This window comes from Panthera tigris, chromosome F3 (assembly GCF_018350195.1).
Source record: "Panthera tigris isolate Pti1 chromosome F3, P.tigris_Pti1_mat1.1, whole genome shotgun sequence".
NCBI lineage: Eukaryota > Metazoa > Chordata > Mammalia > Carnivora > Felidae > Panthera > Panthera tigris.
This window is the reverse complement of record NC_056678.1, coordinates 1,116,750-1,177,697: the sequence shown is the minus strand read 5'-3', so window position 1 is coordinate 1,177,697 and position 60,948 is coordinate 1,116,750. Positions and strand designations below refer to the sequence as shown.

Below are 60,948 nucleotides of genomic sequence, written 5' to 3'. Positions count from 1 at the left end.
ATTGAATAGGGCCCCGACTCTATAAGGTTATACGTTAGCATGTAGGCTTTTGTCTGGTGCTGATGCAAATAATTCCTTTCAGGTAAAAAATACGAGAACAAAGTCTCCCAACCAAGGTTGTCCCTTCCTTGTCCTGTATGACATTAGCCAGTTTTGTGTATATCCTGGAAGTCCTGTTTTAACAGTCTTTATTCCAAGCTAGGATATTTAGCCTAATATTAATATTTAATTTAAGCAGCTTTATCATCCTGCTGGTTCCCTGTTAATTAGGTAAATAAATTGTAGAAACCTTAGGTAAATAAATGCAAGCTAACTTTATATTTACGAAAGTGAATTCAGCTTCTAAAGTTATCCTGTTGTCACGTGAGTTCACGTTGACCCTTGATTCCAAATGAAGACCATGTGCCTTGTTTTAAAGTTCCCTCTCTCCTGGGTGCCTGGCTGGTTCAGGTGGTTGGGTGTCCGACTTCAGCTCAGGTCATGATCTCGTGGTCTGTGAGTTCGAGCCCTGCGTCGGGCTCTGTGCTGACAGCTCAGAGCCTGGAGCCTGGAGCCTGCTTCCGATTCTGCGTCTCCCTCTCTCTCTGCCCCTCCCCCATTTGCACTCTGTCTCTCTCTCTCTCTCTCTCAAAAATAAATAAACGTTACAAAAAATAAAGTTCCGTCTCTCTGCATTTGTAACGCTCTTCTCCAGCCATGAGAACGTGACTTCCAACATTCTTAATGGATTTCCCCATTTTCTTTCTCCAGGGACGCCCAGAAAGTAGTTTGCAATTGCTGGCCCATGCTACTGTGCAAATCAAACTAGCAGCCACTGTTCAATATTTGTTCACAGTTCTTGTGGGTTTACTGAGGACACAAGGTCAGAATGCTGCAGGCAAAGCCTCTTGGATTAGTTCTTTCCCCGCTGTCTGTAGAGCCTGTGTCTGAGGCTTGCGGGTATTAGGACAGACAGCAAAATGGACGGCAGGATGGATGGCAGGACAGACAGCAGGACAGACCACAGGATGGACGTCAGGACAGATGGCAGGATGGACAGCAGGACAGACAGCAGGACAGCTGTCACAATGGATGCCAGGATGGATGTACGATGGATGTAGGACGGATGTCAGGATGGACGGCAGGACGGATGGCAGGAAGGATGTCAGGACCGAAGGCAGGATGGATGACACGATGGACGTCAGGACAGATCTAGGATGCACGGCAGGACAGACGTCAGCACGGATGGCGGGACGGATGGCAGGACAGATGTAGGACTGATGCAGGACAGATGTCAGGACAGCGTGGGGCGCGCCGTCACCCACAGCAGTGTCGTGAACTGTGGGGCTCCGTCCGCAGGACAACAGAGCGTTACTCTGCACAAGGGGTCCTGTAAACAGAAACATCAAATAGACACGCGGCAGAGTGTAAAATCAGTGTGCGACTTCTATTTTTACCAGCCTTTGCCTAATATCCTACCCCTTAGTCCTTCCCAGCCCACGTGGAAAGTGACGGTATTGGCCCATTTTAATTAACTACAGATATTTTTCTGTTTATTGCTCTGAGAACTTGATGTCCCCAAGAGGGCCCCGATCTTGAGAAGCAGCCCCAGTCCCCAGGGCCGGGCCGTTCCGAGCCGGTTTTAAACAAGGACGCTCCTGATTGTTCAGTTGCATAGGCAGTGTTAGCGTCCTTCTGGCGGTGAGGGAGTTTTTTAATGACTTATCTAAATGACATCTTCTCCCAGCACTTCCTACTTTGTCTCATGTTTAGTTCATGTTTAGTTTTTAATCGCTGGGCTGTGTCTTACGCTCACGTTGGCGTCAGGAACAAGGCTCTGACAAAGACAAACTCCGGGCAAAATCCGGAGTTTCTCTGCAGGCCCCCGGCCCTCTCCCCTCCCCTGTATTCCGTGCGTACAGGGCCCCTACGATCTCTTCATCGTACACACGAAGTGTGAGTAGCAGATTACAGCTCACAGTACGCCCTCTGGTGCACCCCTCTGGGACGGCCACTCGTGGGGCGGGAGGCGGCCCTCGCGGCCAGCTCGCCACGTGCGGGGCTCAGTGCGAATGTGGCCACGTTCTTTAAAACCCAGGAGAGAAGTGCTGTTAAAATACAGTAAAATCTTGGTCTGCGAGCACAATTCATTCTGGAAACATGCTTGCAATCCAAAGCACTCGTATGTCAAAGCGAATTTCAACTGGCTCACTTGTGATCAAGTGACGTTTGGTGTCACAGACGACTCGTATCGCAAGACATCGCTCGCTCCTCAGGTTAAAGTTTATTAGAAATGTTTGCTTGTCTTGTGGACTCACAGAACGAGTTCCTTGCAATCCAGGGTTTTACCTTATAAGGCATTTTCCTTTAAAAATATACTTCACATATAAGAGGTAGTAATAGTGACATGTGTGTGGGGGGAACATAAACTTACAAACTGCAAAAAGAGGCCATTTTTGGTGTCATAATTTTCTATAATACAATGAATAATTGTGATTTATTAATTTGGTATCTTTATATAATGTGTATTTATTTTTGAGAGAGAGAGAGAAAGTGTGGGGAGGGGCAGAGAGAGAGGGAGACCCAGAATCCGAGGCAGACTCCAGGCTCCGAGCTGTCAGCACAGAGCCCGACGCGGGGCTCGAACTCATGAGCTGTGAGATCATGACCTGAGCCGAAGTCGGACGCTTAGCGGACTGAGCCACCCAGGCGCCCTTTAATTTGGTATCTTGATGGATGAAAAGATTTCTCTGGCTCACTTTGCTGAAAGTTCACTTACGGAATTTTCCATAGAACCGAAATCACCACGGGGATTTATATTTTCAAGATGGTGAGCAAAGAGCACGAAGCCGCGTGCGTCCCTCCGAGCGTGGCTGGCCTGCTCTGTTACCGCTGCACTCTCCGGGAGCCGACGCTGAGCCAGGGTTTCGCATGCCTGATGTTTACCGGGATCATCATCTGTGGAAGGGGAACAGGGAGTCCCGGATGGAGGGAGGAGTCAAAATGCAACACCGTTGTGACAGAGATTTGACCAGTCCCTTGGATGCCCTGGACCCCCTGTGGCCCAGAAGAGATGCGAGGTTGGGCCGGAATGTCTTTGTGGGCTCGTCCCTACCAGGCGCTGGGTGCGGGCTGCCCCCGCTGCCCCCTGTGATCAGCACCAGGTTTGGCCTCTGTAGAGTCATCGCGGGAGGACACAACCTTCCCAGGTGACCCGCATCTTTCCTATGAGAGTGTGAGCAAACCGAGTCCGGCTGTATACACGTGACAATAGTCACAGCCCAAAACACAAGTTGGGGGGCAGCCGGCTGGCTCAGTGGGTGGGGCGTGTGCCTCTCGCTCTCCTCGTTTTATCGTCTGTCGGTGACGGCTGCTGAGACCGACCCAGCATGTCACTAAGGCTGGCAGACTGTTGTCTCTTCCAGTTATCTCCACCCCCTGCTCTTATTAGCCGAAATTCTTCTGTAAAGAAAAGCGTTGCTGGGGCGCCCGGGGGGCTCAGCCGGTTGAGCGTCAGACTTCGGCTCAGGTCACGATCTCACGGTGTGTGGGTTCGAGCCCCGCGTCGGGCTCTGTGCGGACAGCTCGGAGCCTGGAGCCTGCTTCGGATTCTGTGTCTTGCTCTCTCTCTGCCCCTCGCCTGCTATCTCTCTCTCTCTCTCTCTCAAATAAATAAACATTAAAAAAATACAAAATAAAGTGTTGCCCAACCAACCATTTCCCCTGAAACACGGCGCATACAAGAGAGTCAGGTAAATGCACGTCCTTTCCCTTACTGATTTTCAGAATGCTCTAGTCATTTAAAGATAAAGACGGGTGTAAATATTCTTTATCAGCAGAAACAGCTAGCGGCCACCCTCTGGAGCAAACAGGAAAGCGCGAGCAGATCACTGCAGAGACAATGCTGTAGGGAGCGCTGGTTTAAGGAGTCCCCGAGGCTGTGGGGTGACCCAGGGCTCTGGGGGGCAGCAGAGACCAGCAGCCGCGGCCCCTTTACCGATGCCTTACTGCAGAGCATTGTCACTCACGGCTTGTCTCAGCTGGAACATCAGGAGGCGTAAGGCCATGTGCCGGTCACGGGTGCAGGAGGAGCAGGGGCTGTCCCCGGTGTCCCAGTGTCCCCAGTGTCCCTGTTGTCCCCGGTGTCCCCGTTGTCCCCGGTGTCCCCATTGTCCCCAGTGTCCCCCGTGTCTCCCCCAGGGTCCTGATGTCCCTGTTGTCCCTGGTGTCCCCATTGTCCCCAGTGTCTCCGTTGTCCCCGTTATCCCCAGTGTCCCCAATGTCCCTGTTGTCCTCAGTGTCCCCGACATCCCTGTTGTCCCTGATATCCCTGTTATCCTCGGTGTCCCCATTGTCCTTGGTGTCCCCATTGTCCCCGGTGTCCCTGTTGTCCCCAGTGCCCCCAATGCCCCTGTTGTCCCTGGTGTCCCCATTGTCCCCGGTGTCCCTGTTGTTCCCAGTGTCTCTGTTGTCCCCGGTGCCCCCAATGTCCCTGTTGTACCCAGTGTCCCCATCGTCCCTATTGTCCCTGGTGTCCCCGGTGTCCCTGTTGTCCCCAGTGTTCCCGTGTCCCAATTGTCCCCGGTGTTTCCATTGTCCCCAGTGCTCCCGGTGTCCCTGGTGTCCCTGGCCCTGCTCCCTGCAGCTGGAAGAGAAGGGTCCCGCCTCTGACAAGCAGCAGGAGCCCAGCAGCTGTGTGGGGACTTGAGCACGAGAGAGCAGCCCCCCCAGTTCAACCCCCGTTTTCCATCGCTTTTTTGTCTCTTTCAACAGTGTCAATATAGTGTCTTGGGAAAACACGTGGGCTTTTAGGGGAGACGAGCCTGGGTTCAAACCCTCCTGCTGCTTAGCGTGGTGCCGCTGTGCTCTCATCTGTGACTCCCCGTTGGCGACAGCGGCTGTGGCCCAGACGGGACGATGTGAGCACAGGGCCGGGCCGGGGGCTCCGCGTGTGGCACGCGCATGCGTGTGTGCATAACCGCGGGGTGGACCCCTGACCTGGGCCCGGGGGGCTTGGCCCCCCTCCAGGGCTGACGGCTGCATTCAGCTCACCAGGCGCTGTCTCCCCTGGACGCGGGTGGCCTGGTCCAGCTCACAGCACAGCCGTGTCCTCTGGGTCAGGTGAGCAAAGACCCACGAGGAAAGTGACGTCTCCAGGTGACCGCGAGGATGGGACAGAGTGAGGCTGAAATCCGGGTCCGCTGTCCGTCCGGGGCTCCTACTGGCTGCATCTAAACTACTATTTCTAGATACTTGTAGCCTTCTCCCAGCACTTCCTACTTTGTCTCAGTTTCAGTCATACGTGCAAACATTTTCAGACAATCACACACGAAATAAGAGCCCTCAGGGCACACGTGTACTTGAATTCTATACTTTTATCCCCCCGGGGCTCGATTCTGTTGTGTCTTGCTAATCCAAGGACGCAAGACACAAAGCTTGGATGTAACTCCATGTTTAGTGAGTTATTCCTTCATTAGGCACGTATTGAACATCGGTTATGTGTCCAGCACTGGGCCACAGCGAAGGGGTGTGTGTATCGGGGGAGAGACTCAGGGACGAACATGCAGTTTCCGCGTGCCAGAAGGTTCTGGTCACAGGAGGCGTGGCAGGAAAATTGCACACGGTGGGCAGGGAGTGGGGGGCGGGGGGCTCTCACCGTCCGTTCTGCCCGAGGAGCACCCGATGGGCTGCGTGGGCATCAGGTGGTGAGAGTCCTGGTGCTGGGCCCGGGACACAGGATATCATCCTCAAGGCAAGCTGAGGGGCCCCGAAACTCCTCATGTAACAGAATCATCTGGAGGTTGGAGGGATTTGGGAAGTCGGGGACACTGTTGCCGTGATCCGGGCCTGAAGGGATACAGAATTGTGCGGAGGCCGTGGCTTTGGGTGCAGCGAAGGGAAGGGACCTCAGCAACGATATCGAGGGATACTTGGGGGAAAGACTGTCGCTTCTCTGCCATCTGAGGATCCTGGCGGGGTCCCCAGCCCATGCACACCTGCTGCACGGTTTTGTGTTTAATGGTCAGTGTTCAAAGCTGGATTAATTACAATCCTTGATTCATGGCACATTCTCATCGTTAGTCCACGCGTGGCTTGCTTTTTTTTTTTTTTTAATTTTTTTTCAACGTTTTTTATTTATTTTTGGGACAGAGAGAGACAGACAGAGCATGAACGGGGGAGGGGCAGAGAGAGGGAGACACAGAATCGGAAACAGGCTCCAGGCTCTGAGCCATCAGCCCAGAGCCCGACGCGGGGCTCGAACTCACGGACCGCGAGATCGTGACCTGGCTGAAGTCGGACGCTTAACCGACTGCGCCACCCAGGCGCCCCCACGCGTGGCTTGCTTTAATTAACTTACTACTAATAGTGTGATAAAGTGCTGTAAACGTTATCCGCCAGCCTGCCCGAGAACACCGCCTAAACCTTACATGTCTCTGTATTCCCGTCCCATCTCCCTCCTCGAGGTGGAAAAGACCACGCTCCTGATCTTTGTGTTCAGCTTTCCTTCTGGGTATGTTTTATCAGTCATTTATTTATTTTTAAACATTTTATTGTTAACGAGTCTCTACACACTACACAACTCTGAGATCGAGTCGCAGGCTCCACCGTGGGCCCCTGGTGTGTGTTAATTCATACCCTTGCGTGTGTGTGTTTTCCCCCCACATTTGAAGTTGCCCCACTCCTCAAAAAGTGAAAGATAGAACGACCCTACGACCCAGCAACTGCACTGCTAGGTATTTATCCAAGGGATACAGGTATGCTGTTTCGAAGGGATGTATGCACCCCCATGTTTATAGCAGTGCTATCGACAAGAGCCAAAGTATGGAAAGAGCCCGAATGTCCATCGATGGATGAATGGAGAAAGAAATGGTGGTATATATGTATAATGGAATATTATTCAGCAATCAAAAAGAATGAAACCTTGCCATTTGCAACTACGTGGATGGAACTGGAAGGTATTATGCTAAGTGAAATTAGTCAGAGAAAGACAAAAATCGTATGACTTCACTCATAGGAGGACTTTAAGAGACAAAACAGATGAACACAAGGGAAGGGAAACAAAAATAATATAAAAACCGGGAGGGGGACAAAAACATAAGTATGGAGAACATATTAAATATGGAGAACAAACAGGGTGGCTGGAGGGGTTGTGGGAGGGGGAATGGGCTAAACGGGTTAGGAGCATTAGGGAGGGCACTTGTTGGGGGGACTTGGGGGGCTCAGTCAGTTAAGCATCCGACTTCGGTTCAGGTCATGATCTCAGAGTCTGTGAGTTCAAGCCCCGGGTCAGGCTCTGTGCTGACAGCTCAGAGTCTGGAGCCTGTTTCGGATTCTGGGTCTCTCTCTCTCTCTCTGCTCCTCCCCCACTCACACTCTGTCTCTCTCTGTCTCTCAAAAATAAATAAACGTTAAGAAAAAAATTGGGGGGCACCTGGGTGGCTCAGTTGGTTACGCATCTGACTTCGGCTCAGGTCGTGATCTTCCGGTTTGTGGGTTCGGGAGCCCTGCGTCGGGCTCTGTGCTGACAGGTCTGAGCCTAGAGTCTATTTCAGATTCGGTGTCTCCCTCTCTCTGCCCCTCTCCTGCTTGTGCTCTGTCTCTGTCTCAAAAATAAACATTAAAAAACAACCTTAAAAATTAAAAGGTAAGAGCTTCCCTGAACTTGGGGGTCGAGCCCGGCAGCCTCCTGAGCTTACTTTGTGTTCAACACTTAAAACGTTCCTTTTACAGAAAAATCTTTGAGGGGCGCCTGGGATGGCTCAGTTGGTGAAGAGTCTGATTCTTGATTTCGGCTCAGGTCTTGATCCCAGGGTCGTGGGATCAAGCCCTAGATCAGGCTCCATGCTGAATACTGACCCTGCTTGGCATCCTCTCTCCTCTCTCTCTGCCCCTCCCCCCATTCTCTCTCTCTGTCTTTCTCTCTCTCAGCTGATAGTTCAAGAGAGCAGGTTGTGTTTCTGCCTCTGCACGTCAGCAGATACCCGAGGGCGCAGGTCCCCGGTGAGGGCATCGCTCTGACAGCCTGGAACAGCAGGGAAGCAGAGGGGCGGCGGCCGTGTGCGTGGAGGTGGTGAGGGGCCCCGGGGGGGACAGGGCAGAGCGCGGACATCACGCCGCACTCAGCCGGACCCTCAGCCTGGTCAGCGACCCAGGACCCGTGGGCCCGGCGGGTTCTCTCGCCCGCTAGTTAGCGGTGGGCTTGTCCTCGACACGCCGGAGCCAGAGCTGGAGCTCAGGAGGCGGTGGTGGCCCTCGGGGCAGTCCCGGCCCTGTCGGCAGAGACGACGAGGGCTCCGAGGAGGCCAGCAGGTAGCAGGGCAGAGCTAGGTGACTGCCCGGTGCGAGGGGTCATCTATGAGGGCAGGGCAGCTGGGCTCATCCGCCGCCTGGCGACCACAGAGAAGCCCCCTGCCCTTTCGCTCTCCTGTGCACGTAGTCGCTATTTCATACCTTCTGTGTCTCAGTCGCCTCCGCCCCCTGGGCTCTCTCAGCGAATGTCCTCCACCCCTACGTCCACGAGGAAACGTCACAGCCACCGGAAGAGAACTTCCCAGGGCCCCACTGTCCCGTCGCCCCTCACGTGCACACCTGCCTTCTCGCCTGTGACAGGGACGGACCGCGCGTGCTCCCAGGAAGACCAGCCCCACCCCCCGCCTCCCCTTGGGCTCTAGGTCTGAACTCAGGGACACCCTCGTGCAATTTCCCTCCGTTTCTAGAAGGAGAGAGCGTGGACTGTGTCCAGTGAGATGGGGGTGGGGAGCAGCCACTGGTTTGGGCCACCTGAAGGTCACGATGGCCTCTGCGGAGCATGTGACTGAGTGACGGGAAGAGAGGACGGGTGGGGGGTGGGGTGCAGAGAACTCGGCTCCGTGAGGGTCTCCTCTCCCTGGCGGAACCGTGTTCTGTGTTGTAACGAGAGAGGGAGGGGCGGGGCAGGGGTGCAGGGGCGGGAGAGGTTAGAAACAGAAGACGCTGAGGGACAAGGTCCAGCAGAGAAGCCGACGGACGACGCAGGGCGCCCACGGCCACTGGCAGCGGGGCCCGAGTGCCGGGAGCGTGTGACACGGTGACACAGTGACAACACGAGCCGCCTCAGAGAACCCGCAAGCAGCGTCCAGGTCACAGGTGGCGCTCTGTGCGGCCAGCGTCACGAACTTTACATGTACCCGACTCCTGTCTCCCGCGGCCCCGTCTCTGAACAGGTCGGGTCGGGGGGTCGCCATCAGCTCTCGTCTGGCTTCCAGCAGCTGCCTCCCGACTCCGCCTTCCTCCGGGTCCCCTGCTGCTGCGGCCACTCCGGAAACTGTCTGCGCTGCCCTCAGGTCTGGGATGCCCCCTCTCACGGCCTCTGTCGGGACCCTCAGCGCCGTCCAAGTCTCCTGTTCTCCAGCAGCAAGGCCCCTCTGTCTCTCCCCCAGCATCACGTTCCTCGTGGGCAGGAAAGGCGTTTATCTGTCCTTTCATCCTTCTACCCGGTGTCCACCTCTGCCCGCCCCGTCTGTGGGGCGTTGCCCGGGTCAGGGCTCCCCTCCAGCAGGCAGGGCAGGTCCTGTGTCATGGCAAGAACGTGGAACTGAGAGACCTGGGGTCACGTCTGCCACGGAGTGACCGTGGGCTGGCCTGACCATACCGTCTACCTGTAGACCTTCCGTGGGTCTCCGACCCGCCCTGGATCTATAGGGGCCACGTCGACCTGACCTAATCACCTGGTCATGCTGGGTCAGCAGGATCTGGGTTGGCCGCTGGGGGGCGGGGCGGCGGGGTGGGCGTCTGGGGAGGCGAGTGATCCCACAGGGCAGGAGAGGGATGAGCCCGCGCTCCACGTCCCCCCTCTGCCTCCTCGGGGCCGGTCGGACGGGCTTATCTCCCCCCGGCACCCTTGCTGTCCTGGCAGATGGGGCAGTCTTTCCGCAGAGACCAGTAATGAACGTGTGGATTATAGCGGGTCTCCTCTGCCCTCCTGTTTTCTTTTAAATTCTCTATCGAATCAAGTTCTCCCGATACGAAGCTCGCTGTTTGAAAGGTTCTTGGTGCACTCTCTGTGCTGGGCGCCCATCACCGATGGCTGGTCCCGGAAGATTCCCACCACCCCGAAAAGAAGCCCCGTCCCTGTGTCAATCCCTCTCCCTCGTGTGTACCTCTCCCTGTGTCAATCCCTCTCCTGCATGTGTCCAGTAATCTTTGCTCCGTTTCTGTGGATTTGCCCATTCTGGGCATTTCTCATAACTGGAGCCATCGGTTACGCGGCCCGTAGGGACCAGCCTCCCTCGCGTGACCCTGTTGTAGCATGTGTCGGACCTCCTTCCCTCTTACGGCTTCTCATCGCTTGCCCAGGGACCACGTTGCTTACGGAGTCCTCCGCCGACGGACGCGGGGCCGAGTCCACTTCGTGTCTCCCTGTTCCTCGGTTCCCTGCAGAGGAGGGAACGCGGAGTTACCGTGTGGCAGTGGGAGGGCCCTCCAGACTGCTTTCCCGAGGGTCTGCAACACCTGGCGTTCCCTCCAGCACCACGGACACTGGGTCTGTGCCTCGTCCGTCTTTGAAGGCGGTGGGAGGGCCCGGGAGAGAGGACGCTGCCGGCTCTCGCCGTCCCTTCCCTGATGCTGGTCACGCGGGACAATGTGCTCTGCCGGCCGTAATTGTGTGAGACGCACGCCTGGCCTTTGGGCGATTTCTCGTCCTTGCCGGGGGGACGACGCAGCCTTGGTCCTTCTGCGGATCCGTGCGCACGCACCAAGGGGACCCGTGTGACTCAGGTGCTGTGTCACCACCCTGCCTGGCATCCCCAGTCTCCGAAAGGGGCCAGGGCTTCGTGGAACGGAGTTGGCGGGGTCTTGCGGGGTCTGGGGCGCGAGGCTGTGGGGACGTCTGTCCCGGGTGACAGGCTGCTTCCTCCGGAGCATCGGCCGGGTCACGCTGAGCAGGAGGCCGGTGAGGGTGCTGCGTCTGGGGCTTTCTGGGCTCCAGCGACACAGCGGCCAGCACGGTAGGAGGGGGCGGGTGGGTGGCATCCAGAAAGCCTGTCCTGGGACACTGGGCGTCTGAAGGATGAGCACAGCAGGGCACCGCCCTGGAGCCCGCATTCCCGTGCCTGAAGGACAGCCAGGAGGCGGGGAGTGGAGGGAAAAGGGCCGGGGTCCCGGCTCAGGGGTCCTGGCTCAGGGGTCCCGTGGGGCCCCTCCGGCCTCGTTACCCTGAGAGCGGCCGGCAGGGTCTGGGCTTCAGGCCAGGTCTGTGTTTGAAGTGACCGCTCAGGTCAGTCTTGGCTTTGGACACTTGGCCGTAGATTCCAAACTGAAAATACGTATTTCCTTTCCTTTCCCACAGACCGGCTAGATTTCTCCTGGAGGCCAGTGCGTCTGGAAGATTTCCGTGTTGACTGAATGGAGCCGTGGTCCTGCTTCTCCGGGAGGAGGGGCCACCGGCTGAGAGCAGGGTCACCTTTGGGGGCCGGCGGCGGATCCAGGGCAAGTGGGAGCCCAGCAGGGAGGGTGGGGCCCCCGAGCGGCCGCAGCCCCGTCTCCCCGCCGAGGCCGGACAAACTCAGCTCTACGGTGGGTGCCTGGCGGCTTGCCCAGACCTGCCCACCTGCCTTCGCTCCCAGACCGTCCCCGGCTCAGAAGGTCAGAACTGGGTGCCGTGGAGGTCAGCTGGTCGGCTGGCCCGGAGCGCCCCGTGTCTGCAGATCCCCGTCCCGCCTCGGACCCTGTGACTCAGACCTGTTTTTGGAGGGCGGGATGGCGGCAGGGCCTCAGGGAAGCAGCATTTTGGGCAAGCGCTCCGGGGGATTCTCGCCCACGCCGTGTGGCTTCCGGGCTGCTGTTCGCAAGTGACTACAAACCTGGTGGCTCTAGAAGCGCAGAAACCCTTCGGCCACGGTTCCGGAGGCCGGAAGCCCACACTCTGTTTCCCTGTGGCTGCAGCCAAGGCCATGTGCCTGCAGAGGCTCCGGGGCTGTGTTCCCGGCCTCCCCCAGGTCCGGGGCTGGTGGCATCCGTGGCCTGTGGCTGCAACGCTCCAGCTGCTGTCCCGTGGGCACATCGCCTCCTCCTTTTTGTGCTTGACACGTCTGGCCCCGCCTGGGTCTCTCGAGGACACTCGTGGTTGCATTTAGGGCCACGATAATCTCCCCATTTCAAGAGCCTCAACTTAATCTTATCTGCAAAGATCCTTTTCTGAATAAGGCGCTGCTCACAGGTCCCAGGGATTAGGTGTCCAGGTCTTGGGGGACCATTGTCCAAGCTGCCACACATGCTAAGTTCAAAAATCCCTGATGTGTGAACGGGTGGTCTCTGGAGGGGAGGGGTGGGGAGGGGAGTGAGAAGGGGAAGGGAGGGGGCAGGGAGGGAAGGGGAGGGAAGGGAGAAGGGAGGGGAGGAGAGGGTGGGGAAGGGAGGGAGAGGGAGAGGAGAGGGGGAGGGGAGGGGGAGGGGAGGGGGCAGGGAGAGAAGGGGAGGGAAGGGAGAGGGTAGGGTGGGGAGGGGAGGGAGAGGGAAAGGAGAGGGGGAGGGGAGGGGAGGGGAGGGGAGGAGAGGGTGGGAGGGGAGGGAGAGGGAGAGGAGAGGGGGAGGAGGGGGGGAGGGGAGGGGGCAGGGAGAGAAGGGGAGGGAAGGGAGAGGGTAGGGTGGGGAGGGGAGGGAGAGGGAAAGGAGAGGGGGAAGGGAGGGGAGGGGAGGGGAGGGAAAGGGGAGGGGAGGAGAGGGTGGGGAGGGGAGGGAGAGGGACAGGGGAGGGGGAGGGAGAGGGGAGGGAGAGGGGAGGGGGAGGGAGAGGGGAGGAGAGGAGAGGGGAGGGGGAGGGAGAGGGGACGGGAGGAGAGGGTGGGAGGGGAGGGAGAGGGAGAGGAGAGGGGGAGGAGAGGGGGAGGGGAGGGGGCAGGGAGAGAAGGGGAGGGAAGGGAGAGGGTAGGGTGGGGAGGGGAGGGAGAGGGAAAGGAGAGGGGGAGGGGAGGGGAGGGGAGGGGAGGAGAGGGTGGGAGGGGAGGGAGAGGGAGAGGAGAGGAGGAGGAGAGGGGGAGGGGAGGGGAGGGAAAGGGGAGGGGAGGAGAGGGTGGGGAGGGGAGGGAGAGAGAGAGGGGAGGGGGAGGGAGAGGGGAGGGGGAGGGGGAGGAAGAGGGGACGGGAGGGCGGGGGAGCAGGTGCGGGGTTGAGGGAGGCAGGCTTCCAGTGACCATGAGTGCATCTCGGGGGTGGGAAGTGCAGAGCGGGGACTGGAGTGGACAACACTGTGATGACCGTCCGGTGGCAGGGGTGACCACGCCGGCCGTGGGGAGCACCTCGGAGCGTGGAGACATGCCGGGTCAATCTCTTGTGCGCCTGAAACCAGCATAATGCGTGTGTCGACTACGCTTCAGCAGTGAAAGTTAGAACGATCACGCGTGGGGTCCACGTCCGTAGAGGAGACCAGGCCCAGGGAACTGGAGCCGCGAGAAGAGTGACCCATCCAAGGTCACATTCCCTTCTCCGCAGAGAAGCCGTGACTCCTGACCCCCAGGCCTTCCCTTCCTGGCCCCCCGGGTCCCCAGGAACAGCGACAGCTGACACCTGCTGAGTGAATCCCACACCCTGTCTCGTGACGCCCTGACTGGTGACACTCTCAACCCTGCAAGGCGGGTCCCCCTATTATCTTCCATTTTACAGATGAGAAAATTGAGGGGAGGAGGTTGAATAATGTGCTCAAGGCGAGCTAATTACTGGTGGACGTGGGACAGAAACAACCTAACCTCACTCGTGGGGCAGGTTCTGTTGGGCTCGCTCTGACATTCCCACCCCCCCCACCCCCCCCACTTCCTGGCCATCCTCTGAGCCACTCCCCCAGGGCCCGGCAAACACTGGAGCCACAGGACTGGTCTTCCCACCTCAGCCCACCGGGCCCACGGGGCCAAGGGCAGGGGAGCGGGCCTCGCCCATGGTGGGAGTGGCTGGGATGCCACCAGATCTCCTAGGGAGGGCGCCCCCCCGCCCCCCGCAGGTTCCCAGCCTCCTAAGCGTTTGCAGAAACGCTCAAGGCAAAGGCGAAGGTGGGTGACATTCATTAGCGCTTTTGTGACTCTCTTCCCAGGGAGCAGGCCCCTGGATAAAGGTTCCCGGCAGCCTCGCCTCCCCGCGGCAGGTGCCCGAGAGCGCGGCAGGGCTCTGCCCCTGTCCCCCCGGGGAGCCCTCGGCCATGTCTGCGCTCGCGGCCAGCGTATCTCAGCGGCGGGCGGCAGCTCACGGTCTTGGCTCCCAGCACGAAGCCGTCAAGTATTTAGGCCAGGACTTCGAGACCCTGAGGAGGCGGTGCTTGGACTCGGGGGTCCTGTTCAAGGACCCCGAGTTCCCAGCGTGCCCGTCAGCCTTGGGCTACAAGGACCTTGGACCACACTCCCCCCAGACTCGAGGCGTCGTCTGGAAGCGACCCCCGGTAAGGAGACCGGCTTGCAGCCGAGGGTCACACGGATGGAGGGTCCTCACTTCTGGTCGGAAGTAGTTGAGGGAGAAATCATGCCCTGGGCCCTAAGTTTCTGGGTCCCCTATTGTAGAGCAATCCTCCCCAAGACTTTCTCAGAGGCAGTGAGGTATGCAGGGAACACCACACACAGGCTTTGGGACCAGCCGCATTGGATCTGGGCCCGTGTGGCCGTGTGCAGAAACCTCACCTTTCTCATCTGTGGAATGGTGCTTCAGGGTGGGGGGGTGCAGAACCGTCCTCCCCAAACCCAAGCCGTGACCTCCTGCTCCGGGACCCTTGTCCGGTGACTCAACCGGAAGGATGGGGGCCCCTCTGCAGGGTGAGAGCCGAGACCAGGGCTCCGTGTCGTGTCTGGCACATAAGGCGAGTCACAAGGGACCACGATCAGTGGCCCTACGCCAGGCGCCTCTGTTCTCGCCCGCGACGGGAAAGCCAAGCTGTGGGAGCCGTTTCCTCGGCAGGGGTGGGGGAACGGAGCACGAGGCAGGGACAGCACCGTGGACGTGATCAGAACTGTCCTTCGGTTCCTGCTCCCGCTGCCCCAGGGTCTGCGTCCTGTCCGGTTTGCAGGACGGTCTGCTGGAGAAACCCGTCACCCCACTCGCTCCTGCCAACCCGGCCCATCCTCTGTACCCGAGACCTGAGGGGCTAGTCGGGGGTGTTGGCAAAATCGAGGCCGGGAATCGGTTTTGGATTCTTATTTCGAGAGTTGACGGCCATTTCGTTTCCAAGGACAGGTCGTCCAGCCTGAGTTTTGGGCCAGGCGTGGGCTCCGTCCTGGGGAAGGCGGTCGGGGAGATCCTGAGGAGGGAGCTGTGGTCCCAGCTGTGAATCGGGGACAATGGAGGCGCTGCACAGGGACGTCAACTGCGAGCCAGGGGACCCGGGGTGTCCAGAGGGGGCAGCCTAGTGGGGCTGGGGACCCCAAAGGGCCTGGGGAGGGGTGAACGGGGATGACGGGGGTTTCTCCGGGTGACCGAAGCCACGGGTCAGTTAACCTTTGCCAAGGTTTTCTCCTTCATCTGAGATTCTCAAAGGTCCTACCTCCCCGACCACTTTGCTCTGCCCTAAACTGAGTCTTCACCGGGTCTCACTGTCCACGTAAACACGGTCGCTGTAGAGCGCACGCGTGGGTTTGCGCGAGGCTGTGCTCACACACCGTGAGGTGTCACACATCCTCTGACCCTACTGACGTCACACAGGCTCCTGAGCTGGAAATGGCCCTGACCCTCCCTCCGTCAGGCGCCTGCCCCGGTACCCGGGAAAACCACCCCGGCCAAGAGGCTGGGCCCCCTCCCCGGATGCCTCGGGGCCGCAAGAGTGGGGGCGTCCCGACTGGAGCTGCACTGATGGGTCCCCTTCCCCCTTCTCTCCTTCCTTCCTTTTCTTGCTTCTACTTGTGGTAAAATACACGTAGCATAAAACTTCCCGTCCCAACCGCCTCTAGGCTTGCCCGCCGAGCACTTACCCTCTCGTGCACTGCCAGCACGCCATGGGCTCCCAAACAGCTTGTGAAACGGGGCCTCTGTCCTCACTAAACACTGTACGTGGAACCACACGGTATTCGTCCTTCCGTGACCGGTTCATCTCACTCTGTCCGATGTCCTCAGGGTCACCCCTGCGGTAGCAGGTGTCAGAATTTCCTTCCTTCTGGAGGCTGAGCCCCAGTCCACTGGGGGCGGACGCCATGCTTCTCTCACTCATTCACTAATCGAGGGACGTTCAGGTGGTTTCCACCTTCTGGCTGTCGTGGATCATGCCGTTACGAACACGGGTGTTCAAGTATCTCTTTGAGACCCAGCTTTCAATTCTTTTGAGTGTATGCCCCGACGTGGAACCTCCAGATCGTACGGTAATAATGTTTTTGATTTTTTTAAAGGAAATAAAATGTATTTTTTTTAGTTTATTTTTTTAAAAATGTTTATTTATTTTGAGAGAGAGAGAAAGAGTGAGAGGGGGAAGAGGCAGAGAGAGAGGGAGGGAGAGGCTCCCAAGCAGGATCCACACTGTCAGCGCGGAGCCCGACGTGGGGCTCGATCTCATGAACTGTGAGATCGTGACTTGAGTCGATATCGAGAGTCAGACATTTAACCGACTGAGCCCCCAGGCTCCCTTGTTTCTTTATTCTTTTGTTATTAATTTTTTTAATGTTTATTTGTTTTTGAGACAGAAAGAGACAGAGCACAAGCAAGGGAGAGGCAGAGAGAGAGGGAGAGAGAATCCGAAGCAGGCTCCAGGCTCCGAGCTGTCAGCACAGAGCCCGATGCGGGGCTCGAACTCACAGACTGTGAGATCATGACCTGAGCTGAAGTCGGACGCTCAACCGACTGAGCCACCCAGGCGCCCCCCAACAAGTGTCCTCCTTAATGCCCATCACCCATTTAGCCCAACCCCCCACCCACCTCCCCTCCAGCAACCCCCGGTTTGTTCTCTGTATCTAAGAGTCTCTTAGAGTTTGCCTCCTTCTCGGTTTTTATCTTATTTTTCCTTCCCTTCTTGTATGTTCATCTGTTGTTTCTTAAATTTCACAGATGAGTAAAGTCCTAGGACATCTGTCTTTCTCTGCCCGACTTCTCTCGCTCAGCATAATACCCTCCAGTTCCATCCGCGTTGTTGCAAATGGCAAGATTTCCTTCTTTCTCGTGGCCGAGTAACATTCCACTGTGTGTACATACAACGCCGTCTTTATCCGTTCATCGGTTCCTGGACACTTGAGTTGCTTCTGCATCTTGGCTGTTGTAGGTGATGCTGCGGTAAACACCGGGGTGCCTGTATCCCTTCGAATTAGTATTTTTGTATTCTTTGGATAAACACCTAGTAGTGCAGTTGCTGGGTCGGAGGGTAGTTCAATTTTTAACTTTTTGAGGCACCTCCACGCTGTTCTCCAGAGCGGCCGCGCCATTGTGTATTCCCACCAGCGGCGCACGCGGGTTCCCCTTTCTCCGCGTCCTCGCCAGCACCTGCTGTTTTCTGCTCTTTGACAGTGGCCGTCCTAATGTGTGCGGGGTGGCCTCTCACTGTGGTTTTGGTTTGTGTTCCCCTGATGATGACGCTGAGCGCCTCTGCATGTGTCCGTTGGCCACCCGGATGTCTTCCTGGAGAAATGTCTGTTCAAGTCATTTGCTCATTTTTAAGTTGGGTTATCGGCTTTTTGGTTTCACTCGCGGCTTTGGAGGGTGATGCCTGACTCTGTTTGTACCAGGGACTTCACGCCAGCTGCCCGGCTGTGGCTCTAACGACCCTGCCTCGCACCAAGCTGTTAACTTGTACCTGTCCTGCAGGGCACGCGGATGGGGTGGGCCAAACACGCATGCACGTATGCTGTGGTCCTCTTGACAGGAGATGATGCTGGCTACTTAGATGTTTCCTGAAATCATAAAATTTGGCATCCTGACCCTTTCAGGGTCTTTGCCTGTTTTGTTTTTTGTTTCGTTTCGTTTTGTTTTGTTTTTTTGCCTATTTTTACGCTGCTGAGCAGAAGGTCTGCTTGGGCTCTCCTCTCGGTGGTGGAAGACGAGTTTGCCCAGATTGAAGATCTCAGGGTCCAGTTTGTAAGCCCAGGATAAGCTTTGGCTATTCACGATCCGAGTGAGATTTTCTCCGCTGGGGCTGGACACAGACGACAGACACAACGGCGGCCGTGTGAGACCCGGGGCCTCCTGCCGCCCTCCCCATGCTGTCCATCCTCGTGTCCCCACGGGGCCCGGGCCCGCCGCCTGAGGGACGCCTCGCGTGCGCGGCCCAGCTGACGATGTTCTTTTCCGCCTATTTGTTGGCAGTTGAGCATTTGGTGGATCCTGAGGACAGACTCCGGGGGAGGGGGTGATGCCTGCTGCGTAGTGAGGACCCAGGGGAGGGGTGGAGGGCGTGGCTCTTGGGAGGTTGGGTGCAGATGAGCGGCCGGGCCTCCCCCCGGGGGCTGCCACATTCCCTCCTGCTGCTGTCTCTGGACTAATGGATTTGGCCGCATCTATTAGCACTGGTCACGCACAGATGCCGGTGTGGAGCTTGTGCAAGCCTTCTCTAGTCGGGGGCAGGCAGCGTGTGGCTGAGAGCCTGGGTCTGGGCGCCAGGCACATCGGGATTCTGGTCCCCTCGGTGCCGTTTCCTGGCCCTGTGCCCACGAGTGAGATGCTGACCCCCAGGACCCAGTCTCGACATCTGTAAAAGGGGTAATAACATCACTTACCTGGCGGGGTTATCCGGAGGCTTGGATGAGAGAGCGGGAGTGGGTTGAGCACGGCGGCGCTCGGGGCTGGGAGCACCCCCTGGTTCACGTCAGAGGGCAAAGTACAAATAGGAACGGAACACACGGGGCCAGGGCAGGGGCGTTAACCTGACCGTGGAGTCCGGGACGGTTCACCACTGCGGACATTCGAGTCGGAAGGGGGGGTCGGGAGCAGGAGCAGGAGGGCACAGGTGGGAGAGAGCAGGGCTGTGCAGGTGTGCGGGAGAGAGGGAGGCTGTGGGAGACAGAGGTGAGGCTGGGAGGTCAAGGGGGCCGGCCACAGGGGTGGGAGCGCCAGGTAGGTGATGAGGCCGCCACCCTGGCGGTGGTGACCGAGGTGACAGCACCGTGGGCTCTGGAAGCCATGGCCGGAGCTCCTGAAACTGTCAGACGTGGGCTGATGCCCCGGGGCGCTGTGTTTCCCTGTCACCGCTGTCACCGTCTCCTGGAGTGTGCCGTCCAGTCACTTCCTGCCTCGGCCTCCTCAGGGTGCCCGGGGGTCCCTGTGCCCTGCACCACAGGCTGATACGGGCTGGAGTAACGTATGTGTGTGTTGAGATCCCTGCCCCAGCGGCATTAACACCATTACAGAGAAGGGGAAGGGGGGGATGCGTGCCTCTCTGAAACCGCCCGGGCCAGCGTGTTCCTCAGTATGTCCCGCCCGCCTTCTGGCAGCAAGCTGCATGGGGAGACTTCGGGAACGCGCTGCGGCCACAGCTCCGAGCCGAGACGCAGTCTGCTCACCGAGCTGAGGGTCCGCACAACCCGGGAGTCGTGGCGTTTCTTGGTGCCTGTTTCCGAGGAGGCGTCGTGAATGATGCTAACCGACGATGCGATAAACCAACGTCCCCTCCGCCTGTAGGCCACGCGGTGCCATTCCTACGACAGGGTACGTCGCCTCCAGGTCTCGCAAACCACCGTCTCCCAGACCGAGCGCAAGATCTTAGCAGAACTTGGTCTGAGTCTGCTTAGATCTCAGTCTCATGATCTTACGTCACAGGAACTGTGACTTGTGCAGCTGGGGACATCGCCATCCTCCGTGGCTGGGGGTTGAAGCCAGGGGTTTGGGTTGGCTCGACTTGGGACTCGAACTCGCGGACCTCAAGAACAGGACCTGAGCTGCAGTCGGATGCTCAGCTGACTGAGCCACCCAGGCACCCCGAGAGTATGTTTTAATGTTTATTTTTGAGAGAGAGAAAGTGTGAGTGTGGGAGGGGTCGAGAGAGAGGGAGACGGAGTCCCAAGCAGGATCTGCACCATCAGCACAGAGCCCGATGCGGGGCTCGATCTCCTGAACCCTGAGATCATGACCTGAGCCGAAGTCAAGAGTCAGATGCTGAACTGGCTGAGCCGCCAAGCACCCTGGGAGGGGACAGCCTTTCAGGAGGGTTTTCAAGGAGCGAGATTCTGTGAGACCCTGCTCGGTGCGTCCTCTCGTCTTTCTTCTCGACGTTTTTTGTCCCTCTCTTTTTAGTCTTTCATCTTCCAAATCTGTCTCCCTTTTGCTCTCCAAGAGCTGACGGTCTGGAGGCCGGGAGCCCCCAGCACCTGGCATCAGCATTTGCAGCTTTGAGAACCCCTGGCTTGGCTGACACCAGGGCGTCTCTCAACTGCCCCTGGAGGTGGCCGAGAGGGACCCGGACAGAGCTGCAGGCCCGCCAGCGGCCCAGCCGCATAACCCGCGGTTCTTACAGCGAGGTTGCGAAGTCTCCATGTGCTGAGAAAACGCGGACAAGACACGTGTGATCGAAAGCCGGCATCTACCGCGACCTCCTACCTCCTCCCCCCATTTCCCCATGGTCGGTCACAGAGGGGTGTCTGTTCCTTGAGGGTCCACCCTCGCCCTGGACAGTCTTCCGGGGCAATGCAGACCCACCTCTCCCTTGGGGACAGAGCCGTGGTCAGCCCCTCGGACAGTCTGCATCCTCTCCCACCCAGAGAGCCCCAGACACAGTCCCTCTCGGGTGTTTCTCGTTTTCCCCCTGAGCGTACGCGGCCTACACCCGGCTTTTCTCCGACTCTTCCGTGAGGGTCGGTCCTGGTTTCCCGAGCAAAGGCCGGAAGCACCTTGAGTCTCAGGACCGGTTCTCCCTTCGCTCCCGCCTTGCCCTCTTGCCCGCCTGCCGAGCTGTGCGCGGAGCGGGCTCCCGGACGAGTTGGACAAGCTGCTCGGGGGAGTACACCGGCCCCGTGGTGGGGGGTTCACCGGAAGGAAGGACTTCTCGCGGGGCCCGGAGGTCCAGGCAGATGCCCCGCGGAGGGGCGTGAGCGCAGGGAGCGCGGCTGGGGTGTGTGGGTGCATCACTGCGAGCTCTCGCCTGAGGTCACACCTCCCGCCCCAGCGCCTGGGTCAGTGCGAGGGGCCCCCTTCACGCTGTCAGGCGGTTAATGAGCATCCGCGGGTGCACAGCACTAGTTGGGGCAAGGAAACGCTTCTGTAAGCCTCTCTGTAGGTAGGGGTGCTGTCTGAGAGGTGAGCTCACGAGTCACCACATTATTGCCGGGGCCACTGCCTTTCGTCCCTCCCTGCCCTGCATCTCCACTCTGCACCCTGGCCGCCTTCCCCCTCCGCACCCCTGCTCCGCACCCCGGCTGCCTCCTCCCTCCTCCAGGCTGCAGAGTCCTCGGCAGGTGATCTGGGCTCCTCCCAGGCTGAGCCCTGACCGTGACGCTCCCTGACCTCCACTCCTTCTGGCACCGGACGACTAGTGACTCGTGTTTTGTCCACTCGCTTTCAGGAGCTGTGTGCCAGCCCTCAGTTTATCGTTGATGGAGCCAGGCGCGCGGACATCTGTCAGGGAGATCTGGGTGAGTACGGGGTCGGCCACAGCCCTCTTTGTCCGTGGTCAGGGCGCGCGTGTGGCCGTGTGCTGACTGACGCGAGATCAAGCCGTTGGACGCGCCATCGCCTGTGCGATTTTCTGCGTGGGTCTGCGTTTCTGGGCGGTTGTCTTCACTGTGAGTCTGCACAGCTGGGAGTGTCACTCCCCAGTGGGGTCCCCGCATGGCACCCGGCCCCTCCTAACGCAAGAGTCACGAGCCGGGATGGCGGGCGCACGGTGGCGACCGTGCTGCGATGCGCTTCGAGGCTGGTTGCCTGTAAGTGGACGTAACTCGCCCATGGAATGGCCACGTCCGTATAATTGTGGTCTGTCCACGGGACGGTTCTAAACTCCGTAGGAAGACGAGGATCCCGTTTTCTTGCCAAGCTGTGTCTCGTAGCCTGGAATCCTGCGAGAACAGCGTCCACCTCCCAACCTCCCACGCTCCCTCCGAATCAGATGCACTTACACTTAGAAAATCATTTATCCCAAGTTTTTGCTAAGTTCTGGCCTCGGGTGGGGGGCCGAGGCTCCCCTTGAAGGTGCCTCAGCGCTGCTGGCCTCTCAGCCGCCCCCGGCCCGCGGGGTCTGCGCACGGAGTCGCCCGACGCCGACGTCTCAGGGGACGGGGTGGCCCTCGGTCGAGCTCACTGGGCTCCTGACCGCCAGCCCGCGCCGGCTGCAAGGCCAGAACTGGAGATCAGGCACCGGGTGATCCAGTCCCACCCGGAAAACCAGCAAAGCAAAAGGAAGCATCCACACAGACCCGGAAACCCTGTCTTCCCAGGAAGCCCCTCCCTCCTCTCCTGCTGGTTCCAGCCGAGAACACCTGCTCTCCTCAGCCTGCCAGAAGGTTCTAGGAATTGGAAGTTCACAGGGCATTTTATTTTAAGTGTTCCCGCATTCTGGCTGTTACACGTGGAGCAGACACCGCCTCGGCCGGAGCCCACAGAGCGTGAGAGCAGAGCGGCTGGGACGTGGCCGCGGCCTCCGTGTCCCAAGCCCTGTGACTTCTGTGCCCCTTGCGCCCGGACTCACGGCCCTTTTACTTCCAGCCAAATGTTTAACCTAATTAGCATGCGTCTCAGGGAAACAGCTTTGAATGTCCACTCGTAACAGCTCCTCGTTATAGACACGTTAACTTTGGGAAAGGTATTTAACAAGTGCCTTTTAATTGTCGGCCTGAATAGAGGCTCTTGAGTAGTTTCGAGCAGGGAGAGGGGAGGTTTCCAGAGGAGGCCTGCGTGTTGCCATGGTGAGCGCATGCAGCCGCGGAGCCAGACATGGACCAACTGCCCTCAGAAGCCGCCTCCTGGGTAGTGAGAGGGGCCGCCAGCCGGTGCCCCGGGGGAGCCCAGCCTCCGCGGTGGCCTTTCGAGAGCGGAGCGTAAAGGGGCTGGAGGGCGAGTGCTGGGGGCCTGAGGGCCAGCCGGGCGCCCTGGGCCCTGGGTGGAGGCCCCCGGGGGAGGCTCCCCATCCGACCAGGAGCCAGGCGGCCCCGGCGAGTCAGGGCGCACCTCCCACGGTGTTCGTCCAAGTGCTGAGAGTCCGATATAGCACAGGGGGCCCTACTCTGGGTTTACTACGTTTTTATCACCGTTGCTACCCCGGTCTATCATTTTGTTATTTCGGACGCACGCCGTTCACCAGTGACAAATCCCGGAGAGTGTGCGGTGAAAAGCCAGCTGCCCGCCTCCCCGGGGCCCCGCCGCCCTGTCACCGCCTCTTGTCCGGCCCGCTGGCTCATCGCGTCCTTGCGCTGGAGGCAGAAAAGTGTAGGCACCGCTGTCTGTTCTCTTTGCGCTTAACCGAGTGCTGGTCTTCCCACAACGTGTCGGAACAGCTCGGTCCCCTTCCCGCTCAGCCCTGTCCCGTCTTGACATCGCCTCCCGAGCCGTCTTCTCCTTTGCTGTTACGACACGTGTAGCAGCGGATGTCCTTCTTCCTCGGCCCTGACGCGCGTGGGTGCCTGTCCCTGGGCCTGCGGCACCGCAGGTTCAGTCCGCGGGGCGCCGATCTGCCACCCGCCGGGCCGGGCCTGCCTCCCGGAGGCGTGAGCCGCTCCGCGCCCAGGGGAGACTCTGGGCTCACCTCCGGTCCAGGGCCTGGCCTTCTCTGGAGGCACAGTTTTAGGAGAATAAAGGCTGGGAAGCGAGTGATGCTAGCCAGCTGCTAGCGCCGCGGGCCAGGAGCGCAGGAAGCACCCGTTCTGGGCCCCTGAGGGGCTCCGCGACCGCGACTATGGGGCAGATGTCTCCGCCAAGTGGGTTCTGACGCTTGCTGCCTTCAGCAAATGGGGAGCAGAGAGAGACTTCCGGAGTCCAGAGGGAAATTAGATCACTCCTTTTGTTTTTTGTTTTAGGTTTATTTATTTATTCTGAGAGAGACAGAGAGAAGACAAGTGGGGGAGGGGCAGAGAGAGGGGGAGAGAGAGACTCCCAAACACACTCCCCTCTGCCAGCGCAGAGCCCGACGTGGGGTTCGAACCCACAAACTGTGAGATCACGACCTGAGCTGAAACCAGGAGCCGGACGCTCAGCCGACCGAGCCCCTGGCGCCCCGGAATTAGAATGGTTTCCGAATCATGACTGCTGCTGCGGAGCAGGGTGAGGGAGAAGGGCCCCCTACGAGGCCCTGGTGGCTCTGGGGCCTCTGCCCTGCTTCCTCTCTGCCTGGCAGCGGGCGCGGGCGCTGAGTGTGGGCGTGGGCTCCCCGGGGGCTCCCCGCACCTCCCTGGAATCGCTGTCCTTTCTTCCTGGTTGTCTTTCTTCCGGGTCAGGCCCTGTGTTCTCGTGAAGGGGGCGTGGGTGGCCCGTTCCCCACGTCTCCACAGAGAACGAGCAACAGGTCCTAAATCCCGGCTCCTTCTCTGAGGCGTTCCCCTCGTGGATTTTTCCGCGTGAGTCGGCGCTCCCGCGAGGGGGCCACAGCGGACTGTGTCTCCATCCTTAAAACGCTCTCCGGGACGCCTTAGATCTGTGGCCTCCTTTGAGGAGGGCGTGAAGTAAGTCAGTTCATCAGGACTGGCGACCAGGCGGCCTCAGCACGTAGAGAGCCAGACCCCTCACGGACTCTGGTGGGCGCGGGTCAGGCCTCCAGGAAGCGCTCAGCCGCAGATGGCCGTTCCCGCAGCCAGGCCTGGGTGAGGAGGGCGAGGTTCGCTTTTGCCAATGGGGCCTTCTCCTACTTAGGGTGGTCCCCCTTCCCTCCATTTGATACCTAGTGCTCAGTGCCCCTGCGCTCGGACCCACTATCACAGTATCCCGTCTACTCTGAGGAAGGGGCCCAGGACAGTCATTTACACGTTAGTATGAATCTGAGCCAGTGGTTACAGGAGGATTTGTGTGTCCTGTGTGGTCGGAATGGTTGCAGGCAAAGATGTGCAGCAGTGACAGCCGCGGATCACATCACAGTGGTTGTAAATACCTCAAAATACCATTTCAATTTCTACTCATTACCACCTCGTAACTAAGCTGTCACCAGGCCCCACCCCAAACCTTTTACATCGAACGTTGACAGAGAAACACAAACCTTCCTGTGTCGTAATTGAAAAAACATTTTAATAACGGTTTCGATACAGTTTATGATGTCCTGTTTTTCATGTTATGCATTTAGAAACATTATTCTATCCGTCCCTCATGGGCAGAGATGCTGCTCAGCTCCTCTGGGGTCACTGGGTCTGAGGCCCGAGGCTCCCTGGCCCCCCAGGAGCCCTGCCCTTGGCTGGGGAGTGACGCTCACTGAGGCCAGTGTAGAACTTTGTCTGGTCCACTAGCAGAGAGAGTCCGTCCGGGGAACCACTTGGTCTTCCAGATGCCTGTCCCCCTCCCGTCTCCTGCCCCCCCCATGCTGCTGGGCTGGCCTGACCACACTCGGCAGGGTGTGTCTGTGGTGGGCGAGGTTCCTGACTGGGCCTTCTGCTGCCACATGCCTCAGGCACCACGCTCCTGGCCTCGTGTGCTTTGCTGAGGCCACGGGAGGCCTTGTAGGTATCTCTGCCCTTCCAGGGCTTGTCTCCTCCTCGCCAGCTGGAGGCTGCCTGCCGGGTCCTTGCAGATGGTCCCTCCTCACCAGCTTCCGTCTCGGTCCCCGTGCCTGTGGGCTCTCAGTCCCTGTGCCCACGCAGCCCCCGGCACCTCCTCCTTGCTCTGAGCTTGGAGCCCCTGCTCCCACTGATCCCCACCCGCCTTCCCAGAAGCTGTATCTATGGATGGGGTCGGGGTCGAGGTACCCTGAGGACGTTACGTCTGCTGTTAACCCCCGCACGCGCGTGCACCTGTTATGTCCCGATCCCCTCTGCCAGCTGGAGATTTATATTCATATGTATTCTTAAATATTCCTCTTGTTACAAGTAAGTCCTTTTTGCTCAGTGCCAAATGACCCTGTGCAGTGAATCATGAGGTACAAACCCATTTTACAGATCAGAAAACCCAGGACCACAGGAGTTAAGTGGGGCTGCAGGTGGCTCAGCAGACAAGTCCGAACCCACGTTATTTCTGCTTTTCTGAGCTTGTAGGGACCGATTCTCAAAGCTCTGGTCCCAGTGGCCTGCAGACTGTCCCCCACAGTGTGGGGTTTGGTGGTGACACACAGAGCAGGGCCCCCAACCTGAGGGCGGGAATCTCCCACAGGTGCGTTCTCCTGGAGGGGGGCTGGGGCTCTCACCCTGTGACTATAAGGGCCCAGAATGTCCACGGAGGCTCCCGCTCCGGTCCCTCGGGGCACAGGCACTGCTGACTTGTTCACTCGCTGGCCCCTGCACCGCCCAGCCCGCCTGGGCAGATACCGCGACCAAGTGGCAGTGTGGTCAGGGAACAGGTGACGATGACCAGGGTGAACAGGAGCCAGGGATGCCCGAGGCCGTGTCCCAGCTGCCATGTGTCCCAGGCTGCCGGGCATCTGGGTCTGGGCAGAGCCTGGGAGAGGGCAGAGAGGTGTCCGTGGGGCAGAGGCTGGCCCCAGAGGGGGCCGGGGCTCTGGGGACCCGGTCACCCGGTGACTCCGAGGTTTGGAACTGTCTGACTTTGTCTCTGCTTGCAGGGGTGAGGGCTGGCATCAGCGTGCCTTGGAGGGAAGGAAGAACGGTATAATTACAGGGCTCGGAGGGCCTGCAGGAGGCCACAAGGCCACGTTCCCAAATGCGGGTGGGCCTGAGACGGGTCCTGCTGTGAGAGCGTCTCACGTGGGCACCCGGGTGAGACGAGACCCCTCTGCTGGCCTGGGCACCAAGCCAGAGCAGCGAGAGGGAGAGGAGGAGCAGGGGAGAGGAGCGGGGCTCCCGGAAAACTCTGTGGTGACAGCGTTAGAAGGATCGTTGTCACCACCAGGGACGTGTTGCCACAGAGCCACATCAAGCTGTCTTGTCCGACCTCCCTCCAGCGCAGACCCCTCCCGTGGGGCTCTGGCTTGTCAGCCCCCCGCTCCCTGTGCCAGCATGCCCCTCCCCCAACCCCGGGGACGTGTGCGATGTCTGGGGGCGGTGTGGGTCGTCTCCGTGGCCTGGGGTGGGCTGAGCATTCTGTCACACAGCAGGATTCACTCAGGATACGGGAGCTCAGAGACCCACGTCTGCTTCTGGTCTTACCCGGCTGTCTCCGCTGTCCCGTGTGCAATGTCGTTGCACAACAGCTAAGGCGTGAGACCTTCTCCCCAGTAATCAACACACGGGTTTTCGAATCACTTCTGACAATTTCGTGCCGACCCACGTGATTTCATTCAGGTAGCATTTTATCCTGGGGTCTGCGAAAGCGTCCGGGCCCGCTGCCCGCCTCCACCGGGCTGTCCGTGCAGCCGGGGGAGGCTGGGAACTGTGCGGGAGGGGACACCCCTGTGCGTGAGTGTTTTAATGCAGCCAGAGGCGGGAGGCCTGGAAGGCGCCAGACGCGGAGGGGAGGAGGCCCGGTTGGCTTTGCGCCAGAGGCAGAGCTAAAACAGCACCTGCTGGTGACGCCCGGCAGGCGGAGGCCTCGGCCGCTGTCGAGTCTTGAAGGTGGACTTTTACAAGGTGGCGCAAAGCCCTCCATGCCCTGGGCTGTTCTCAGCGGGACCCCGGCTCTCTGACCACGAGTTGGGGGGAACGCAGACCGTCCGATTACAGGGGTTCCGCCCTGTCTCTGAGGGGCTCCCATCTCTTTTGGGCCAACGCTCCTCATTCAGTCACCCTTTTTGGGGCGCTTTCTTGCTTCATAAAGGCCAGCCCCTCCCCAGCCTCCCCGAGACGCCTGAACACAAGGAAGGCCAACCGTCCCCTGGGCAGAGGAGAAGGGCCACGAGTTTCTGACTGCGGTCCCGTGTGTGGCCTTCCCCCGGGCGGTTCTGCGACACCCACGGGCCGTCCTGTGATCCAACTCAGTTCTGACGTTATCTAGGTGGAGTCAGACCCACCAGCCCCAGGCTCAGCCCTAGGAGACCATCCCCGCCTCCGACGCCAGGCTCAAGTCCACGGGCTCACCTGTGCTTCTGACCAACTGGCTGTGGGTGGGAAGGTCCCACGACCCCTCCTTGGGTCAACGTGCCCGAGCGGCTCTCACTGCGCAGGCAAGCATTTTACTCTCTGGAGCTGGTTTCCTAGAAGAGGATGCACCTCACGAACAGTGACGGGGGAGAGGCATAGGGTGAAGTGGGGACGGGGCGGGGGCACCGGTCTCCCCGAATCTGCATGTGTGCACCAGTGACAGACGCCTGATGGATAGGATCATTGGCTGCCGGGGGATGATGGGCTCCCAGGTCCGCGGGGGGGGGGGGGGGGTGGGGGTGGGTAAGGGGGGACTGAGGGCTCCGTTCCCCTGGCAACCAGTTAGGTAGGTCACCTGCCCGGGGTGGGGGAGGGGGACTGAGGGTTCCGTTCCCCTGGGAGCTTTCAAAGCCACCTCATTACCGTAACAAAAGAGTGACACTGTCTCCCACTGCTTCAGCCTGGGTTACCATAACCGAAGAGTGACACTGGGTTTCCTGAGCCCTGAGCCCAGAAACAGGTCGGAGACTGATTGTCACTCGTTACTATAAACGTCAGAGCATCACAGGCCGGCTGGTGCCAGTGTGGTCCCTGGGCTGGTTCCCGGACGTGGGACTCTGTACCCTCGAGCCCGTTCTCCTGCTACAGCCCGGGGTTCCCACACCCGACCCCGCAGCCACCACAGCTCTGGGGGGCGGGGGTTCACCTGCCTTGTTCCCTCCAGGCTCCCTCCTCTCCACCCCACCCCCACCCCCAGGCTCTGTGCATCCTGTTCCCAGAGTCCCGGGGGCCCCGCCCACTGCTGTGGCTTTGTCTCAGCCCTTCTGCTCTTTACTCTGGTTCCTGCTGTTCAGCTTTGAAGGGGCCCCTGCAGGGGCTCGGGCACCTCACCTTTCTCCGTCCTTCCTCCCACCTCCTCCCTGCGCCCCCGTGGCCCAGACTCTGCCCCCCCTTCTCCCTCGGCGTCTGAGTTCTTGACACGCAAGGTTCACAGTAACACTGGGTGTTCAGACCTCAGGCTTTGACTCTGATGTGTCAAGGGAATTTTTGATTTAGCGACTTCTGTGTCAAAAGCCTGACTCAGGATGGCTGTCTTTTCGCGGACTTAAAGCCTCTTTTGACAGAGCACCTCATCGTTAGGGCTCGGGTCTGCCTGCTGCTTCGTGGCCCTGAAGCCCGTGGCTGCAGGGGTGGAGGGCTCCCGGGCGTCCTGATTTCAGTGGGATAAAAAATCACTTTGTTATTTTAATAGACATTAGTCCCCTTACAGTATAACCTGAGTGAGAGTGGGAGGAATGAAGCTCAGGTGTCCCCGACTTCCCCTGAGGTCAGGGACCCGGGACCCCCCAATTCCAGCCTCCTCGTTGCTCCAAACTCTGCCCCTCCTGCGGCCGGACCTTGCTGGAAGGTGGCTGGCGAGGAGGGACTTGTCCGTCACAATTTCCCCCTCTTTCCCGCCCGCCTTGTTCGTCACCGAAGCCTTGTGGCTGCTTCTGGAAATGGGAACATGGCTACAGATCACAGCCGTGTCCCTCTTGAGATTCATGTGGCCCCGGCTTCAAGGCAGGTCCCCAAACAAGTGCTGGAAAGTTCTGAGCAACAGAATACATGTCCCCCCAGGAGCCTCTCCAAGGGGAACATCCTGGCTTGGCGTGTTCCTTAGAAAGAGCATCCGCTCACGCCTGGCTCACCGGGGCTGGTTGGAAGCCCAGAGCCTGTGAACCCACCGCGTGCACTCCGAGCTCTGCGTGAGCACGAGGGGGGGCCCGCGAGACGTCAGGACTGAGGCAGATGAAAGGAAGATTAACCTCCTCGAGCTGGGCAGCCCCGTTTGATGTCAGCCACTGAGGGACGCTTAGTTTCCGTGACTTGACTTGTAATGTCTGAGGTGTCGGAGGCGGGCAGCCGGGAGCAAGGTCAGTGCCAGAGGGAGCGGGGGGCGGGGTGGTGCTCACGTCTCAGCTGAGCACCTGCCGTGCAGAAGGAGCTCTGAGTCCACACTGGGTGCTGACCGTGACCCTGAGGTGCACAGAGCGGTTTAGATACGCTCTTCGGGAAACACAACGGAACAGAGGGACGTGTGGCTGGAGAGGGGCGGGGGCGTGGCAGTGACTTGCAGGCAGAGGGACCAGGGACCGAGGGGTCAGCCACCCAGGGGGAGGCGAGGGCACGCTCGTACACATCCGAGTCTGACTGGAGGTCAGGTTCTTGGTAGGAGAGGAAGGAGGAAAGCTGGAGACGTGGGTCACGTTCGCGTGTTTTCTGTCTTTCCACTGTCGACCCCACCAACTGGGTGCGTGGAGGTGACACGGTCAATTTTCAGGGATGGGGCGGGGGGAGCAGAGAACTTCCCAGGACTCCCAGGGAGGGTGCAGGGGCCGCCGTGACCTTCAGATGCCGGAGGACGGGGTCCATCTGACCCTGAAGGGTGGACTGAACAGGACGGTGAGGGTCAGAGAGGGCAGGGACCCTGCGGGCCGGCCTGACCAGCGTCCCCGTGTCACGGCGCAGGTGACTGCTGGCTCCTGGCGGCCCTGGCCTCCCTCACCTTGAACGAAGAGCTGCTTTACCGCGTTGTCCCCAGAGACCAGGACTTCCAGCAGAACTACGCGGGGATCTTTCATTTCCAGGTATCATGCTCTGCTCGTGGCCCTTGAACAGCGTGGGGATTGGGGTGCAGCCGGAAATCTGTGGATGACGTTGGACCCCCCCAAATGTCACTACTTTTAACTTACTGTCGACCTGAAGCCGTCTCGATAACGTAACCAGTCGATTCACACGTAGTTTGTGTGTTACGTGTATTATACACTGTGTTCCCAGAATAAAGTAAGCCGGAGAAAAGAAAATGTTACTAGGAAAATCATAAGGAAGAGAAAACACATTTTCAGGACTGTGCTGTATTTATCGAAAACAGTCCACGCATGAGCCGTTCTCACTGTGCAAACCGCGTGGCCCAGGAGCAGCTCCCTCCCAGACCCACGGAATCTGCGGGGGGCCGGGGGCCCGGCGGTCCCCCGGGGGCTTCTGGCGCTCCCCTGGGTCTGAGAACTGCGGCCCCCACGCATCTGCGCTCCCCGGCTGTGTGGCCTTGAGGAGGAAGCCCCTTTGGGTGAGGGTCCCGGGGCGTGGGACCCGGTCGCCCGCTGCGTCATGTGGGCAACTTCCCGCCTCCTGCGTTTCCTGCTTTCTCGTGGGTGCGGAAGACCAGGGCCCGCCCTTGTGGGAGCTGGGAGCTCAGGGGGGGCGCTGCCCCGTGTCTGTGCGCCCGCAGTTCTGGCGGTACGGCGAGTGGGTGGACGTGGTTGTGGACGACAGGCTGCCCACCGAGGACGGGGAGCTGCTGTTCCTTCGCTCCGGGACGGGCGGCGAGTTCTGGGGCGCCCTGCTGGAGAAGGCCTACGCCAAGTGAGTGACCCAGGAGCCAGAGGAACAGACCTCGGGGCCAGGAGGTCACGGCTCAGTTCTGTCCCCCGTGACCGCATGAATCGGGGGCGAGCCCCTCAGCCTCCGTGCCTAGTTTTGTCCTCTTTGGACCCCACGCTCCCTTCCAGGTCCAGGCGTATTTTTACAGGAGTGATGAGGACGAGTAGGCGGGGCACTTAGATGCTGACCCCTGCCCTGCGGCCTCCCCCCCTTCCCGTGGGCTCCCCACGTGTGATCTGACGCGTGTCACTTTCTGGCTCCCTGTCCTCCAGCCCCATTCCTCCAGCCCTCTTCCTAGAGCAGGCGCCTGGGGGACTCCCAGCCTGAGGGAGGGGCCCCCTCATCCCTGCCTGTGCTCCCTGCCCCCAGGGTCAGCTGTGCAGAGGCTGAACTTTGCTTTTAAAGGGGCAGGTGGGTGGCTTGGTGACAGATGACCTGACATTCGTTCCTGCACCTTGCTGGCCCAGAGCAAACTCGGCAGAGGGCCCTCCCTTACCTTCTGGTCCACGCCGCGTCCCAGCCCCAGCCCCCACGGCCCCCTCGCTTGTGAATGGCGCGCTCTTTCCTTCTTTCACAGGCTCAACGGCTCCTACGAGGCTCTCACTGGAGGGTCTCTGGTGGAGGGGTTGCAGGATCTCACAGGCGGCATCTGTGAGTGTTATGACCTGAGGAAGCCTCCGGCCGGCCTGTTTCAGATCATCCGGAAGGCCCTCCGCTCGGGGTCTCTGCTGGCCTGCTCCATTGATGTGAGTCAGTGCGGGCCCCTCTGTTCCCCTCGTGCGGCAGGGGAGGGGCTGGGCAGGCGAGCGGCCAGGAGGCTTTGGGCCAGAGCAGCATCCAGGCTGAAGGGGCAAGTCTGGTGACACATGGGTCCCAGCACGCGGGGGCGGGTTGGGACCTGATTAGTGGGTAGAACGGGGCTCCCGTGAGGAGTTAGTAGCCGGGGAGCAGCCCTGAGAACAGAGATCTGCTCCCGGATCCCAGCTCCCTCCTGTGCTCCCCCCTCTCTGCTGAGTAACCGTGGGCTTTAGGAAACAGATTTAGGAAACAGATAAATGACGGGCTTTGGGACCCCTGAAGAAAAGGGAAGCGGTTCTGGAACCAGGGTGCTGGCCGTCCCGACCCTGGGGCGGCGTGGACGGACGCACTTTTCTGCAACGTCTCTGCATTAGCGTGTCTTTGGTGGAGAGACGGTGCAGGGCCTGGAGAGAAAGGGGGAGAACCAGGCTTGTTCAGAGCAGCCGTCCTGGATCGGCGGCACGGGGTCACCCTCGGGGAGCAGGTGACGCCCCAGTTTCCGGGGGCATCTGGAGGCTGTGAGCCTGGAGCTGTGGGCCTGCTTGGAGGGGCTGGATGGGGAGGGCTCTGCTCCCTGAGGTCACTGCTGCACCTGCACCCCAGCACTGCACGGGGCCAGTCTGGGCGGCGTGTCCTTGGAAAGCCTGTAGGGGCTACCCGGACAGGGTCAGGATCAGGGTCCTCATTCCCCATCAGGTCTCCAGTGCAGCCGAGGCAGAAACAGAGACCACAACCTGCCAGAAGCTGGTGAAGAGCCACGCGTACTCGGTCACTGGCGTCGAAGAGGTAAAACCGGGGAGGGGAGGGGAGACTGCAGGTGCCCAGGGCACCCTGAGAGGGGCCACCTCTGAGAGGTTCCCTGCCCCCCGAGGTCCCTCTCTGGCTGCCCCTGACACTCACAGCAAGGGCCCTTCTGGCCTTGTGGATGACGTGGCCTGTGTGAGCCACAGCTCCGTGGGCTCCGAGGAGATGCGGCCTGGGGGGCGGGGGTGGGGGAAGGCCCTGGAGAAAGTGTAGAAATTGTCAGATTCCACACTCATCGCAAGCGTGTGTATACAGGTGAAGGGGTGGAAACCCGCACGACCCCGAAGGGGATAGAGGCAGTGATGTCTGCTCTCAGGACGGGGCGTAACAGCGGGAAGGAACACGGGTTTTCCCTACTCTGCAACCCGAGCAGAAAGCAGGGGCTGTGGTTTTCAGTATTTTTAGTTACTGGACTCTGCCCACTTCCCTAAAAGGATTTGCAGTTGTTTACAGAGAAAAGCACAGACACTGTCAAACCATAGCACAAGAGTAAATACACCAGACAATCCAGGCAAAAGACAGTGCTACCGTTGAGAAATGAATTTTGCTTTGGGTTTCCCGCTGGCCAAGGCAAAAAGGGAAATGCGATGGGTATCTCAGTTTTAGTTATTTATTAAAATGAAACAGGTGTTCGTTGCATGCGTTTGTGTCCCACAACTGTCCTCTTTAGTGAAGCCAGTTCTCCAGTACAGATTGAGCGTGAATGTGTAAGCACAGGGCTGGGTGTCACGGGAGATACAAAGGAAAGCACGACACCGAGGACCTAATGATTCGTTGTGTCTGTGTGAGCGGGTGCAAATGCAGGTATGAGGGCTCCTAGTGAGTGTTCAGTAACCACCAGGGAGGTAGGAGGTGTGGGCTTCATAGACAACTGCCCAGATGCCCACCCTCCCTCCACCACCTGCTGACCCTGGATAACTTAACCCTCTGAGTCTAGGATTTCTGAGCTGCAAAATACAGGTGCTAGCAGCACCCAGCTCGTAGGACCCCCATCAGGTTTATTTTATTTTATTTTATTTTATTTTATTTATTTATTTAAAAAAAATTTTTTTTAACATTTATTTATTTTTGAGACAGGGAGAGACAGCATGAATGGGGGAGGGTCAGAGAGAGAGGGAGACACAGAATCTGAAACAGGCTCCAGGCTCCGAGCTGTCAGCACAGAGCCCGACGCGGGGCTCGAACTCACGGACCTCGAGATCATGACCTGAGCCGAAGTCGGATGCCCAACCGACTGAGCCACCCAGGCGCCCCCCCCCCAATCAGGTTTAAATGAGGTGATAGTGCCCTTGAACTGCTTAGCGCCCTGCTTAGTCCGGAGCACATGTTCCGTGAGTGCTGACTGCCATGCTGCTGGCATTTGTCTGGAGGGCGCCTGTCACCGTTATGTTCGTTCCAGCCGATACGAACTTGTTAGACACACTACATGTCCAACCCAATTGTGGAAAACAGAGCAGTTGGCCGCATCCTGAAAATGTGTTAAAATAAGGGTGTGGTTGTTTAGGGGCATTGAAAGTTGAGTGGGAGCCCCCTCTGGGCAGACGTGGGGGTGGGGCAGCCCGGACACAGCAGCTCAGGTGCTTTTGCGCGCCCGTGGACCTTGCAGGTGGATTTCTGGGGCCATCCCGAGAAGCTGGTCAGACTCCGGAACCCGTGGGGCGAAGTGGAGTGGACGGGGGCGTGGAGTGACAGGTAGGCTCTCCCTCTCCGTCCTCACCTCCCCCTGCAAGGGCGGCTCGCGGACACGGTCCTCTTGAGACCGAAATCGCCGTGAGCACCGTGGCACTTTCTGTCCGCGAGCGGGCCTGTTCAGAGGGTGCTGCGTGGCTCCGGGCTGGGAAGGCACAGCTCACAGCACGTGGTGGGGTCTCTGCCTGGCGTTTGCAGATCTGGCAGCTGGGTTGGAATTTTGCTTGTCACTGAAGTTTGCCTGTTTCCCAACTGCCACACCGCGGTGACCCCAAGGGAGGCCAGACCCTCAGGTCAACGCCTCCCAACTCACAGACCCTGGTCTCTGACAAAGGCCAAGCTTGGGAAGTGGGGTCCACCCCCAAGGGCCAGCAGGCAGTGGTGGGTGGACGCGAGTGAGACTCTCACTCACCATGGGACTCCTATTGGTCCTTCCGGCAAGGTCACGAAGGACCGGACAGGCTCCCCTCAGGCAGGCCTCCCGCCCTGGATGAGGACCCACTGGAAATGAGAATGAACTCCCCTCCCTCCCCTCAGTGCATCCTTAACCTGGGGGGGGGGCAGGGATCTGAGTGCTGTCTGTGCGTCCTTAACCTGGGGGGCGGGGAGCCGCGTGCTGTCCGTGCGTCCTTGATCTTGGTGAGGGACAGGGAGCCGCGTGCTGTCGGAGCTCAGCGATCGTGCTGGGCTCTGGGGGGCCTTTGGCACGTGCAGCCACACGTCACCAGTGCCCACCTGCCTGCCTCCCTTCAGGGGTGCGCCACCAGAAACAGGTGTCCCTGGGGCCACAGATTCTGATGCCCCTGCCTGAGCCTGAGCAAAACCCAAAACCTCACTTCTGCCAACGGCCCAGAAAGGGCAGAAACCGAACGAACCGAAACTCCGAGTTTTGGCCGTTTCGGCCGACGGCTGTTTGGCCGGAGGGCTTGTTTGAGCCCGGCTCCTTTCCTGACGGCTCTCAGTGTCTCAGAGGTTGGGGCAACTCCGAGCGGAGGCGTGGGTGCAGGCGTGGGTGCAGGCGGGGACCTGGCAAGGACGTGGGCGTGGATGTGGGTGTGGACAGGGGTGTGGCCGGGGGTGTGGGTGCAGGTGTGATGTGGGTGTGGACGCGGATGTGGACAGGGGTGTGGCCAGGGAGTGTGGGTGTGGAGAGTCGTGTGGACGTGGGTGTGGGCGTGGGTGTGGGCGTGGACTCCAGCGTAGACAGGGGTGTGGCCGGGTGTGGCCGTGGCCACGGGCATGCGTGCCTGACCAGCTTCCGCAGGCCTCTTCTCTCGACCGGCTCCTGTCCTCCGGACCGGGAGCCTCAGACAGACACGGGAAGGGGCCCCGAGAGTGAACTTAGGGCAAAGTCCCTGCCGCACAACTGGGGTCGCCCTGCAGGTGCCGTGGGGTCCGTGTCCCCGGCCGGCGTCCTGTCCCAGGTGCGTGCCCCTCGCCCCCACTGTCTGTTGTGCCTCTGCCTGCTGGGCTTCAGCTCCCGTCTGTCTGTGGCCCTCCGGGGACATCTGTCTATTCTAAACAAAGTGCCCTGCAGGTGACCTTGCTTGGACGACCACCTCGGCTTCGATTCAGAGTATTTCAGGGCGGCCTGGGGGCTCCGTTGGTTAAGTGTGGGACCCTTGATCTTGGCTCAGGTTCATAGATCTAGCCCAGCGTTGGGCTCTGCGCCGACAGCACGGAGTCCGCTTGGGACTCTGTCTCCCTCTCTGCCCCTCCCCCCACTCACACTCTTTCTTTCTCTCAAAATCAATAAATAAACTTAAAAAACTAATTTTGTGATTACCACCAGTGCACCAGAGTGGAATCACATCGATCCCAGGCGGAAGGAGGAGCTGGACAAGAGAGCCGAGGACGGGGAGTTCTGGTGAGTGCCGTCTGCAGGAATGTTCCGGAATGTGACAGGGTCCCCTCGGGGGCTGTTCTTCCCCCCTTTACTCCCCTGCCTGCGTGTCTGTAGCATGGAAGACGCTCTGTCCGGGCCTGTCCTCCCACATTCCCACATCTGTCCATCGGGCAGAGCGCTAAGCTGGGCTTAGCAGTGAGGCAGGGGGACTCCCTCATGGCGGGCAGAGGCAGGTGACAGGGACACCATGAACGTGACGTGGCCTGGGGACGTGTCTGCAAGTCATTGCTTGGAGTTAAGTCAGAAGACGCCTGCTCAGGCTCCCAAGTGGCCGGCCTGGAGGCAGCACCCGCATGCGGTTGGGTCTCGGCCTGGTCCTTACCGCGCAGGGGGGCGGAGGGGGGTCTCCCTGATAAAACGGAGGCGCTGACAGTAGCAGGGACTCAGACAGCAGCCCCGCGGGTGCAGAGAGGGTCAGAGCCGGCCGCGGCCGCCCCTCTGTCCTGCCCACAGGCTCCCCCTTCTCTCCTCTCAGCCCTGCTCTCTTGACCCCCAGCCCTCTGCCTCTTCCGCCCCCAGGATGTCATTTTCGGATTTCTCAAGGCAGTTCTCCCGGCTGCAGATCTGCAGCTTGTCCCCGGACTCCCTGAGCGGTGACCAGCTGCACAAATGGAACCTGGTCCTGTTCAATGGCCGCTGGACACGGGGCCCCACCGCCGGGGGCTGCCCGAGCTTCCCAGGTGAGGCAGAGGGCCGAGGGGGCACAGGCCCTTCTGGTGCGCCCTCCCAGGGCTGGCTCCCGGCACAGGCCCCGCGTCAACCTGGGCTTGGGGGCCCCGGCAGCCCCCAACCCGAGGCCTGAGCCCAGCTAACACCGTCCCTCAGCTTCTGCGTGTTCAGGGTGTCCTCAGGCCCCCCACCGCCCCCGCCCCCCAAGGGCCTGCTTCTTCTTGTTTAATGTGCCCTCGGCCCCCAGTGCCAAGGCCCCCTGCCCTTTCCTTGGGCTCCTCCCGGCCCCTGGAGGACAGCCTCCCGACTCCGAGAACGTCTGCTGCTTCAACACGCTGCATCCCCCAGGGTGCGTGTGCGCCTGGGTGGGCAGTGGACACGGAGGCGGAGGGGCCTGAGCCTGGGGGTCTGGATGGCCCCTCCGCCCTCTCCCGGGGCCACCGGAGCCCCACCCCGGTGGGGACAGCCTGGTACAACCATCCACATCTGCACCCCCGAGCCCTCGTCCTGCTGCGGGTGGGGGCCCTCCTGGCTCCCAGGACGGCACCGACACATGGGCGCACTGAGAAACCCACCGCACGTCTCTAAGGAGAAGTGGAGGAAAGCAAAGCCCACTGTCTGCACCCCTCCCTCCCCGGAGCCCCACCCACCCCTGCCCTCCCTGCTCTGAGGCCTACGGCCCCACCGGCTGGTGGAGACCATCGGCCCCCCCCAGGCAGAGCTGGGCCAGGGCTGTGTCGTGCTGTGCACGCGGCCCCGTAATAAAGTCCCGCGTGCGTGCAGGCCACGTCTCCTCCTTCGTCACCCCCTCCCAGACCCAAAGCCCCACTCTGGCGGCAGAGACAGCAGGCGCCCACCTGGCTGAACAGGTGCCGGGCCCTGGGAGCGTCGTTTGGTACAGTGAGAACACCCACCTCGGAAGGCGCTTTGTAAACTGGGTAGTGTTCCGTGAACGGGGTGTAGTATTTTTACGGCCCATTCTGTTCCTCCGGTTCCGTTAAGGAGTGAGCAGAAAATGGAGGGATTGCGGTAAGGTTGCATTTGGGAGAAATTAAATATGCTCGCCATTAGCAAGCTCTCAGAGAATGCCGGGAGATTTGCAAGGATCACTTAGGGGCTCAGAGCCATGGCGGACAGAGGTCTCTGCACACAATCCCGGTCACCTCCGCATCCTTCCCGCCCTTCTGCGATGGCCTCCTGAAGCCACAGGGGTTTGCCTTTGAAATCCACACACTTGTGCCCGAAATAAACAGTCCTGACGTGGGGATTGGGGAGGCGGGGTCGAGTACGTAATATCACCACTGATAATCTGTGGTTCTTGGTCCCCTGCATGGGCCGTGTCATTTCGTCCAGTTGGGCCCTTCCCAGAAGGATGTGAGAGCCCCCCCATCCCCTCCCCGCCAGGGCCCTTCCCAGAGGATGTGAGAGCCCCCCCTCCTCACCCCCCACCCCCATCTTCTCCCCCCAGGGCCCTTCCCAGAGGATGTGAGAGCCTCCCCTTCCCCTCCCCACCCAGGGCCCAGCCCCCCCCCCCATGGTCCCCTCCCCCCAGGGCCCTTCCCCAGAGGATGTGAGAGACCCCCACTCTCCCCTCCCCCTGAAGGCTCTTCCCCAGAGGATATGAGAGTCTCCCCTTCCCCTCCCCCCAGGGCCCAGCCCCCCCACCGTCCCCTCCCCCCAGGGCCCTTCCCCAGAGGATATGAGAGCCCCCATCCCCTCCCCACCCAGGGCCCTTCCCAGAGGATGTGAGAGCCCCCCTTCCCCTCCCCCACCAGGGCCCAGCCCCCCCCCCCACTGTCCCCTCCACCCGAAGGCCCTTCCCCAGAGGATGTGAGAGCCTCCCCTTCCCCTCCCCACCCAGGGCCCAGCCCCCCCCCATGGTCCCCTCCCCCACAGGGCCCTTGCCCAGAGGATGTGAGAGACCCCCACTCTCCCCTCCCCCCGAAGGCCCTTCCCCAGAGGATGTGAGAGCCCCCCCACTGTCCCCTCCCCCCCAGGGCCCAGCCCCCCCAATCCCCTCCCCCCCAGGGTGCCGCCTGGGTAAAGTGCTTGAGGCCCCGCGTGGAGATGCCCGTCGGGCCCCTCTTCGGTTGCGCTCTGCCACTTCACTCTGTCACGGAACGCTGTGTGCCCTTGGATGACCCATCTGACCTCTCTGTGCCTTGACTTGTGTAGTCGCGCGCTGAGAGAGTTTTAAGGGTCAAGTCGGAAGTGAAGCGGTCTTTCCAAATACCCGCGGGTGGTGCCGCGGGTGTGCTTCTTAGCTGCCGACCGTTACCCCTCCTGCGCCATCGAGCGAGAGCGTGACCCCGGCCACGTAGGGAGGCCCCGGCCAGGGGATGGACGGTCAGCCCCCCGAGCTGCTTCGGGCCGTGATCTGGGGCAGGGGCCCCCTCTGCGAATGGACAGATGCCCATCAGACAGGTTGTCTCTATAGCCTGTCCTGGGGCGTGACTCCTCCCCCCAAACCTCCTTCCTCAAGGAGGTGGGCCTGTCTCCACAGGCCAGGAGCTGAGAACAGGGGGTGTTAACCGATTCCCCGGGGAAGGCACGGAGGTTACTTGCCAGAGTCCTGGTGTGGCCCCGGGGCCATCGGACCTCAAATATTCCCAGTCCAGCATGTCTGGGCCCCCGGTGGCTCAGATGCCCCCGTGCCAGGTTTCCCGATGTTACGGGATGTGTCTGCTGCTGCGTGGGAGGGGGAGGGGAGGGAGGGGAAGGCTGAGCACCCCGAGAAGACGGCTGGCGGACACCTGCCTACACGCGGCTGCCGTTCTCTGCGATGACCCAGCCCTTCCCTTGTATCCTTCCCCTCCTCCCCCGCCACCATCTCCCGGTGACTTCCAGCCATCACTGGACCAATCCCCAGTTCAAAATCCATCCGGACAAGGTGGATGATGGCCAGGAGGGGGGCTCGGCGAGCCCCGCTGCACGGTGCTGCTGGGTCTGCTGCAGAAGAATCGCAGGCGACGGGAGAGGACAGGACAGGGCCTGCTCAGCATCGGCCTCAGTGTCTACAAGGTACTTCCGGAGCTGGGCCGTCCTTCATTCCACACTGGGGGGGGTCTTTGCTTGGGATGTTTTGGCCAGTAATTGGGGTGCATCTTTCCTATCACTTGGATATTTCTCATCAACCACTCTTCTTGCTCCCCTAAATGCCTCTACTGAGGCTTGAATTCCACCATTAGAGATTCATTCCTATGGCTTATACCTCTGCTGTTAACGTCGAGATGTGTAATTCCTTAAAGTTTGCTGGTTATCAAGGGCTCAGTGTTAATGCACTTATTGGACTTTCCAAGTACAGGCTTCTCAGGGGACCGGAGCCAAGAACATGGGGCATGAGGCGCTTGAGTGGGGGGAGGGAGGCTGGATGTGGGAGCCAGACACACCTTTCCTCCCGTGCTGGGCAACCTTGAGACCCTTCTCAGAACCCACAGGTATGGCCGGGGTGAGGGCAGCCACCTGGCCACATTTGGTCCTGTCTCTGGGTTAGGGACACCCTCTGTGTCAGGCGGTGCCCTGCTCCGGTTTGCACCGGAAACCACCCTCTGTGACTCCACGGCCTCAGGGACACGTTAAAGCAAGGCGTCGCTGGGAACGAATCGGAAGCCGCCTTTTTACACAGGCAAAGACTCCTTGCCGCAAATTCCGGAGGGGTTCCTGGTGGTTGTTTTTTTTGTAATTTTGTTAAGAATGAATTTCTTGGGAAAAACGCAATTTCAGTCCGGAAGAACACGAGCCGGCTGGAGGCCCGACACCTCAGAATAAATTGACGCACGAGAAAGGAAGCCCACTGCTGAGCTCCGACCACCCCCGGCCCCTTTCTTCCTCCTGCTTTGGAACGTGAGGCTTTGCAGTTCAGGGTGTGGTATGTGTGCGTCTTCTATGGCGGAAGCGTGCCCGTGGAAAGTGGCCGGTGGGTTGATGGCAGGAGAACAGAATGTCCGGTAAACAGCCCCAGTGCCACCCCAGCTTGGCCCGTCCCCCCCACCTAGAGCGTGCAGAGCCCCAGACCGGACTCCTTTTCTGCAGGGATGAAAATCGAGAAGGCGTTTACGAATGTGTGTCAATTCCACGTGTTTTAGCGAGTGTCTGCTTTGTGCCGGTGCTGTGCTGGCGGCTGGGACACTGTTATGCTCTCAGGAGCCATTAAAACCCCAAATTCAGCTGAGTGAACGTTAAAGACCGTACTGGCTTTGTTCAGGGTCTTGTGAATCGGGCAGCGTCCCATTTGGCAAGGAGGGAGGAGCCCTGGTTACAGGCACAGGGTGGGATAGGGGAGTTCCAGGGAGGGGCGGATCGGTTCAGGCTGGGTCACCTTCCTTTGGGGGACAGCTGGGCTCTGTCAGGTGGGTCACCTCTCTGGTGCGGCCCAGTGACTACAGATGAACTGGGTTGAGATTTCATCCCTACAAGAGGATCGAAGTGTCGTCCAGTCAGGCATCAAGTGTCACTGGTCGTGGGGAGCACCTAGGGCTGCGGGGAGCACCTGACGTTGTAGGGAGCATCTGATGTTGTGGGGAGCACCTGGGGTTGTGGGGAGCACTTGGGGATGTAGGGAGTACCTGGGGGTGTAGGGAGCACATGGGGTTGTCAGGAGCACTTGGGGTTGTGGGGAGAACCTGAGGATGTAGGGAGCACCTGATGTTATGGGGAGCACCTAATGTTGTAGGGAGCATCTGATGTGGGGAGCATGTATAACTGACTTGGAAAGCTCTGCGCGTGTGCAATCTGGAGACCTGTGTAGTTTGAAAGCTGACACTGTTTGGGAAGCAGCCCTGACACCCCGAAGGCTAAAGAGCCCAGGTGTCTGTTCCCTCTGTCCCCTGTTACCTTCCTGCTGTGACAACAGGCTCAGGCCAGGCAGGATCCTGCATCTCTAAGGTGACCGTCCCTCTCCTTCCATGGGCCTTGCTTTCCTGGTCTGTGCTCTCCGTGCCAGTCTGTGAGATATCATCTGCCCCTGGGATGTCAGTCCTGAGTGAGGGACATGGGGTCCTGGTCCCTGGGGTGTCAGTCCTGAGTGAGGGACGTGGGGTCCTGGTCCCCGGGGTGTCAGTCCTGAGTGAGGGATGTGGGGTCCTGGTCCCTGGGGTGTCAGTCCTGAGGGACGTGGGGTCCCGGCCCCCAGGTGTCAGTCCTGAGTGAGGGACGTGGGGTCCTGGCAGATTGTTCAATGAGAACACAAAGTAAAAACCTAGAGGCTTTCCCCCTTCGGATTTCTGGGGTTTGGTAGTCCAGACGGCCTTCCCATCAGCGACTTTGCAGCGTCAGAAATGCAGTCTGTCTGCAAGTTGTGGGGAGGGCCACGAGGCACGGAGGGGGGCCCTGCTCCGGCGGGTGACCTGCCCTCTTCTTCTGCCCTGCAGGTCCCCAAAGAGGTAAGCAAGCACCTGCAGAGGCGTCTTCCTCCCACACCATCCCAAGAGCTGCTGACCCTGGCAGGTGGCAAAGACCAGGTCGGCTCCTGCCCTGCCCCCGAGATGGGGGGGGGGGCAGTGGTGACCTCTGCCCCTGTGTGCCGGTGACCTGATCCGAACCAGGTGATTACCGAGGGCACCTCCTTATCTAGCCGGCAAAATGAGTACCCTGATCGCTGATAAGAGGAAGAGGCACCAACTTTATCTCTTTGGCTCCCGGCTTTTCCTGCGCGTCCTCAGTGACACAACATCGCTGTCACCCTCACATCAGGGTTCCCCCAGCTCCCCGTGCGCTGGGCCGGCCGCTGGCAGAGCCCCAGACAGACAGCACCTCCGGGGAGGGGCCGGGCCTGGCTCCACGAAGTCCGGCCCCTTCCTTCCGGCCTCTCCTGTGAGCCCCTCCTTGGCTGCCCTCGGCCACCCCTGGGCAGCTGTAAAAAATCGTCACATCCAGGCCGCACCCCAGACCACCTACACGGCGACCCCAGCATGCGGCCGAGCTTGAGAACCACGGCTCCGTCTGGGGGCCCTCGGGGTCACACGGAGGTGCGTTTTCCCACTGCATCGCACCCCCACTTTCCTGGGGCCGTGAGCCGGGCCGGCTTCTCAGGCCCCAGCCCGTGCCTCGGTCCAAGGCCGCAGACACCGGCCAGGTCCGCCTGCCCGCTGGCTCCCAGACACGGGTCAGTGGTTGTGGGCGTCACGCGGAACCAGTGCAAGGTGGGGAGCCCAGAGCTGTTCCCACGAGGAAGTAACTAAATCCAAATCTGTGTCGGGTCTGGGGACGCTGGTTCCCATCAGACACGTCCCCTTCATGAGACAGAGAGAGAGAGAGGTCACTCGAACGCACAGTGTGCATCCCGGGACCCGCCACGGTCACCATGGATCCCGAGCTCTGCAAGTGCGGGCTCCTCGGGGCCCCTGGGGTTGTGAACACGTGGCCACCCCAGGAACTCTGGGGCAGGCTGAGACCGTGCACTTCTGACACATCCCCAGGGACGCTCCTGCCTCCCTGGGCACACCCGCCGTTGACATGCACCGTCACTGACCACACCTTGATGGCACGTGTGGGCCAGGGACCCGGTGGCACACACCTGTCTGGGGCCCCTGGAAGGACAGAGGGGCCCCTGTTGCCTCAGTGTCCTCCAGTTCAGAGGCCGTGGGCTCTGTACCTGCCCCACTGGCTCTAGGACCGTGTGTCCCCTTCCTGACCCGCTCTGAAAGAGTGTGCGTCCCCAAGTCGGCTTTACTGCTGGTCCCCTGCTCCCCCCACTGCCGTCATCAGGGACGGCGACAATGACGCTCTGCCCTTGGCTGTGGCCCTGCTGGCTGCACCCCTAGCGTTCTCTGGCCCAGAATATGAGAGTTCATGGGGGCGGGGCGTTCCTAAGAGCGCCGTTGACCTCGGACCCAGGTCGGCAGGGCCTGCCTGGGGATCCCTGTGGAGTCCTGACCGGGCAGTAGGGGGCAGGTGGCCCTGCTTTCCACCCCCGCTTTGCAGACCTGTGATCTGAAGAGGGTCTGGCGACTGTGGGTGGACACTGTCGCCGCTGGGGTGGGCACTGCAGGGCCGGGTCACATAGAAGGTCGCAGCCTTGCAGCGTCATGGAGGCTGAATCACAGAGGTCCCAGCGGTCCCAGCGCCGGCATCTGTGGCCACTAATTAGCCTGCGACACATACCAGCCCCTCCCACCACACATAGACGGGTCACCGGGTCACCGGGGGCACCGTGCTGGGCCCAGGGGTGGAACTGGCAGTTCGCCCCACCCCCACCCCGTCAGCTTGCAAGACGGTTTCCCCCAGGCCAGCAGGCCCTCTTGGCTGCTTCTGTTCGCCAAGCAGGATTTAAGTGCCTCCAGGGCCGGGCCTGAGCTGGGGCCCAGCACTGCCCAGTTACAGCCACAGAGAAGGGTCAGTGGGACAGGCGGTGGGTGGTTTGCGAGGTCAGATCCCCAGCGGGAAGCGCGGTGCACCCTGGAGACCCTGCCGTGCTTCTCCGGGGAGGGGCAGGGGTCTGCACCGAGGCCCCAGCAAGGCGGACCCTCAGACGGGGCCCTAAATACATGTGGGGACCGACACGGGTGAGTCCCCAGCAGAGTCCGGGCCTGCCACTCCTCGGGTCAGCCATCCCCAGGTCCCCAGACCAGACCGGGCGACCAAACTCTCGAGCCCCGTCCCCCACGATGCTCCCCGATTCTCCGCACACTGACCCTGCCCCGCTTTGTGCAACAGCAGAGCCCAGACGACGCGCCCCCGGTCCGGGACTTCGACTGCAGCTGCCCCCGGGGGAACCTGCTGGTGCGGCCCTTCCAGGACGGCGACTTCTGCCTGAGGGTGTTCTCGCAGGGCAAGGCCACAGCCCTGTGCGCGTCCTGTCCCTCCGTGATGCCGGGCGGGCGGGGTTCCCGGGCGGGGCGCACAGGGCTGACAGGTGACAGCCTGGCTCACCTCCACTGGTCCCAGAGGACTCTGCAAACTCCCTGTTCCCCGGGCCCTTTACACGGTCTACAGGGTATATACACCCCATAGACTGTTTGCTTAAAGACGGTCAAGGCCGGAGAGAAGGGGTGCCAGTAACATCTGGGCCCAGGGGTTCCTTCAGCAGAGAGGCCCCTGGGCCCAGAGAGTGGGAGCCGGAGGGAGCACGGCCTCCTCCACCCCCTACACGTGCATGCATGTACACGCATGCACACACACACACATGTATACACACACCCCACCCCACATGTGTACACACACATGTGCACACACAGACGGGCACACACATACCTGCACACACATGCACACACACATGTAAACACACATACATATGCATGTGCACATACAGACACACATACACGCACATGTATATACATATGCACACGCATGCATGCGCATATGTATACCCCCCACAGCGCACACACATACATACACACATGCATATGCACACACACGTATATACACACACAGATACCCCCACATGTGCGCACACACACACTCACATACATATACACATATACACACATGTATATACACATGCACACACATGCACACACACACGGACATGCACACACATGCACACACATACACACATATACGCACATGTATATACACATGCACACACATGCATGGACATATATATACCCCCCCACGTGCACACACATACATACACACAAGCATATGCACACACATATACACATATGCACACACATACACATACATATATATCCCCCCCCCCCCACACACACACACCACACCACACACTACATACATGGTTGCAGGTGCACACGGCTGTGGGCTTGCCGGCTCCTTGCCCAGAGACAGTGACTATAGGATTCACAGAGCTGGGTCCCCAGAGAGGACAGAGGGGACTGGGTGGGGAGAGAACTCTCCACGATTGGGGGCCAGCAGGGCCAAGATTTCAGAATTCACGAAGGGTCACCGAGCTGGGCGTTTCTGTCTGGTGATGACCCGGGTGGGGAGGGGACTGGGGGCGGGGAGGAAAGCTGGTAAAGATTCTGTTTATGCAGTTTGGGTGCCAGTGGGGTCTGAAGGTCTTGGGTGGGAAGCCCATCCTGCAGAAAAGTGGAATACTTCCTGAAAGAACGTGGCCGTCAGCGGTGCGTTTCACTTACTGGTATTTGTTTTTCCTCCTTTTGTGTTTCAGGGAGACGGGAGGTGTGGTAGCTGGAAACCCACAGGAGGTAGGAATCTCTCGGAACACCGAGCTCTGGCTCGTGGGGCTTTCTTGTTGATTTGTAAATGTTCTTTATATGTTAAGGATCATAACTTTTTATTCATCAGGGCCACAACATTTCCTAGGTTCTGGCCCTTCCTGCCAAAGACCAGGCGGCATCAGTGGGACCCAGGTTTGGTGGCACCTCCCTCCCTCGGTGGGGGGGACCGGGCCGTATGTCCCCCACGTGCAGTGGGCGGGACCCTCAGACAGAACAGTCTGGGCCATTTTGTGCAGGGCAGAGAAGGCGGTGGGTGGGAGATAGACCCCAGGCTTTCAGGGACAGATGGTGGGAGCGAATGAAGCCGCTGAAGGAGAGCTCATCCAGAAACGCCAGACACAGGCCACTCCCTTTACCCTCCGTCCTCACCCCGTCCTCCGTGTGCTGTCCCTTTTCTCCCGCGGCGCATGTAGGGGCAGCACGCGGAGGGGCTGCTCCGTGAGGGGTCATACTGTCCGTGTCCCGGGCACTTGGGGTGGGAGGGAGGGCCTCCGGGGCACCGCCACCATCTGCCCCGCAGCTGGGATGTCTGCAGACGCGCACGGGTGCCCCGCGGCTGCAGGTTTGGGTCTTGGACCGAAGGGGGCAGACGTGCTCTGTCGCCGGCACCTGTCGAGTTTGTGAGCTCGTGTTTCTGCAGGGGGAGGAGAAGCCGGGGCTTCGCTCGATCAATGCCATCCTTCTATTTGAACTCCGGCAGGGTCCACACACCCTGTGGGGTTAGTGTCAGGTGAGCCGTGGCATTTCTGTCACGAGTTCGTGAGGCAGAGCTGCCCACCCCACTGTCCGTGCTCGCATTCCGGTCAGCACCCCTGCCAGGGCTCAGCCGTCGCACCTGCCCCGAGGCACTTTCCTGGCATTTTCCTGGGCCCCACCAGCAGCACTGGCCCAGCCTCCTGGTGGACCTCTCCCCAGCCCCCCACCGCCTCTCTTGCTGCCATCCCAGGGGGTCCGAGAGGCCGGTGTGCCCCGTGTGGAGGGAGCGGGTCGGAGCCCGCAATTCAGGTGGTTGGACCCATCCTTCACTTTCACCCTTTTTGGTTCCTGTTAAATCAACTTAGTCCTGGCCCTACTCCCCCCTGCATCAGGCGGGTGGGAATTCAGCCCAGAGACTGTGGGGGCTCCCCGCGGCCCCCTCCCGTGGTCTTGGGGTTTTCTGAAGCACAAAACAACGGAAGATTCTTCCGGTCCCGGGTGCTCGCTGCTGTCCCCAGAGATGCCCCGTCAGCTCACGGCGCTGCCCTCGGCCTTCTGCACGAGGTCTGGGGCTCCCACCCTTTGTGAACCAGGAGCCCCCAGGCCTGGGGCCCAGCCTTCCCTCCTGAGGTCCCGCGGAGCCGTGAAGGGCTCCCAGGATCCCAGGGCCCCCGACGCACACGCACACGGGGATCACGTCTGCAGGGGACTCAGGACTTACAGAAGACAGAGACAGTCCTTGCCTTCAAGGACTTCCCTTCTCCTCCCTCCAGTCACGACAGTCAGATGTTCGAGAGCCCGACTGTCCGCCTGGAGTGGGGCGAACAAGCACTTGGGATTTAGGTGTGGTCTTGGCCTGTTGGGTGACACGCTGACCACGGTTTCTGCGTGGGTAAAGTGTGGTAAAGCAGCTAAAGCGTGGGCAGGGGTGAGGCCGGCCATGAGTGGTGAACGAGATGCTGGCACGCAGCCCGTGGCCATCGAGGGACAGCGTCGTCAGTGCTCTGGCACTCTCTCCAGCACGGCGTTGGTTCGTGCTTTTCCGAGCGGTGGTTCTAGAACACCGACTTGGCTTTCTGGAAACTCCTGGAGACATCCGGGACGCGTGTGACGGTTGGGGGAGAGCCCGTGTCAGGCTGGAAAGTCTCTGGACAGACCCGTTCGTGGAATGATCGGTCATTGTCATGGGACGTTGACACACACCAGCTCGCGTGTGCTTCTCTGACCACCCCCCCCTCCCCCCCGCCACCGCCCCACAGGCCCAGTCATTTAACAACAGAGGGAGGAGGGAAGGGGGCTCGGAGCCTGAGCCGGAAACCACCGAGCGACCCCTGTGGTGTTTGAACTCCCGTCTTCCGGCTCTGACTCCCGCTCCTCCCACTGGGCTGTGGCCTCAGCCAGTCTCTGATCCCGTGGCTGCTTGAGAGCCGCTAAGAAAACACATACGGACACTACATACCCGAGGGTCTCGGTGGGGGCGGAGGGGGGGGGTCTCTGGGATGGAGATTCTCTGCTGTCGGTGTTTCTGTCCTTCTCTGAGAGCAACTCAGGACTGAGACTGGAAATTCAGGGCTGGTGGGATCACTCCCCACAGCGGAGAGGGGACGCGCCTGCCCGTGGCGCGTGTGCGGTAGGAACGGGCAGCGAGGGACGTGGGGTCTTCACTCTCCCAGCGACCCCGGCCTAACCCTGGTCGTGCTTCCCGCCAGCCGCACCCCCGGGAGGTGGACCAGGAGGACAGCCAGCCCGGGAGCCTGCTGGGGAAGCTTGCGGGGAAGGTGAGCGGGGCCCCACGACCTCCCAGACAGGCAGGGGGTGTCCAAGAACTCAGGCCACCTCAGCCTTTGTCCCCTAGAGTCCCTGTGAGCCCAGAGGGTGGCTCCACCCTCATGGCCTGGTCACCTCCCACAGGCGCACCTGCTGTTAGCATCATACTGGGGCTCAGGCTCCAACACAAGGATTTGGGGGACAGATGTTCCGTCCTTAACAGGAGGAGAAAAACAATATTCTCCACCCCCCGGGGAAGTCCAGGAGCACTTAAAAATTTTTTTTAAATGCTTTTATATTTTATTTTTGAGAGAGAGAGAGAGAGAGAGAGAGAGGCAGAGAGAGAGGGAGACCCAGAATCCCAAGCAGGATCCAGGCTCCGAGCTGTCGGCACAGAGCCCGACGCGGGGCTGGAACTCATGAACTGTGAGATCATGACCTGAGCCGAAGTCGGACACTCAACCGACTGAGGCCCCCCAGGCACCCCTACTTTTTAGAGCGAAGAGTGGAATAGAAGAAAATACAGAGGAAGCCTTTGCAGGAAAATGAAGCCTGCCTACACTCCCTTTGCTTAGCCATTCAGGCTGCCCGTGCAAGAATGGGTCCATTCACGTTTTCGACGGTCGCTCGGACCAGTATTTTACTGACAGGGCCTCGTTGCTGTGGCCGCGGAGGGATCGTATCTTATTGAGAATGCAGAGAACAGTGAACAAAACAGCCTGTCTCCCCTCCCCTGCTGGTGGGGCCGTGCTGGTCGCTGTCCCTGCTGTGCTGGCTGAGGGGCCTCCAGAGGGACAGGCCAAGGTCTGGACACAGGCTCTCAATACCCCTCCCTTTCCTGGCAGGCGGAGGGTGGTGGGGTCTTAGCGCGGGCGCCTCGGGGGGCTTTGGGAGCACTCCCCTTGTCCCCGGGAGCCGAGCCAGGGCCCGGGTGGTGGGGCTGCGGGGTGCACACGGTGACGCCACACGTCACCAGGGGAGGAGACGCGGCTGAGGTCACACGGCCACCGCAGCCCAGCGCCCTTCTCGGCACCTCGTGTGTCCCCTGCCCGAGGCCCGTCCCCGGGTGAGCTTTAAAGGACGAACGAACCTCCCCTCTGGCTCCGGTGTGTGCCCTTTCCTGGACAGCTGGAGGAGTGACCCTTGGGGTCAGACCTCATTAGGTGTCCAACCCTAGCTCCGTCCCTTGGTGGGTGTGAGGCCCCAGCAATCACATCACATGGAAAGCCACGTCGCATCGTGCATGTAGGTGTGGACGGGTGACGGAAGCACATGGCACCACGGAGGCCGCGTGGCTCTGGGGGTTTGAGGACGCTGGACGTTGGGTGTGTGGCTGGGTCCGTGTCAGCTCCTGGTCCCGTCCCTCCCTCACTCCTGCTAGGCTGGGGCAGGGGTGGGGGTGGGGTGGGGCCGGGCCAGCCGCCTGGGGCTTCCCGGTGGAGGAGGGGCCGGCACCCGGCAGAGCGGGGGCAGAACCCGGAGGGCAGGGGAGGCGGCGGCCCAGCGAGGGGAGCCCTGGGGAGACCGGCTGGGGCCGATCAGGGAGTGGGCAGCGGCCTGACGGCCCCCCCTCCCCCGTCCGCTCTATGCTCCAGGCCTGGCTTCTGCCTTTGCTGAGGAAGGGGTGAGAGATGGGGGGACGCCTGCGGGGCCTTCGGCTCCTTCCTCTGTGGCTCCCGGGGTGCAGGTGAGGTGGAGGCCCGGGCGCAGCTCCAGCAAGGTGCCTGTAACGCCGTATGGCCGCTCGCCCCTGCCGTTCCGGGTGGTCTTGAGCAAAGCACTCAACCTCTCTGGGCCTCAGTTTCCCTCTCCACAGAATGGGGAGGCCGGTGGTTTCGCCGGGGGCGGGGGCGGTGGTCGTCCCGAGGACGAGGCCACGGGGCACAGAACAGGGCCGCCCGCAGTGGCGGCTTTGCTGAGAACTCACCGTAACTCTCGTTATCTCACTTCATCCCGGAGCAGCTTTGGGGGCGAGTGTTCCTATTAGTGTCATTCCCGCTCGATGGGGGAGGGGACCAGAGACGGGCTTGCCACAGTCCCGGGGCTCGGGGAGGTCCGCTCCGCTGTCCAGAGCCTGATTCCCGCCTTCCTTCCATTCGAATGTTTAGAAACAGACGTAAAACTCGGGGGATTCGACATCAACACTTGCAGGGAGATGATCAGCTTGATGGACGGACGTATCCTTTGATGTCTCCCTTTTCCTGGAGTTTGACTCCCGACCTTTCCCAGTGAGAAGGGAGGGAAGGGACTAGAAGGGGCGGAGCGCGTGTCCTTGGGCTGCGCACAGTAAGGAAGAGTGCGCCTGCCCACTCATTCCTCCGTAAGCCCGCCACTCTCTCCGCTTCACAGGTGGGAATGACAGGTGGGACACTGACAGGTGGGAAGTGACAGGTGAGGACGCTGACAGGTGGGGATGCTGACAGGTGGGAAATGACAGGTGGGAAACTGACAGGTGGGAAATGACAGGTGAGACACTGACAGGTGGGAAGTGACAGGTGAGGACACTGAGGCACAGTGGAATCCAGAGACAGCAAATGCACCTGTGCCTTTCTCCTGTTAATCCCACCTTCCTAACCCTAATCCTATCCCTACCCCCTCCCTTCCTCCTCCTGCCCCTCCCCCTCTCCTCCCTCCCCTCCTCTCCCCTCCCCTTTCTCACCTGTCTCTCCCTCCCTCTCCTCTCCCCTCCCGTTTCCCCCCTCCCCCCTCCTCCCATCAGCCCCTCCTTTTCCTCCTCCCCCCCTTCCTCTCCCCTCCTTCCCCCTCCTTGCCCCTCCACTCCCCTCCTCTCTCCCTTTGCCTCCCCCTTCTCTCCTGTTCCCCTCCACTCCCTGCCTCTCCCCCCTCCTCCTTCCCTTTCTCCTTTTCCCTTCCCCTTCCCCTCCTCTACCCTTCCTTTCCCTCCTCCTCCTTGCCTCTCCCTTCCCCCTCCCCTCCTCGGTCTCACCTCTCTCCCCTCCTCTCCCCTCCTCTCCTTGCCTCTCCCCTTCTCTCCCCTTCCCTTTCTCTCTCCCCTCCCCCTTCTCACCTGTCTCCCCCTCCCTTCCTCTCCCCTCCCCTTCTCACCTTTCTCCCCTCCCCCTCCCCCCTCCTTGCCTCTCTTCTCCTCTCCCCTGCCCTCCTCCCCTCTTCTCTCCTCCCCCTCCCCTCCCCACCTCTCCCCCTTCCTTCCACTCCTCCTCTCCCCTACCCCTCCACACCCCTCCCCTCCTCTGTTCTGTCTCCTGCAGTAGCACAGCTCTCCCATGGCCACCACCGCTAGTCTAGAATCATCGCAGGAGATAAAATCCGTTTGTTTTCTCCTGGCCTCAAGTAACCTCACTTTACACTGAAGACGTGTGGGAGTTTTCGGAAGGAATGGGAAGGGTGTTCCAGGTGGAAGGGACGGCGTCCGTGAAGGCGCAGAGGGAGAATGGTCCAACATCTCCTCCTGGAACCTTGCCTGGGGCCGCCGTCCTCCAGAGCGTGGAGGTCAAGGCCCTTTCTCGGAGGCGGAGGCTTGGCGGGTCCTCAGTCTTCGGGACGGGTTTGCGCAGCAGTCCCGCAGAGGGGTTAGCGCTCGCACAGTAAATGCGCGTGGTCCGCAGAAGAGAGGTCCCCCCAGGGCTGAGCAGTGGCCCCCGGGGAAGCTCCGAGCCCCTTCCAGGCGCTGACATGCACTGCCGATGACTTTTCTGTTGACATGTGGCATTCTAGCCAACTAGTTGTACCGATTACCAGTCACAGAGATAACCGACTAGTTGTTGCAATCACAGGTCACGGAGATTTAAGTCCGGAAGCGACTTTCCAGGGCCTCTAGCCCAGCGCTCCCAATAACCAGCACGACGGGGTGTTAGGTGCTCCTTAGCGATGCTGCTCCAAGGTCTTTGGGCTCACGACCTGCCCTTTGCTCTGCGCCTGACCTCAGAGGGGGCCGTAGTGGGTGCCTGACTCTTTAATCTTCATTTGAATTGGTTTCCCACCACCCTCCCCACCGTGATCCCCCCGGGGCCCCGCTCCCTGCACACGTGGGTGGCTCACTGAGGCCTTAGGACAGGACGGTCACTGTGGTCACGAGATAAGGTGGTCCTGTGGACTGTGGGCGTGTTGGCCTTTACGGAGCCCAGAGCCATGGAAAGGGCACCCTGGGGCTGGCAGAATTCAGGGTGATCTGGCTGAAGATTCAGAGGTACCTGGTGAGTCTTCCCTTCTGGGGTGGGGGCTGTCCTGGGGGGGCCTCCTGGGTCCAACCCCTTGCCCCCCAGGTGGGGACTGTCCTGGGGGGACCTCCTAGGTTGTGTTTCCAGCCTCTCACCCCCGAGGTGGGGGATATCCTGCGGGGGGGCCTCCTAGGTCCTGTTTCCAGCCCCTCACTCCCCCCTGCAGGTGGGGGACATCCTGGGGGGGGGTGCCCTTCTCAGTCCTGTTTCCGGCCCCTCGCCCCCCCCAGGCACCCAGTCCTGGTCTGTTTCCCACCCTAGTCTGCACAGATGCTGATCACGGTCAAACCCAGCACAGAACCCGGACATGTGGTTCAGGAGGGCCCGGGACAGCAATGAGGTGCCAGTGCCGAGCCCTTTGAGGAACGCCCTGCCGTTCAGAGGGCAGAGGGGCCATCTCTGGCCCTCAGCCCAGCTCTCACCTTTGTTCCGGAAGCTTCTTGGGGGTCAGGGAAGCCGTGAGTGGAGGGCGTAGATCTGGCAGGACCCCCAGAGGCTCTTTCTACCTGGTTTCTCTTCTGCTCTAGTTGGTTTATGGGGAAACCGATCATACCCACTCGAGGGCCATCGACACCCACGACCTGAGGGTGGCCCTCAGGAAAGCAGGTGAGGATGTGCGGTGTAGACAAGCCTCAGGGACAGGCGTCTCACTGTAAATACTCCTACTGGGCTGGCGATCATGGTGGTGACTCTCCTCCGTGGGGCATCCACGTGACGGTGGCTAGAGCACCTTCCCCCCCCCCCCCAGGGGTCTGTTCAGCGCGACATCCAGGCTTCTCCCAGGGCCCTCGCGGCTGCTGGGAGGGTGCCGGGCAGAAGGCACCCTTTTTTGCAGCGGTGGCCACGATGTGCGGCTGGACGGGTGCTGGGGCCACGGGCCTAGTTCAGTGCCAGGCTCGTCCTGAGGCGGGGCGGCTCCCAGGATTGCCACGGGTGACGAGACCTTGGAGGAGGCCGGCCCAAGCCCCACCCTGCCGTGACCCGGGCCCTCCTTGTGGGTTTCACGCTCAGCAGCTGGGTGCAGAAGACCCTTGCCCTGTGGTACACGCACAGCAGATGCTGCATCGACTTCGATGGCTTCTCTGCCTGTGTGACCGGCCCGGAGGCCCTCTTCGGTGAGTCCCTGTCCCTCAGTCCCTCCCATTTTGCTGCAGGTGTGGGGGCAGGGGCAGGTTGGTCGGCGGAGCCAGGAGGACCTCCTGGGGGAGGCGGGACACACTCAGGCCACGCCCAAGGTCAGAGACTGCCTTTCTTGGAGACTCCAAACGCTGCTGCCGCATCAATAGTTTGCCCGCTCGTGGTTCAGGTTGTTGACTGCTAAGTGCAATCACTGGGCCAGGCTGATGGAGTCCCAGTAGTGGTGAAATGGCTTTCACTGTCTGTTGTCACCTGTGCCTCCCTGGGGATCATGTCAGTGGGGCTGGAGACCCCTTGGATGGGCAGTGAGTGGGCCCCCTCCCCGTCGGGCTGTGGCCTCACGACAAAGCGTCCTGCTAAAGGGAGGGGTTTCTTCACTGAGGGCCGGGAGGTGGTTCTAACGGGAGCAGGCGGGGCAGCCAGACACGAAGCTGACAGAGGGGGTCATCCGCCAAGGGGGCCACCGTGGTCTGTCCTCAGTTCCCTCTTCCCTCCACCGCCTGGAAACAATGGCAGGTTCCTAGAGCTTCGGAGGGTGGAGAGGACAAGAGACGGTCTCTGCTCACACCTGCGGTTTGTCCCCTGGGGCAGGGGGCCGCGTGCCCCCCAACCCACCCTGCGCGCTAAATCTACACGCAGCTTTTCAGAGTCCCTGAGGCAGGCGGGAGCTGGGGGGTCAGGGAGGGGCTTCCTGGGGGGGCGGTGGGTGCACGGAGGCAGCTCTCTGGCGGTTCCGAAGCCCAGGACCGCCCCTAATCTCCTTCCTTCTCTGGCGCTCCAGAACTGTTCAGGCTGCCGGACGAGGACCAGAGTGGCAGCCCTTCCTCTTTGAGGAACTGCTTGCTGGTGGGACTTGGAGGTTCCTGGACGTAAGGGGGGCTGCGTGGAGCTCATTCACGGTGACCTGTGCTGAGTTCTCGGGCGGGCACCGCAGGGAGGAAGGCTGTCGCCGTACAGCCGTCCGAGCACGTGTGTTGATTATGACCGCGAAGATAATTTCGGGGATGCAGCCCTTGTTAGTGTGAACGGAGCTGTGGGTGGTGGGCCATCTAAGGCCTGACTTCCAGGACCGGACGTCTCAGATTAACGCGGACCAGGGGGTCAGAAGCCAGCGACAGGTGGGAGTGTGCGTGGCTTGGGTCCAGGGACCTGGGGAAGGTCTTCCGGGAAACTTGCCCGAGGATGTCCACCTGGTTCACCTGGAGGCGAGTGTGTACATGCGTGTGCTTGCACACACACACGCACACACCTGTTTGGGGCAGTTCCTCTCGGGTCTAAGCCTTCCCTGAGTCACGTTTCTGCTCGTGGGGGCGGGTGACTGAGCTGAGGGCTTCCTTATCGGGCAGCGCTCGCTGGCGCATGGACGTGTCGCGGGAGAGCGTCTCCGGCAGGCACACGGCTCACCCTGGTGTCCTTCTCTTGCCGTGGCTCAGCTGTGTGTTGGTCTGACCCGGGCTCGTGGCCATCGGAGATGCTCCGCCCGCCCGCCCGCGCTTTCCTCCCCATCCTCGCGGTTCCGTGAGCCTCGGTCCCCGAAAGGCCGCTCTTCCTACCTTCCTTGCCTGTCACTGTCCCCGCGCGGACCCCGGCCTGTCCCACCCGGCAGTCTGGGGGCCGGGGCTCAGTGTTCAAGCCGACCCCGGAGCCTAGAGGGCAGACGGAAGTCAATTAAAGTTTGGCCCAAACCGTTCCTGCCTTTGTCTAATGTTGTGCAGGATGGGGAGGGCTCTGCTGGTCCTGCTTCAGGGGAGGGGTTTTGGGAAAACTGAGCTGCAGGGGAGGATATGGGGGGGCTGCCTCCGGGGTCCGCAGGCCGGAGGAGCACAAGGACGCATGGGTGGCTGCTTCCTGCCCTTGTGAGGAAGGAGGGGGGGGGTCTCCCTTCCCCGCTGGTGGCCGGGAAGTCAGCGCATCCTTGCTGGCTCTTCCCTGCGGCCTCGGGAAGGAAGAGGAAGGTGTGAGCCTGCTGTGGCTGCCGTAGCCGCGGATCCAGGGGCCCACAGATCCCAGGGCCCGGATGGCCAAGATCCGCGCGCAGGTGGCTGGGCTCCGGGGAGAGCCCCCTGGGCCGCGATCCTCACTGTGTGTGCGGGCGGAGAGCAGGGAGGGGGCAGGCTCTCTGGGGCGCTCGCAGGGCACAGACCCGGTCATGGGGACCCCACCTGCTGGGGCTCATCAGATCCTGGTCTCCTCCCGCGGGCCCCGCCACCTACAGCTGGTGCCTGGGGTCCAGCTTCACGCGTGGATGCGAGGGGGACAGCCACTCAGCCCCTGCCAGCGAGCTGCTGGAGAGAAACCACGCACACGCCTTGGCCCCTGCGGCTCTGGCGGAGGGTAGTCTTCCGCTTCTGGAAGCAGAGCTGGATGCACGCCCCTCCCAGGAGCGTGGCCGGCGGGCACGGGCACAGGCCTTTAGCTGGGGCAGGGGCTCCGGGTGTCGCCCCTGCAGGCAGCGCTCCGTCCTGACGGCGGGGGAGGAGGCAGTTCTGTTCCGGTGGCCGTGTTCTTCCTCGTCTGCCCCGGGGTGACATGGGGCGGCCTGGGGCCAGCACCTGCCTGTCCCCCAGCCCTGCTGCTATTGGTCAGGCGCTCGCTGACCCAGCACAAGCCCCACCCCACCCCGTTCTTGGAAGACAAGGGGATTTGGCCTGATTCTTCCTTACACTTCAAGTACAGAATGGCTGCCTACGTTGAAAGTGATGTGAGGGGCACCTGGGGGCTCAGTCGGGTGAGCGTCCAACTTCGGTCAGATCGTGATCTCGTGGTTCGTGGGTTCGAGCCCCACGTGGGGCTCTGTGCTGACAGCTCGGAACCTGCTCGGGATTCTCCCTCTCTTCCTCTCTCTCTGCCCCTCCCCTGCTAGCGCTCTCTCTTTCAAAAATAAAGATTAAAAAGAAAATAAAGTGCTGTGTTGTAATCAACTTTCAGTAATTTTATTTTTTTTTTAAGACTTTTATTTCTTAATTATTAAAAATGTTTTAAGTATTTATTTTGAGAGAGACAGAGCGTGAGCAGGGGAGGGGCAGAGAGAGAGGGAGACGCAGAATCCGAAGCAGGCTCCGGGCTCCGAGCTGTCAGCACAGAGCCCAATGCAGGGCTCGAACTCACGAACCGGGAGATCATGACCTGAGCTGAAGTTGGACCTTTGGCCGAGCCAGCTGGCCACCCCCAGGGGGTTTTATTTTAAGGCCCGCAGGCTTCAACTACTTTCGCGGATAGTCTGGTAACCAAAAAAATAGTCTCATCATAAAATGGTGTTTGCTGTGGGGTCTTACATCCCCAGTACAGGTTGTGGGGGATGCCTCACCTGTGCAGCCCAGGAGGTGGGTAAAGGTCCCAGCAGTACAGAGCTTGCCTCTCACACCCCTGCAAGCTCACGTTATGCTCCTGTGTTCCCCTGGACCGAGGCGGTTGGAGACGTTGCTTTTCGATGTGACCTCTTCTTCCCTCCTGGGTGAGGCTGCGTCAGCCTGTCGGCCTCCTGGAATCCGGGGCTGCACCGCGTGGTCCCCGGGGAGGCCCCCGTGGTGTCCTGTGCCTCCCCTATCTGCCCTATCTGCGCCCTCTCCACCCCCCCCCCCCCCCCCCCAACCCCCCCCGTCACCGCGTGCTTCCCCAGCTCCCTGGAGCCCAGGTCAGCGCCCGGCACAATGTAGGCCCTCTGAAAACTTGGTCCTTTTCTTTGCCAATGAGGAGGGTCTCCCAGCGGGAAGGGGGCGGGGGGAGGGGTTGCAGTCGCTCCCAGTAAGCCGTGGCAGCAGAAGCAGGGGGACTGCGGTGCGGGTATATCACCGCCGGGCCTCTGTGGAGGTGTGGAGGGCAGGGGCCTGGGGAGACACGCGGCCCCTGCCCCGCTCCATGACACCAGGGGCATGGCGGGGGGGCGGCCTTTGATTCGTGCAGAGGGTCCGTGTGGGCTCTCAGTGTCCCCACCTCCTCTGTGGGAGACCACACGGTGTGGCCGGCCGGGCAGCGGCTTCGGGTCTGGCCCCTTCCTCCGTAGCTCCAGTCCCCACTGCCTGCAGAGCCCTGTCATTGCGCCCGGAAAGGCCTGCTGCATTTCCTCCTGGGAACGTGGGAGACACGCGCCCCCACGCAGTCCCCAGACTCAGCCGAGACCCCTGGGAGCGCAGAGCCAGCGCTCGGGTGGCAGGCGTCAGGTGCGCTGGGTACTCGGGACGGCTGCAGCCCGCCAGGCCCATCCTGCCCACACGCAGGGCTTCCCATCGGCTTCGTCCCGGGACCGCCCTCTTGTGACTGTGCGCGTGGTCACCAGAGCAGCTTGGAGCCCAGGAGCAGACCACGGCCCCACCGTGGGCAGCAGGGGGCCCTCCCGGGAGCTCCCGATGTCCTGCCGTGTACCCCCCGCTGTCGGCAGCCACCACGTTACGGGTGTGGGACTGCGGTCCACGCAGGGACGGGGACACGTGTCCTGGAACCGTCCACCCTCAGTCCCGTGGGACCAGCCACGTGCACGTCCGGCTTGGGGTCTTTGCGAAGGATGACATCAGCCACCCGCTGGCGGACGGCCCGCCAGCAATGGGGCAAAGCGCCACCACTGGAGTTTGTACGTCGTAGAGGCAGGTGTCACTCATGTTTCTGGAGGCCGGTGCGGCTCACAGCTGATGAGGCACAGGGCTTTGCGGGGTGGGAATAAGGGACGTGGTCTGGGCCACCGAATCCCTGAGGTGTCCTGCTCCAGAGCAGGTGCAGGGCTGCAGGGGCGGGGCTGGGGGACGGGCAGGGGTGGGGCTGGGGCGGGGACTGCATTTCCACTTGAAAAAATTTATGTTACTGATATGTATGCATTTATATTTTATACATGTTCTATACACATTATCACTTATTAAGTTACATGTAAATTCACGTATTTATTTACACATTGACATATTTATAAAATATTGATTTTGTATAAATCTGATATAAATAAAGGTGAAGGAAATGTATACTGAAACTCCATATATGACCATTCTTTGCTGAAGAATTTTGCTGAAGTAAATCACCGATATTGTGACATTTTACCCTAAATTATGCGCTTCTAGAAAGGACATTTTATTACACAGTCACAATACTATTATCCCACCTAACAAATTTTATTTTATTTTATTTTATTTTATATCTTATTACATTTCATTTCATTTTATATTTCTTTATTTTATTCTTATTTTATATTTATTTTATTTTAACTTAATTTTATCATTTAATTTAATTTTAATTTTCTTATTTTATTTTATTTTAAAGTAGGCTCCACGTCCCGCATGGAGTCCAGTGTGGGGCTTGAACTCACGACCCTGAGATCAAGACCTGAGCTGAGATGAAGAGTTGGCCGCTAAACTGACCCAGCCACCCAGGCACCCGTATGTCCCACCTAACAAATTAACAGTAATTCTTTAATCACACTTAAAAACCAATCTCTATTCAACTCTCCGGGTTGACTCTAAAATGAACTTTTCTGGTTAGTCTGTTTGAGGGGGGACCTCACCTTGCCCCTTCTGGTCTCGAGCCGGGCCGCTGGACGAAATAAATCTCACGCCAAGTGCCCGTTCCTCCGGCCTCCTCCCTCTCCCCAGGGCCGCGTACGCTGGCTCGCAGGGCACCTACGGGGAAGGGGCCTAATTTCCCCCCACTGTGGTGGCCACCTCTGCGCGCGGTCCTTGGAGGCGGGGTCTCTGCTCCTGGCCGTGGCTCCAAGTCGAGGCTCGGGGGGCTTCCCTGGCCTCCAGGAGGTTCCCCTTCCCAGTCCTGCCTCCTGTACCGAGGCCCAGCTTTCAGGGAGGAGACCCCTGAAAGCGGGTTCCGTCCCCGTTTGTCACATTCGTCCGCTGAGCCAGAAGGCACCCGGCCTGGCCACCGACTGACAAGGGGGGCAGGAGACTCACAAGAGGAACGGTTGTGAGGCCTCAGCGCACCGGCCTGCGTGTGCATGTGGTGGAGAAGTGGGAAGGGCCCAGGGTGCCCTCCAGACCTCTCCAAAGGGCTGGGACCCCCTGGGCCGGAAGTTCAGCATGAGTCACCACTGCTCCCCACCTGTAAGCACGTTTCTGCTCATTTCCCGGACTGTCGTCGGCCCACAGGCCTCTGTGCCTCAACTTCCTCGCCTGTAAATGGGGCCACAAGAATACACACCTCATAGGGTTATTGTGAGGGTAAACGGGACGCTTCACGAACCACACAGAGCAGCGCCCACGTGCTGGGAAGCAGGCCGTATACGCCGGCAATTTTTTCTGGTTTGGGGCTTGTTTTTGTTGTTTGAGGCACAGTGGGGGTCTTGTGACCGTGATCTGCTTTTAGGCCCGGCTTTTGGGCCCAAGTGAGAGGGTCCTGAGGTTCAGCCGTGTTCCCAGAGTCAACATGCCAGCAAGCATCCCTTCTGGCTTGAGGGTGGGGCGGCCCCGACGACACCAGGCAGGGAAAACACGGCCAATGGGACCTGCGTCTGGGTTTTCACCAGGGGGCATGGCTCTGTTAGCAAAACACCGGGAGAGCAGAAGGGAACTCTCCAGATTTTAGGAGGTGCTGGGGCAAGCCTTCCGTTCCGGCTTGGATGGAGCTGAAACCAGTGAGGAGGAGAGGACTGGGAATTGAGCGAAGTTACCTGGTGACGAAATTCAAGCCGACAGGTTCCGTGGTCAAGTTCATCGGTTTACACTCCGGAAGGCGTTGGGGAGGAAGGAATTTCCCTCTGTCCAAGGCTCTTCTGGCTCATTGAGAATTAATGTGACAAGAGGGAGATTAAGAGGAAATAAAATTTAGTTTTGTACGTGAGGGAATCCACACCCTTGTGAGAT

General features: G+C 60.2%; 1 protein-coding gene across 1 annotated transcript; it reads left to right on the top strand.

Moving 5' to 3' along the window:
* Positions 1 to 14,146: 14,146 nt before the first annotated feature.
* LOC102971578 (calpain-8) lies at positions 14,147 to 58,738 on the top strand. Its single transcript, XM_042976845.1, is given in 22 exon segments — positions 14,147 to 14,383; positions 21,398 to 21,467; positions 30,447 to 30,565; positions 31,207 to 31,340; positions 31,936 to 32,104; positions 32,853 to 32,942; positions 34,567 to 34,652; positions 36,442 to 36,516; positions 37,075 to 37,232; positions 40,068 to 40,130; positions 40,133 to 40,245; positions 42,594 to 42,683; positions 43,133 to 43,327; positions 44,878 to 45,008; positions 46,292 to 46,328; positions 48,767 to 48,835; positions 52,931 to 52,999; positions 53,551 to 53,629; positions 53,977 to 54,138; positions 54,942 to 55,029; positions 56,376 to 56,494; positions 58,437 to 58,738. Coding segments are annotated over 22 exon segments (2,655 nt in total).
* Positions 58,739 to 60,948: the final 2,210 nt, after the last annotated feature.